Genomic DNA, 69691 nt, shown 5'->3' with positions numbered 1-69691 from the left:
GGCCAACCTAGATAGCATATTTAAAAGCAGAGACATTACTTTGCCAACGAAAGTCCATCTAGTCAAGGCTATGGTTTTTCCAGTGGTCATGTATGGATGTGAGAGTTGGATGGTGAAGAAACCTGAGCGCCGCAGAATTGATGCTTTTGAACTGTGGTGCTGGAGAAGACTCTTGAGAGTCCCTTGGACTGCAAGGAGATCCAATCAATCCATCCTGAAAGAGATCAATCCTGGTTGTTCATTGGAAGGACTGACGTTGAAGCTGAAACTCCAATACTTTGGCCACCTCATGCAAAGAGTTGACTCGTTGGAAAAGACCCTAATGCTGGGTAGAATTGGGGGCAGGAGGAGAAGGGGGCGACAGAGGATGAGATGGTTGGATGGCATCACTGACTCGATGGACATGGGTTTGGGTAGACTCCGGGAGTTGGGGATGGACAGAGAGGCCCGGCGTGCTGCAATTCATGGTGTTGCAAAGAGTCAGACACGACTGAGCGACTGAACTGAACTGAACTGCTTGTATTGCTTTTCTTGGCTTGCTTTTCTTCTTGCCTACTTATTGAAAATGTATGTATGTGAGGATGTGTATCTGGGAGAAATTAGTGTAACATGCTCTGAAACAATACTTTTTCCAACCTCCTCATACTACCTTCAAAGGTCTTTTTCCTCCATGAATTCCTAATGCAGTCACAGTAACACTGATTTTGACAGTTTCATATTCTCGAAGATATTTATTCTGATCTGTTCAGATCTGGAATGAATGCTCTTAGAACTCCTGCACAGCTGTGGCCATAGAATCTACCGCCTCCTTCATCCTATGGATTTCCTCACTTATATTTTTTGCTGGATCCTGCTATTTTTATTTCATGTTTCTTTCTCCAGTAGTCTCCTAATAAAAGTATGAATAGGAGATAAATTACTTTGAAACCATGCATGTTCGAAAATGTTGGTATTCTATACCAAAACATAATTGATAATTTTGTATAATATAAGAGTTATAAGTTGGAAATAATTTTCCCACAGATTTTTGAAGGTATTGCTCTTTTATCTTCTAGGTTCCATTATTGCTTTTCAAGTCCAAAGCCAATTTGGTTACAGGTCTCTTATTCATGTTCTTTTCTCCTCCTCTTAGGAAGCTTCTAAGATATTCTTTGTAATTAGCATTTTGAAAATGCATGGCCTGGATTAATCTCAGTTTACTTTCATTCACTTTGTTAACCATCGTTCAATGAACGCTTTCATTGAGAAAATTTTCTTAAATTGTTCTGTAACAGTTTTCTTCCTTCATTTTCTTTCCTCTCTCTTTCTGGAATTGCTATAACTCAGATGTTCAGCCTCCTGGAGTGATCTAGTTTTCCTATTTATTTCTTATCTCTTTGTCTTTTTGCTTTGCCTCAAGTATAGATTGTCTCTACTTGATCTTCTTGCTGAGTCTTCAGAAATGATTTCCGAACGGATCAGCAATATCTTCCCCATGCTTAGCTCCCAAATAAGCACTCAATATAATTTTCTACAACTTAAAATTCTCAGTATTAGAAAAAGAAATCTAAAATATGAGTAGTTAGAAAAATTAAACTCTACTAAGCAATAGATAGTTTAGACTTAACACAGACCAAAGAAGTATAAAACAGACATGGTCCTTATAGACATTAAATGAGTTGGGTGATCCAAGAACATGCAAAAGGGAATGGGGAGGATTGAGCAGTGTTTCAAGGAGGGGATAAAAACTGAGCTTAAGATGATATACACCACATCCCATAAACAAAGGCCCACATGTTCATAAAAATATTATGTCTGTGGAGAGCAGAAAGAGAATAGTGAAAATATAGGGAAGGGTGAACTGTGAAAATCAGCAACATAAAATGTTGTATCAGCAACCTGTGATTATATTACAGACTCTTTAAAGATCAGAATTTTAGATGTAAAATACCAGGAATTAGGGAATCACTTTGATTTATTTTGTTAGTCTAGAGACAATAAAATGGAATATTCTTAGTAAAGGAAACTCACTGTCTCATTTAAGGAGAATAAAAACAGAAGAAACAAGCAAAGATATCAGCAAATCCAACTTGGAATTAGAATTTTTTAGGCAAAGAATTACATCTTGTATAATACCGATGGGAACTGACAGGAGAGACCCCAAAACACTCAATTTTGAAAAAGCTGCAGAGATTAAAAGAATTTTATTTTTTTAAAGGAATAAGGAAATAGTAGAATCTGATAAAGATAATTCTCTTCAATAGAAGAATCTAATGAGAAAGTTTTCTAATGGGGTGATGTTGATGTTAGTTCTGACACGCTAAAAACAAAGTGTGACTTTTTAGGGGAACTGTTCTGGAAATAATGTATATTTCTAGAGTATGGGTAAGAAAGAAACTGAAGATATTAACGTGCTAGTCATCAGCTATAGACAAAAATTCATATAAATTTTCAGGAAAGATGAGTCCATTGGGAAGATTATATATGAAGAGAATAAGAGAAAGTAAAGATAAGCCTGCTGGAACACTTCATTCAAGGAGAGCAGAAGATGAATCAGTCAATTAATTAAGCCATTTCAACAAGCCAAGTCACAGGATATTTCATGAAGGCTCTTTAAAATCAACAAACAGTCAGAATTATCTCTAGCAGAAAGCACTGATGATTTTAAATATAAGAATTAGAGTAGAGACATGGAAATATGGAGAAGCAGAGAGGAATGTTGAAGTTCATGGCAGTAATTCCAGATAGCAGGTAGTTGGCATTTTATAGTGACACAAATGTGAGAAGATTAAAAGGAACTGGAAGGATTAGGAGTGTCACACATAATAACTTGGAAAGAAGACACATCCATAAGAGTCTCAATGCACAAAGGGATGAACATAATGTCACAATGTGGGAAGAGAAAATAAGAATGTCATGGGAAAATCGTGATATAAATCAAGAAAACAAGGTTCTAGATGAGGAAAGGTAAGATGAGCTCTAGAGTGCTGGTAAGCGTCCACCAATCACTAAAGCCAAGGGACAACCAGTGCTGCAGGGAGAGACATATATCAGAGAGCCTTAAGAGAACTTAAAATATTAATGGCCCCAAATTTAGAGAAGAGCTAACACCTATCCTACTCAAACTCTTCCAGAAAATTGCAGAAGATGGTAAACTTCCAAACTCATTCTATGAGGCCACCATCACCCTAATTCCAAAACTAGACAAAGATGTCACAAAAAAGGAAAACTACAGGCCAATATCACTGATGAACATAGATGCAAAAATCCTTAATAAAATTCTAGCAAACAGAATCCAACATCATATTAAAAAGATCATACATCATGACCAAGTGGGCTTTATCCCAGGAATGCAAGGTTTTTTTAACATCCGCAAATCAATCAATGTAATACACCACATTAACAAATTGAAAGAAAAAAACCATATGGTTATCTCAATAGATGCAGAAAAAGCCTTTGACAAAATTCAGCATCCATTTATGATTAAAACCCTCCAGAAAGCAGGAATAGAAGGAACATATCTCAACATAATAAAAGCTATATATGACAAACCCACAGCAAACATTATCCTCAATGGTGAAAAATTGAAAGCATTTCCCCTAAAGTCAGGAACAAGGCAAGGATGCCCACTTTCACCACTACTATTCAACATAGTTTTGGAAGTTTTGGCCACAGCAATCAGAGCTGAAAAAGAAATAAAAGGAATACAGATAGGAAAAGAAGAAGTAAAACTCTCACTGTTTGCAGATGACATGATCCTCTACATAGAAAACCCTAAAGACTCTACTAGAAAATTACTAGAGTTGATCAATGGATATAGTAAAGTTGCAGGATATAAAATTAACACACAGAAATCCCTTGCATTCCTATACTCCAATAATGAGAAAACAGAAAGAGAAATTAAGGAAACAATACCATTCACCATTGCATCAAAAAGAATAAAATACTTAGAATATATCTACCTAAAGAAACAAAAGACTTATATATAGAAAACTATAAAACACTGATGAAAGAAATCAAAGAGGACACAAACAGATGGAGAAATATACCGTGTTCATGGATTGGAAGAATTAATATAGTGAAAATGAGTATTCTACCCAAAGCAATCTACAGATTCAATGCAATCCCTATCAAGCTACCAATGGTATTTTTCACAGAACTAGAACAAATCATCTCACAATTTGTATGGAAATATAAGAAACCTCGAATAGCCAAAGCAATCTTGAGGAAGAAGAATGGAACTGGAGGAATCAACCTGCCTGACTTCAGGCTCTACTACAAAGCCACAGTCATCAAGACAGTATGGTACTGGCACAAAGATAGAAATATAGATCAATGGAACAAAATAGAAAGCCCAGAGATAAACCCACGCACATATGGACACCTTATCTTCGACAAAGGAGGCAAGAATATACAATGGAGAAAAGACAACCTCTTTAACAAGTGGTGCTGGGAAAACTGGTCAACCACTTGTAAAAGAATGAAACTAGAACACTTCCTAACACCGTACACAAAAATAAACTCAAAATGGATTAAAGATCTAAACGTAAGACCAGAAACAATAAAACTCCTAGAGGAAAACATAGGCAAAACACTCTCCGACATAAATCACAGCAGGATCCTCCATGACCCACCTCCCAGAATATTGGAAATAAAAGCAAAAATAAACAAATGGGACCTAATTAAAATTAAAAGCTTTTGCACAACAAAGGAAACTATAAACAAGGTGAAAAGACAGCCTTCAGAATGGGAGAAAATAATAGCAAATGAAGCAACAGACAAACAATTAATCTCAAAAATATACAAGCAACTTCTGCAGCTGAATTCCCGAAAAATAAACGACCCAATCAAAAAATGGGCCAAAGAACTAAACAGACATTTCTCCAAAGAAGACATACAGATGGCTACCAAACACATGAAAAGATGCTCAACATCACTCATTATTAGAGAAATGCAAATCAAAACCACAATGAGGTATCATTTCACACCAGTCAGAATGGCTGCTATCCAAAAGTCTACAAGCAATAAATGCTGGAGAGGGTGTGGAGAAAAGGGAACCCTCTTACACTGTTGGTGGGAATGCAAACTAGTACAGCCACTATGGAGAAGAGTGTGGAGATTCCTTAAAAAACTGGGAATAGAACTGCCATATGACCCAGCAATCCCACTGCTGGGCATATACACCGGGGAAACCAGAATTGAAAGAGACGCGTGTACCCCAATGTTCATCGCAGCACTGTTTACAATAGCCAGGACATGGAAGCAACCTAGATGTCCATCAGCAGATGAATGGATAAGGAAGCTGTGGTACATATACACAATGGAATATTACTCAGCCATTAAAAAAAATACATTTGAACCGGTTCTACTGAGATGGATGAAACTGGAGCCCATTATACAGAGTGAAGTAAGCCAGAAAGAAAAACAACAATACAGTATACTAATGCATATATATGGAATCTGAAAGATGGTAACGATAACCCTATATGCGAGACAGAATAAGAGACACAGATGCATGGAACAATTTTATGGACTCTGAGGGAGAAGGTGAGGGTGGGACGTTCTGGGAGAATGGCATTGAGACATGTGTATTGTCATATGTGAAACAGAGCACCATTCCATGTTCGATGCATGTGACAAGGGCTCAGGGCCGGGGCAATGGGATGATCCAGAAGGATGAGAGGGGGAGGGAGGTGGGTGGGGGGTTCGGGAAGGGGAACACATGTAAACCCATGGCTGATTCTTGTCAATGTATGGCAAAAACTATTACAATATTGTAAAGTAATTAGCCCCCAACTAAAATAAATAAATTTATATAAAAAAAAATATATTAATGGCCCCAATAACCAGGTCATTTTTTAAAAAAGGTCTTAATGACCTGATAAACACAATGCTGTGGTCATTCACCTAGAGCCAGACATCCTGGCGTGTGAAGTCAAATGGGTCTTATGAAACATTACTGTGAAAAAAGCTAGTGGAGGTGACAGAATTCCAGCTGAGCTATTTCAAATCCTGAAAGAGGATGCTGTGAAAGTGCTGCACTCAATATGTCAGCAGATTTGGAAAACTCAGCAGTGTCCACAGGATTGGAAAAGATCAGTTTTCATTTAAATCCTAAAGAAGGGCAATGCCAAAGACTGATCAAACTACTATACAGTTGGACTCATCTAACATGTTAACAAGGTTATGCTCAAAATTCTTCAAGCTAGACTTAAGCAGTACATGAACTGAGAACTTCCAGATGTACAAGCTGAATTTAGAAAAGGCAGAGGGCCAGAGATCAAATCACCAACATCTGTTGGATCATAGAGAAAGCAAGGGAACTCAGAATTTCCTTCTGCTTCATTGACTAATGCTAAAGCCTTTGACTGTGGAGGTCACAATGAACTGAAAAATTCTTTAAGAGATGGGAACACCAGACCACCTTACCTGTCTCCTGAGAAACTTGTATGTGGGTCAAGAAGCAACAGTTAGAACTGGACATGAAACAACTGACTGGTTCAAAATTGGAAAAGGAATACAATAGGGCTGTATATTGTCACTCTGCTTATTTAACTTATAGGCAAAGTACATCATGCAAAATGTATGTTGAGCTGGATGAATCACAGGTTGGAATCAAGTAACAACAACCTCAGATGTGCAGATAATACCACTCTAATGGCAGAAAGCAAAGACAAAGTAAAGAATCTCTTGATGAAGGTGAAAGAGGAGAATAAAAAAGCTGACTTAAAACTCAACATTCAAAAAACTAAGATCATGGCATCTGATCTCATCAGTTCAGTTCAGTCGCTCAGTCATGTCCGACTCTTTGCGACCCCACGAATTGCAGCACGCCAGGCCTCTCTGTCCATCCCCAACTCCCGGAGTCTACCCAAACCCATGTCCATCCAGTCAGTGATGCCATCCAACCATCTCATCCTCTGTCGTCCCCTTCTCCTCCTGCCCCCAATCCTACCCAGCATTAGGGTCTTTTCCAATGAGTCAACTCTTTGCATGAGGTGGCCAAAGTATTGGAGTTTCAGCTTCAACGTCAGTCCTTCCAATGAACACCCAGGATTGATCTCCTTTAGGATGGATTGATTGGATCTCCTTGCAGTCCAAGGGACTCTCAAGAGTCTTCTCCAACACCACAGTTCAAAAGCATCAATTCTTCGGTGCTCAGCTTTCTTCACTGTACAATTCTCACATCCATACATGACCACTGGAAAAACCATAGCCTTGACTAGACGGACTTTTCTTGGCAAAGTAGTGTCTCTGCTTTTAAATATGCTATCTAGGTTGGCCATAACCTTCCTTCCAAGAAGTAAGCGTCTTTTAATTTCATGGCTGCAATCACCATCAGCAGTGATCTTGGAGCCCAAAAAAATAAAGTCTGACACTGTTTCCACTGTTTCCCCATCTATTTCCCATGAAGTGATGGGATCAGATGCCATGATCTTAGTTTTCTGAATGTTGAGCTTTAAGCCAACTTTTTCCCTCTCCTCTTTCACTTTCATCAAGAGGCTCTTTAGTTCTTCTTCACTTTCTGCCATAAGGGTGGTGTCAGCTCCATATCTGAGGTTATTGATGTTTCTTCCAGCAATCTTGATTCCAGCTTGTGTTTCTTCCAGCCCAGCATTTCTCATGATGTACTCTGCATATCACTTCATGGCAAATAGAAGGGGAAAATGTGGAAACAGTGGCAGATTGTATTTTCTTAGGCTTCAAAATCACTGCAGTTTTGACTGCAGCCAAGAAATTAAAAGATGCTTGCTCCTTAGAAGGAAAGCTGTGAGAAACCTGTGTGCGTGTATGCATGCACTGCTTCAATTGTGTCCAACTCTGTGCCACTCTATGGACTGTAGCCCGCCAGGCTCCTCCATTTATGGGATTCTACAGGCAAGAATACTAAAGTAGGTTGCCATGTCCTCCTCCAGGAGATATTCCCAACCCAGGGATTAAACTTTTGTCTCCTGCATTAGCAGGCAGGTTCTTTACCACTATCGCCATCCAGGAAGCCGATGAGAAACCTAGACAGCATACTAAAGAGGAGAGATAACACTTTGAGACAAAGGTCCATACAGAGATATGGTTTTTCCAGTAGTCATGTACCAGTGTGAGAGTTGGACCATAAAGAAGTGGTGAAGAATTGATGCTTTATAATTGTGCTAATGGAGAAGATTCTTGAGAGTTCCTTGGACTGCAATGAGATCAAACAATTTAATCCTAAAGGAAATCAACCCTGAATATTCATTGGAAGGACTGATGCTGAAGCACCAACATTTTGCCCTCCTGATGCGAAGAGCCAACTCATTGGAAAAGATCCCAATGTTGGGAAAGATTGAGAGCTGGAGGAAAAGGGGGTGACAGAGGATGAGATGGTTAGATAGCATCACCAACTCAATGGACATGAGTCTGAGCAAACTCCAGGAGATAGTGAAGGACGGGGAAGCCTGGCATACTGCAGTCCATGGGGTCGCAAAGAGTTGAACACAATTTAGGGACTGAACAACAACAACAAAGGCCTACATGAAACTTACAACGTTTCATTCTCTTACTTGCTCACTGGGATTTTAATTCCTCTGTCTTCCATGTATCTGAGTCATACTCATCTGAGCAGAGATCACTTGGGATCTGTTCAAACATTTTTGGATCTTCTCCTTGCTTTAGTTGCAAGATCATGATTTAGGAACCGAAGATCTTGTTGATAAGAAACCACATCAGACTTGGTATTAAGAATAATATAGTAAAGTTTCCACTTTGCATGCTAGCAAAATAAAAATGTTTACTGATGAGAGAGAAATACAAATTCAGTATCCAAAGGGAGACTGTGAAATTGAGTACTTAAAGACCAATTTGATATACCTTTCTTAAGTTCTCTGCCTCATCCCCTTGCCCCACTATAATGTTAGAAAGAGAAAGCAAAGGCGTCAGTGAGGCACAGTTAAGCCTATATGGGACAGTGACACTCACCCCCCGATGTTAGGTGGCTGTAATTCTCAAGCATCATGTCCCTGTACAAGGTCCTCTGCAGTGGCATCAGGTGCTGCCATTCCTCCCAGCTGAAACCCACAATTATGTTCTTAAAAGACACTGACCCTTGTAATAGAAAAACTTACTGACTGATGCCTTTGCTACCTCCTCCCCTACTCCTGATTTTAGATCCAATAGTAAGTCCAAGTTTTGTTACCTGTGCTGTGCTGTGCTTAGTCGCTCAGTCACATCCAACCTTTTGCAACCCCATGACTGTGGCCCACCAGGCTCCTCTGTCCATGGGGATTCTCCAGGCAAGAATACTGGAGTGGATTGCCATGCCCTTCTCCAGGAGAACTTCCCAACCCTGGGATCAAACCCAGGTCTTCTTGGGTTCATATTGCAGGTGGATTCTTTACCAGATGAGCTACCAGGGAAGCCCTTGTTACCTATACTTCTGACCAACTCATTATAAATTTGATGCCCATGACCTCCTCCTTGGGCTCCATTAATTTGCTAGAGTGGTTCACAGAACACTCGGAGACATTTTACTTACTAGATAACAGGTTTATTATAAAAAAGATATAACTCAGGAACAGCTATATGGGAGAGAAGCATAGGGCAAGGTTTGGGGCATAGGCATGGCACTTCAATGCCCTCTCTGAGAGTGCCACACTTGCTAAATCTCCATGCATTTACCAATGCAGAAATTCTCTGGACCCCACCATTTTGAGTTTTCATGGAGGTGTCATTTCAAAGGCATGATTGATTACATTATTGGCCACTGGTGATTAATTCAGACTCTCTCCCCTCTTAGGAGAGAGACTGAAAGTTGGGTGGGAGTTCAGGGTTCCTTGGGCAGCTCCCCTGCAACCAACCCCCATTCTTAGGTGTTTTCCTAAAGTCACTTTCTTAACATAAAAAAGGATAACTTTTTCATTCTCATCTCTCAGGAAATTCCAAATGTTTTAGGAGCTTTCTGCCAGGAACAGGGGAATAAAGACTATATATATATATACATATATATCTGAGAAGGCAATGGCAACCCACTCCAGTACTCTTGCCTGGAAAATCCCATGGACGGAGTAGGCTGCAGTCCAAGGGGTCGCGAAGAGTTGGACATGACTGAGCGACTTCACTTTCACTTTTCACTTTCATGCATTGGAGAAGGAAACGGCAACCCACTCCAGTGTTCTTGCCTGGAGAATCTCACGGATGGTGGAGCCTGGTGGGCTGCCATCTATGGGGTCGCACAGAGTCGGACATGACTGAAGCGACTTAGCAGCAGGATACATATATATATATATACATATATATATATATATATATATCTTCCCTGGTGGCTCAGTCAGTAAAGAATCTACCTACAATGCAGGAGACTGCCTGCAATACAGGAGACCTGAGTTCGATCACTGGGTTGGGAAGATCCCCTGGAAAAGGAAATGGCAACCCAGTCCAGTATTCTTGCCTGGGAAATCCCATGGACAGAGGAGCCTAGTGGGCTGCAGTCCATGGGTTCGCAAAACAGTTTGTCACAACTTAGCAACTAAACAACAACATATAAATATAAATAAATATATGTATATATATATACACACAATAGGTATATAATATATTGTAAATATATATATATATATATTTATAAATCACAGTATCATGGCTCCCAAACCATTTGTTGTGTTACTGGCTCTAAGCTTGTACTGCTCACCCAACAACAGGCCAGTAAGTCAAGAGACAAGGTGTTGGGGCAAGGAGTAGTGACTCTATTTGGAAAGCCAACAAATTGAGGAGATGGCAGACTAATGTTCCAAAGAACCATCTCAACTTGTAGGTTGGATCACAAGTTTCCTGTAAAAACTTTAAATTGTTAGCAGTTATTTTTAGTCCACCATTCATACCTCAGTTTATTAGCATGATTTCTGGGCTGAAAGAAAAGTTATCTACAACAAGTAGTAGCCATAACTTGCTCAGAACCAGGGGATGGAAACTTCCTTCAGGGAACTTAATTTGGGCACATGCAACACACACACAACATTTCTCTAATATTTAACTCTTTATGTGCAGGATGAGAGTAATAGAATACATAAGCTGAAGAATGAAGGAAGCTGTCCCAATATGGTGTGTTAATTCTGCCTCTGTTATAGTTGGAAAGACTATCCCTTTGCTATTTAATTGCTTTTGCACCTCTGTCAAAAATCAGTTGGATGTGTTTGTATACTATTTCTAGGTTCTCAATTATTTTCTTTTGAACTATCTCTTTGCTAATATCACACTATCTTGATTACTATAGCTATATAATAAAGTCTAAAAGTTGAGTAGAATGGTTTCCACTTTATTCTTTTGTCTCAAAATTATTTTATTGAGCTGGCTGTGTCTTCCAGGGCTAGGTAGAATTATAGTGGTGAGAGCAAACATATTTGCCTTGTTTCCAAACTTAAGAGGAAATCATTCAGTCTTTCATAATTTAATTTGATGTTAGATGTTGTTTTCTCCCCTAACTTACAAAGTTAGGAAGTTCACCTCTACTCCTAATTCCTGACAGTTAAAAGAAAATCAGAAATGACAGTTGAATTTTGTCAAATGTGTTTTCCACATCAATTAATATGATCATGTGATATCTTTAATTTTATCCTGTTAATATGATAGATTACAATGACTGATACATTGATTTAATTTATTGCATGACTTAATAAACACCACTTGGTAACAGTGTGTTTTTTATATATTTGTTAAAAACAAAATAACAGGCCCTAAATGGAGTCACTTATGCTAAGCCTCATGTCACCAACCTGAGATATAACATTTTCAGCTCTTCCAGAAATACAGTCTTAAAACAGTCAATCCAGAATCACCTGATCAGAACTTGTTAGGTATCTGCTTCATAGACACCTGCCATTCCCTAAAGGAAAGTAATCTGCAAACCAATCTGCTTTTTGCCTAACAACTCCTGTTTCTGCTCTCTTCTGTCTGTAAAAAACTTTCATTTTGCACAGCTTCTCAGAGCTCCTTTCTGTCTACTAGATTGGATGTGGCTCCATTCATGAATCATTGAATACAGCCAATGAAATCTTTAAAATTTACTCAGCTGAATTTTATTTCTTAACATATTTAAAAATTCTATTTGCTAATGCTTTGTTAATATTTTTTTTCCTTATCTGTATTCATGAAGAATATTGATATGTATTCTTTTTTTGTTGTTTTGGTACTGTCTTTCATTTTGGTATCAAGGTAAAACTGGTCTTATAAAGTGAGTTGCAATGTTTTCCTTTTTATTGTCTACTCTGAAATAGATTGTGTAGAATTTGTGTTAATCTTTAAATGTTTTTTTAGAATTTTCCAATGAATACATCTGGGTCTGAAGATTTCATTTTCAGTTGTTTAAATTTTGACTGTAATAATAGTGCTACTCAATAAATTTATTTCAAGCTGTGAAAGTTGTTGCAGTTTGTGCTTTTATGAGCAATTGGTGTAGTTTTCTAAGTTGTCAAATTTTATGTGTGTAGAATTGTTTTTGGTATTCTCTTTTTATTCTTTTGATATCTATAGGATCTACAGTGGTATCTCATATTTCATTCTTGTTTTTGGTAACGTATGTCTCCTTTAGGGGCTTCCCAGGTGGTGCTAGTGGTAAAATATCTGCCTGACAATGCAAGAGATACCATTATGTGGGTTGGATCCCTGGGTTGGATCTCCTGGAGGAGGGCAAAGCAACCCACTCCAGTATTCTTGCCTGGAGAATCCCAAGGACAGAGGAGCCTGGCGGGTCAGTCCATAGGGTCACAAAGAGTCGGACACAACTGAAGTGACTTAGCACCAGCACGCACATCTCATCTAGAGGTTTGTTGATTTTTATCACCTTAACCAAAGAACTAGCTTACAGTTTTGTTTTCTCTATTACTTTTTTCAATTTCATTGTTGTGTGCTTATATTTTTATTATTTACTTCTTCTTGCTTTCATTTTGCTCTTCCTCTTCTAGTTTATTAATGTGGGAACTTAGGTGATTGTTTTGAGAGTTTTCTTATTTTCTAATGTAAATAATTTGTGTTATAAAGTTTCCTCTCTCCAGTATGTCCCCTGCAACCTACAAATCTTGATTCACTTTGTTTCCACTTTCATTCAGTTTGATATATTAAAAAAATTTGACCTAGGCTATTTATTTGGAATTGTATCATTTAATTCACAAGTGTTAATTTCCTGTTGTCTTTCTGCTAGTGATTTCTAGTTTGATTCTATTGTGTCCGCAGAAGATATTATTGATGGAGAAAATTTTCACATCTTGAGGTATGGAGAAGTCATTTTGATTTATAGATGGTTCAGCCTGAATTTTGTGTGAACTAAAGTAGCCCGACTCAATGGCTGTTGAATCAGCACGTTTACTGATTATTTCCATCAACACTCTGTAAGATTTCAGTTCTATTAAATCTGATAGGATTCATTTCAGCCCAGGTTATAGTGCGTGCATATTCAGTTGTGTCTCGCTCTTTTGCAACCCCATGGACTGTAGCCTGCCAGAGTCCTCTGTCCCTGGAATTTTTCAGGCAAGGATACTGAAGTGGGTTGCCATTTCTTCCCCCGCCCCGGGGGTGGGGGGGATATCGATCTTCCCAACCCAGGGAACAAACCCACATCTCATTGTATCTCCTGCATTGGCAGGCAGGTTCTTTACCACTGGCGCCACCAGGAAAGCCCTCAGATTATGGTATCCCTTCGTAAATGCTCCCTAGATGCTTGGAGAGAATGTTTATTCTGCTACTTGGGGATGGAGTGCTTAATAATTGCTGATTAGATATTATTGTTTGAGATGCTTCAAATCCACAGGAATAGGGAGAATGCCTGGGGCTGCTTTGGGTTATCAGCTCTGGTTGTTCCTGGCTTAATTCCAGGATACATCCCTCGGTTCCCCCTTTCCTCCTGACAGCTCTTAACTACACAAATCTACCTCACTTCAACATGGCCGCCCACAGGCCTCAGTGACTACATGGGCGACGCCATATTTAATCAAGTTTAAATCATTTAGAGAGCCGCAGGTTTCAGCAGAGCGCCATGTTGAATACTGGTAAGTTTCCGTAGGGAAGCCACTGTTGAGCATGCGCATATGGAGGCGGAGCCTAAGAAATTTCGCAAGGGCAGGGAGGGAATCCAGAAAAAGGAAGTAGGTGGAGTTGTATTTCCTATGACTCTGTGTGTGTGTGTGTAGGTGGAATTGTATTTCCTGTGACTCTGTGTGTGTTTGTGTGTGTGCGCGCGCGCGCCTGCGCGCGCGGGCGCGCTTGCTCAGTCGCTCAGTCGCGTCTGATTCTTTGCGACCCCATGGATCGTAGCCCTCCAGGCTCCTCTGTCCATGGAATTTTCCAGGCAAGAATACTGGAGCGGGTTGCCATTTCCTTCTCCAGGGGATCTTTGCCACCCAGGGATCCAATCAATGTCTCCTGCACCTCCTGCATTGTCAGGCAGATTCTTTGCCACTGCGCCGCCTAAATGACCACTGTCTTGAAAGAGCTTGGGTGAGGGGCTGGTGAGTGCAGGGAGCATTGGGGTGGGGATTGAGTGAAGAGGTGTCGCTGATGTCCGTGATGAACAATGAGGTCAGAGATGGAGGCGGTCAGTGGATGGAATAATAGGGGTCGGTTGGTCTTGATGGTGGCTTCTGGTGGGATTGGTGGGGTCTTGTTATGGTGGATCCCTGGAGACGTGGGATGGCAGTGATAGTGGATGGTGGAACTCCAGGCGGAATGATGGTGGTTTGTGGGATCTTTGTTGTTGGATCGGTGGGCAGATTCCTGGATTCTGTGGTGGGAGGATAACTGTGGGGCCTGAGAAATGAAGGATCTGAAGGGGAGAGATAGTAGATGGTCATTAATATCCTCTCTTTTTTTCTGCTTATAGGTTGTTTCTATTTCTGATTTTTTTAAAATTGTTGATGGAAATAATCAAGAAATAATCATAATAGGAGTCGAAAAGAGTTTTGTTCGTATTATTTGAGCCAAACTGAGGACTGTAGCCCTGGAGACAGCTTAGGAAGCTCTGAGGAATTGCTGGGTTGAAGTATGGTTTTCAGCATAGCCTTATAAGCTTATCAGAACAAAGATCATACATCAAACATGACAGGGATATATTCCTTCAACGTTTTAAAGCAGCCAGATTTAATACATATACAGTGAAGTTGCAGGACCATGATGCCTGGAAAGGGGATGCTATAGGAAGGGAGTTACTTATTCTTATCTTCCAAACATCTTAATGGTTAAAGCAGATGTGCTGTGTGTTCACACAAAGTTCAGTCTGAACCATGTGTGAGCCAAAGCGATTTCTCCATGCCTCAGTATGTGAAAGTGTTCTTCATCATGGTACACTTTGCTAGAGATTTAAAAATATATTGTCCTGTGGTTGGTATCCCGGTTAGGAGCTACATTGTCATTCCTAGTTATTTATGTATCGTTTTTCTTTCCTTTTTTTTTATTATCAGGATTCTCAAGATTTATTTTATTGGTCATTTTGAAGTATTCATTATGTTTATACTCTCTACTATTTTTATATTAATTTTTTCTTTTTTAAAGATGTCTTCTCCCCTCTCCCCCATTTTTCCCCATTTCATGTAATTGTCATCCTTTTCCTTATTTTCCTAATTTTATATTGGATATATTTAGGGGTATGAAGTTTCTTTTATATACATCTTTATTTTTGAAATGTATAGTTTCAGTTTGATGTTCCACTTTGATCCTCAGCTGAGTTTCTTCATTCCTGAATTATTGATATGTTTTGTTTATTTTTAATTTTATTGTATTTTCATAGACTGTAGACTGCAAAGTCTCAGCTTTTAACAATTTGTAAAGATTTTTATTTATTTATTTTTTTATTGAAGGATAATTGCTTTACAGAATTTTGTTGTTTTCTGCCACACCTCAACATGAATCAGCCATAGGTATATATATATCCCCTCCCTGTTGACTCTCTCTCCCATCTCCCTCCCCATCCCCTTCCCCATCCCACCGCTCTAGGCTGATACAGAGCCCCTGTTTGAGTTCCTGAGCCATACAGCAAATTTCCCTTGGCTATCTATTTTAAACATGGTAATGTAAGTTTCCAAGTTACTCTTTCCATACATCTCACCCTCTCCTCCCTTCTCCCCATGTCCATAAGTCTATTCTCTATGTCTGTTTCTCCATTGCTGCCCTGTAAATAAATTCTTCAGAACAATTTTTCTAGATCCCATATATGTGCTTTAGGATACGATATTTCTCTTTCTCTTTCTGACTTGAAGGCAAATTACACAAGTTACAGTGAACTTTGTTCAGTGGATATAAGAGAAAGAGTATATTTTCTGTTTGGTATAAACTTCTCCTAATGTATATTAAATATAGCTTGTTGGTATTTTTCAAGTCTTTCTTTTTTCTATTTTTGGTCTACTTGATTCATCATATTTCTAAAGAGTTACAGTAATAATTTCTTACTAATAATTCACTTTGTAGTTCCATGTGCTTTTTTACTAGTTTTGTTTGTGTGTATTTGGGGGAAAGGCATGCAAAAATCTAATGGTTAATGCATTTTGTATTTTTTCAAATTTATTGGATGCTATTATTTTAGGAGCCCTCTGTTCAGTGAAAAGCAATTTCAATCTTGAATTTCATTTTGATATTTATATTGCTATCCCAGCTTTCACTTTGATTTGGATGATTTATCTTTGCCCAGGGCTTTATTCTGTATTTCTATTGCTCTCATTGTTTAGATCTACTGCTTGCAATAGATACAATTTGGTTTTTTCAAATCTGACATATACTCTAGTCTTTGTCAATACATAATTTTACCTTTTCAGTTTAGTGTAATAATGACTTACCCAATTCTTTACCTTCCGTTTTAATGTTTACTATTTATTTTAACTCACTGTTTTCTGCTTTTCTTTTCCTTTTTCATGCTTTCACTGGATTGATGAAATTTTTGTTCATTGTTTCCATTCTACACCCCAGATAACTTCTGTTTTTTTCCTGTAATAGAAATGTTTTGTCATAGGATAATGTTATTACTTTTCCCTTTGATTACATTCTTATCACATCATCATCATTGTCCTTTTTAATAATTATATCTCTTGCAGAAGTTATTGCTCAAAAATATATTTCTGTTTGCTATTTCTCATCTGATTTATTTTACATTTATTTGGAATACTTTTGTGGGTTTTTTTTTCTCAGATAATGAAAAGAGATACTTTGTAAGTGCTTTCATTTTTGAAAATGTCTTTGGCCCTAACAGAGAAGTGGTCATTTAGATGCTACTTCTGATATCACTTAGCTTTTATTACTGCAGATGAGGCATCTTGCCTTTTTTAGTTCTTTCTCTGTAAATTCTGTTCATTCACTTGCACTTTAGATTTGGATGTGTTTTAGATTTTAAAATTTGTCTTTAAAATTCAAGAATATTCATAGATTTGTTCATTGATTGAATTCCCAATTGTTTGTGTGTGTATGTAAATTTGTTAGAAAGGAAAACTAATGGTATAGGCCTACTGTGTGTGGATAGTGAGAGGAGTCCTTGGGTGATTTTTCAGGGCCCATTTAAGGTGCAGGCCTGTCTGGAACTGGAGTTTTGGGATTACCAATGGAGACGTATGGTGGGTAGTGTGGACAAAGAATGTGGCCTGCCCTTTCAGTAAACAAAAGAGGTTGTGACCATCAAGCCATCAGTCACTGCAGCTACCCCCAATCGTTCACCTTGAGGGGAATTCAGAATGGAGAAAAATAAGATATTGGTCACAGATAGTTACAGTGCTTGTCAAAGGAATGATTCCTAATAAATGCAGACTCTTGCATTGTCCCATATATAGAAAAATGCTAAAGTCATTAACTTGAGATGCCTGGGTTTTCTTTAATTGACAGACAATAATCTTTTGATATTCCAAATACTTGATTTTTGTTTTGTTGCAAAAATTCCCATTTACTCTGGCTCCTCCCTTAATTCTTCAGAACAGTCCCTTTGAGCTGTCTGAGGGGCTATATCCTGGACTTAAGTCCACAGGGAGACCACTGAATAAAAAATAATCCTTACCTTTTAGGGTGAGACATTTTTTCAGTCAACAGTAGTGATAAAGGTGTGGGTGCCAGTTATTGGTTCATCTGGTATTGTGATATAATAAGAAATATGTATTTTGGTTCTCATCCACAGTTCCCAGCACAAAGCTCCTAACACCTTTGCAATTTCCTAAGTGATAAGGGTTATAGGGCCCTTTTTGGTTTCTGTCTCTTGACATAGCACCAGAGGGATAAAGGTAAAATTAATGGGGTTTTTGTTGTTGTTGTTATAAATAATAAGTTCCTTTCAACCACCCCTGAGTTTATTTTAATGAAATGATATTTGGAAAGCCCCTAGAGAATCACTCAATGGGGGCTGTTTGCCAGGTGAACGAAGCAAATTCTGAAAGTTTTAGAGCTTGAAGTTGAACAAGAAGTTGAATCACCAATGGCTAGTTATTTAATCAATCATCTGTACATAGTGAAGCCTTCATAAAAACTCAAAAGGATGGCGTTTGGAGAGTTTCTAGATTGAACATGTGGAGATTCTGGGAGAGCAATGCACTCATTCTGACATATCTTGCATATCCATCTCTTCTACCTGGCTGTTTCTGAATTATATTCTCTTATGATAAATTCTAATAAGTAAAATATTTTCTTGAGATCTATGAGCAAATTAGTGGAATCTGAGGGAACCTCATGGGAACCTCTAATTGTAGCCCGTTGGTCAGAAACAAAAGTAAGAGCCTGAACTTGTGGTTGGCATCTGAAGTTGGGGTGGGGACAGTCTTACAGGACTGAGCCCCTAACTTGTGTGAATAATGCTAAAACTCTAAGTAGATGGTGTGAGAATAGAAGAAAAACACACAGGAGGAGTTTTTCCTTTTCAGGGCATGGGGTTGACTGATGTAGAGTCAGGACCATGGGGTACAGTTATTGGAAACTCTGTGATCAGGGACTATAGAATGAATGATTATGATCTCTTAGAGAGAACAGTGATGGCTTGAAGCGAGATCTTTGTTCCCTGCCCAGGAATTGGACCTGGGTGAAAACCAGGAATCCTGTCCACTCCACCAGCAACAGCCAGAAGCAGAGTTTCCCTGACTCTATCCCTATTTGAAAGCAAAAATGTTTTAAGGAGGCAAAAACTGTAAAAGAACAAAAACAAAACCAGATACAACATTTATTATTAGTGACATAGCATAACATGTGATAGAGTTTGTTTAGTTAAGACAGAGCAAGGTAGAGATACATACCTGGAGAGAAAGAGTGTGGGCATCCTCGCTAGTGAGGAGGAGCACAGTAAAGAAATGGTTAAATCTTTTATATAGGGTAGTTCTTCCAGGTTTTTGTTTGCCTTTGGCCAGTTATCTCACTTTTTCCCCCCATAACTGACCTGACCTAGATCCCTACCTCATATGTGTGTACATCTTTTTGCCAAGGTGGGTTCCAGTGCAGCAACCTATGGGAAGGTTGACACCACCTCTTATGGGGTGGTGCTCCCTCCCTTTTTGACTGCTGAGGAAACTTTCTGTGCATGTATAGTAGGGAGGTGTCCTTGACATCAAGAATGAGAAATATGTGGTCTCTTTATCTGAACAGGACTCAGCGCCCCTCTGCCATGCCCAGGACTGCTATCGTAAAGTATCCACTGGAGGCAAAGTGCAGATATTTAACTTGTTCCTTTGCTATTTCTATCTGGAAGTGTAAATAGGAGGCTGGTTGTAAATGTCTAACCTGGAGTCCATCTATCTCCTACCTCAATTGGGGCCTGTGAGCAGTAGAACATGGGAACCATTGATTCTGATCTGTGAGTAATGGTTGCTGGGGTGAGGTCAGTGTGCAACGATTGGAAGTTGGAAAAGAAAATGTACGAGTGGGAGTAAGGAAACGAGTGCTGGGGTTGGGGATGAAAACTAACCAATCTGATCACATGGACCACAGCCTTGTCTAGCTCAATGAAACTATGAGTCATACTGTGTAGGTCCACCCAAGACGGAGAGGTCATGGTGGAGAGTTCTGACAAAACATGGTCCACTAGAGAAAGGAATGGCAAACCACTTCAGTATTCTTGCCTTGAGAACCCCATGAACAGTATGAAAAGCAAAAAGATAGGAAACTGAAAGATGAACTCCCCAGGTCAGTAGGTGTCCAATATGCTACTGGAGAACAGTAGAGAAATAAATCCAGAAAAATGAAGAGACAGAGCCAAAGCAAAAAGAACACCCAGTTGTGGATGTGACTGGTGATGGAAGTGAAGTCCGATGCTGTAAAGAGCAATATTGCATAGGAACCTGGAATGTCAGGTCGATGAATCAAGGCAAATTGGAAGTGGTCAAACAGGAGATGGCAAGAGTGAACATTGACTTTTCAGGAATCAGCGAACTAAAATGGACTGGAATGGATGAATTTAACTCAGATGACCATTATATCAACTACTGTGGGCAGGAATCCCTTAGAAGAAATGGAGTAGCCATCATAGTCAACAAAAGAGTCCAAAATGCAATACTAGGATGCAATCTGAAAAAGGACAGAATGATCTCTGTTCGTTTCCAAGGCAAACCATTCAGTAATCCAAGTCTATGCCCTGACCAGTAATGCTAAAGAAGCTGAAGTTGAATGGTTCTATGAAGACCTTCAAGACCTTTTAGAACTAACACCCAAAAAAGATGTCCTTTTCATTATAGGGGACTGGAATGCAAAAGAAGCATGTCAAGAAATACCTGGAGTAACAGGCAAATTTGTCCTTGGAGCACAGAACGAAGCAGGGCAAAGGCTAATAGAGTTTTGCCAAGAGAACGCACTGGTCTTAGCAAACACCCTCTTCTAACAACACAAGAGAAGGCTTTACATATTGACATCCCCAGATGGTCAATACCGAAATCAGATTGATGGAGAGAAACTCTACACAGTCAGCAAAAACAAGACTGGGAGCTGACTGTGGCTCAGATCATGAACTCCTTATAGCCAAATTCAGACTTAAATTGAGGAAAGTAGGGAAAACCACTAGACCATTCAGGTATGACCTAAATCAAATCCCTTATGATTATACAGTGGAAGTGAGAAATAGATTCAAGGGATTAGATCTGATAGAGTGCCTGAAGAACTATGGATGGAGGTTCATGACATTGTACAGGAGGCAGTGATCAAGACCATCCCCAAGAAAAAGAAATGCAAAAAGGCAAAATGGTTGTCTGAGGAGGCCTTACAAATAGCTGTGAAAAGAAGAGAAGCGAGAGGCAAAGGAAAAAAGGAAAGATATACCCATTTAAATGCAGAGTTCCAAAGAATAGCAAGGAGAGATAAGGAAGACTTCCTCAGTGATCAGTGCAAAGAAATAGAGGAAAACAACACAATGGAAAAGACTAGAGGTCTCTTTAAGAAAATTAAGAGATACAAGGGAACATTTCATGCAAAGATGGGCACAATAAAGGACAGAAATGGTATAGACCTAACAGAAGCAGAAGAAATTAAGAAGAGGTGGAAAGAATATACAAAAGAACTATACAAAAAAGATCTTCATGACCCAGATAACCACGATGGTGTGATCACTCACCTGGAGCCAGACATCCTGGAATGAGAAGTCAGGTGGGCCTTAGGAAGCATCCCTACGAACAAAGCTAATGGAAGTGATGGAATTCCAGTTGAGCTATTTCAAATCCTAAAAGATAATGCTGTGAAAGTGCTGCACTCAATATGTCAGCAAATTTGGAAAACTCAGCAGTGGCCACAGGACTGGAAAAGGTCAGTTTTCATTCCAATCCCAAAGAAAGACAATGCCAAAGAATGGTCAAACTACCGCACAATTGCACTCATCCCACAGACTAGCAAAGTAATGCTCAAAATTCTCCAAGCCAAGTTTTAACAGTATGTGAACCATGAACTTCCAGATGTTCAAGCTGGATTTAGAAAAGGCAGAGGAACCAGAAATCAAATTGCCAACATCCGTTGGATCATCAAAAAAACAAAGAGTTCCAGAAAAACATCTACCTCTGCTTTATTGACTATGCCAAACCCTTTGACTGTGGATCACAACAAACTGTGGAAAATTCTTAAAAAGATAGGAATAGCAGACCACTTTACTTGCCTCCTGAGAAATCTGTTTACAGGTCAGGAAGCAACAATTCGAACTGGACATGGAACAACAGACTGGTTCCAAATCGGGAAAGGAGTACATCAAGGCTGTATATTGTCACCCCGCTTATTTAACTTATATGCAGAGTACATCATGAGAAACACTGGGCTGGAGGCAGCACAAGCTGGAATCAAGATTGCCAGGCGAAATATCAATAACCTCAGCTATGCAGATGACACCACCCTTATGGCAGAAAGTGAAGAAGAACTAAAGAGCCTCTTGATGAAAGTGAAAAAGAAGAGTGAAAAAATTGGCTTAAAGCTCAACATTCAGAAAACTAAGATCATGGCATCTGGCCCCATCACTTCATGGCAAATAGAAGGGGAAATTAGTGGAAACAGTGACAGATTTTATTTTGGGGGGCTCCAAAATCACTGCAGATGGTGACTGCAGCCATGAAATTAAAAGACACATACTCCTTGGAAGAAAAGTTATGACCAACCTAGACAGCATATGAAAAAACAGACGTTACTTTGCCAACTAAGGTCCGTCTAGTCAAAGCCATGGTCATTTATGGATGTGAGAGTTGGAGTATAAAGAAAGCTGAGTATCGAAGAATTGATGGTTTTGAACTGTGGTGTTAGAAAAGACTCTTGCGAGTCCCTTGGACTGCAAGGAGATCCAACCAGTCTATCCTAAAGGAAATCAGTTCTGAATATTCATTGGAGGGACTGATGCTGAAGCTGAAATTCCAATACTTTCGCCACCTAATGCGAAGAACTGACTCACTAGAAAAGACCCTGATGCTGGAAAGATTGAAGGTGGGTGAAGGGGACAACAGAGGATGAGATGGTTGGATGGCATCACCGACTCAATGGACATGAGTTTGAGTAAAATCTGGTAGTTGATGATGGACACGGAAGCCTGGCATACTGCAGTCCATGGGGTTGCAAAGAGTCAGACGTAACTGAGCAACTGAACTGAACTGTTTAGGATGACTTGAGTGGCTGGTGAAATCACATAATGTTTGATACAGTGAGTGCAATCTATGTGGATTACCAATTTTGTAATAATAGCAGTAACTAATATTTAATGAGTGTTTTTGTGCCATGCATGGGCTGAGTGTTTTTCAAGTATTATAAAATCAGTTTGTTTATCTTAAAAGTATAAAGATGAGGAAACTGAGGCTTAAGTAAGTTCTTTGGACTGTCACAGCTAGAAAGTGAAAGACCTGGGATTCAAATGTACGTTGATTTGGCTCCAAACCTCACTGTTTGATGTACTCTTGGGATGCCGCCTGAGAAGCTGTCACTGAGTGGCACTCTCGCTGTCAGGATCCCTTTGTTTTTCCACAAAACCTGAGGTCAGACCACTTAGTTGAGCCTTCAGGATCTTTTTTTCAGACTTCAGTTCACCTTGGCTAGATAATCACTGACATCTTTGGATGCTCACTCAATTTATGACTCCTGGGAAGATTGAAATTCTGACAAATGAAGGCCACTGTGAACATGCCAGCCAAAGAGAGCTTGTCTCATAGATCCTGTATCCAGTTCAAATCATGGCTTGGCCAGGATATGACAGTTCCTGTGAGTGGGGAGGGGGAAGCTCAGAAGCAAGCATTTTCTCAGAGATAGATTTGCTAAAACAAAGCATTATCCTTTGCAATGTGAACAGTGAAAGGCTTATGTCATTATACTTTGAGGCTGTTCTATGTAGAGGGAAAGAATTAATTTTTTTTGTTTTTATTATAGAAAATTTCAAACGTACACAAAAGTAGAGAAAATGTTATAATGAACCAGAGTCACCTAGTCTCAGTAATTATCAAATGTTTGCTAGTGTTTCACCTGTTTCTTCTCACTTGCTTATTTTAGCTAGGGTGTTTTAAAACAAATCTTGCGTGCCATGTCATTTCACCCACAAATACTTTGGCATGCAAATCCAACTTGTGTAAACCTGTCCCACTACACCCCCACCCCACCCCACCCCACTCTGCCCCATAGCCACCAGGCTGTTGTTGTTATTTTGGTTGCTAAGTCGGGTCTGACTCTATTGCAACCCCATAGACTAGCCTACCAGGCTCCTCTATCCATGGGTTTTTCCAGGCAAGAATACTGAAGTGAGCTGCCATTTCCTTCTCCAGGGTGTCTTCCCGACTCAGGGATCCACCCTGCATCTCCTGCGTTGGCAGGTGGATTCTAAACCACTGAGCCACCAGGGAAGCCCAACCACCAGGCTACTACCCAACTAACAAAAGTTATAGTAGCTCGTTTATATCACCTGATATTTAATCTATAGTCAGAGTTCTCTGATTATTGTGGACAAAGAAAGTTGTCACCTGCCATATTAGTAAACAAAAGATGTGGTCAACAAGCTATGAGCCACTGCAGCCCTCCCCAGCTATGTACTCTGAGCAGATTCAGGATGGAAAAAATGAGGATACTGGCCCTAGATTGAGGGCAGGAGAAGGAGGTGACAGAGAATGAGATGTTTGGATAGCATTATCAACTCAATGGACATGAGTTTGAGCAAACTCTAGGAGATTGTAAAGGACAGGGAAGACTGGTCCACTGCAGTCCATGGGGTTGCAAGAATCAGACACAACTTAAAAGACTGAACTATAACAAATGGCCCTATACAGTTAAGGTGCATATCAAAGGAATGGTTTAAATGAGCCCAGACTTTTGCATCTTCCTATACATACAGAAGTGCTAAATTCATTAACTTGGGATTTTCTTTTTCTTTTTATCAGCATAATTGATTTACAATGTTAGTTTCAGGTGTACAGCAAAGTGAATCAATTATACATATACATATATACACTCTTTTTTAGATTCTTTTCCCACATAGACCATTACAGTGGATTTTCTTTAACTAACAGTAATCTTTTGATGTTCCAACTACCTGATTTTTGTTGTTTTTTTTTTTTGTAAAAACTCCTATATATCCTGGCTCCTCCCTTATCTTTTCAGAGCAGTCCCTCAATACTATCTGAGAGGCTGTATTCTGGGCTTAAGTCCTCAGCAAGTCTGTCAACTAAAACATAATTCTCACAATTAGGTTGTGCATTTTTTTTCCAGTTGATGCTATCTAAAAGATGACTTTTTAAACATTCCTTGTGAAAATTTCAAGAAATACAAATGTAGAGAAGGAAGTATAAAGACGCTTCATTTACCCATCAGTTTCTACAGTTATTAGCTCATGCTTAGTCATTTGTCATCTATCCCTTCCTCCAACACTTTTTCTCTTTGACTGGATTATTTTGAGGCAAATCTCAAAGACTGTGTTGTTTTATCTGAAAATATCTCAGTATATAAAATTTTTTGATAAAAATAACCACAGTGCTATTATCACACCTTTAAAAATGACAGTATGTTTTAAAGGATCATTTTATGTGGACTGGATTGGTAAGATTTTGAGGCTTGATCAGATTCAGATTTCTATTTTGTTTTTTGGGGGAGCAAGACTGCTTCCCAGGTGATTTTTTGTACTTGATCAGGAGGCACATAACATCTGGTTATTTGTTTTTGTGACGTGAGGAGCCATGGATGATTGTTTCTTAGTTCATATTTCATTATGTGTGCAAAGCGGACATTTCCATTTCTACCATTCCTTCACTTTGTTGACTTAAAAAATGTATAATCTGAGAGCTGAGAGTTAAGTTTTATTTGGGGGCAAGATAAGGACTATAGCTCAGGGGACAGTGTGTCATATAGCTCTGAGGAATTGCTCTGAGGGGTAAGGAGTGAAGGTCAGTATTATATAAGATTTAAGTCAAGCACACATTTTGGCGGAGGCTTGCTGCTAGTTATGTGAAGGTTGCTGCTAGTCACAAGGAGATGTTTCTGTTAATGATTTTAATGCCTTTCTACATATGAGAAGATGCAAGATTCTGAACTGGTAAAATCTTCTCCTGAAAATACATCTAAAGGCCTGTTCTATCAGTTTTTGCCAGAGCACAGAGTGCCTTATTCCTGATCTCCACCCTGAACATCTTTCAGGGTGTGCTGAAGGTCAATGGCCACTGTGGCTAGTGACTTAATCATTGTAGAGGCAGATGGCAAGTGTCTATTTTTAGTTGGTAACTTGTAGCTGGAATAATTGTATAAAAAAAGAGAAATTTCATCATGAAGTATTTGGTTATGCTTGACTCTTTTCCTTCTTTTACAAGTTTCAAAAACAATGACTTGATTCCCTAATTAAGCCAGTGGTGCTGGAAATGTTCTCTCTCAATTGGGATGGAAGAATCACAGATGTGAAAAATAGGGGAAAATGCTATATATCTAACATTCATGTACTTTATATAAGTTATACCACACACACAAAAAATTAATAAGGAAGTTTAACTAAATGTCATTTGTATTAGAAAAGTGTATTTAATAGAAATACTTCTAATATAAAAGTTAGAAGCAAAAGTTTTAAAAGTCTGTCATAAAAAGATATTAGGGAGGATGGGTCTAGGGTGAAAGGGACACAGTCTCCAGTGTGTGAGCCTTGATTGGGAATGTGCCTGCAACAAAAGAGCAAGAAAAAGTGTTTCTGGGACAATTGGGAATTTTGAATATGAGCTGGATATTAAAGTGTTATAGAACTGCTAATAATTTCCTCAGGTATGATGATAATCTTTTTATTATTATTTAATAAAATGCTATTTATTTTATTAAATAAAATATTTTTATTACATAAAGAAAGCTGATTGCCAAAGAATTGATGCTTTTGAACTGTGGTTTTGGAGAAGACACTTGAGAGTCCCTTGGACTGCAAGGAGATCAAATCGGTCCATCCTAAAGGAAATCAGTCCTGAATGAATATTTGTTGGAAGGACTGATGCTGAAGCCGAAGCTCCAATACTTTGGCCACCTGATGCAAAGAACTGACTCATGGGAAAAGACCCTGATGCTGGAAAGATTGAAGGCAGGAGGAGAAGGGGACTACAGAGGATAAGATTGTTAGATGGCATCACTGACTCAATGGACATGAGTTTGAGCAAGTTCTGGGAGTTGGTGATGGATAGGGAAGCCTGGCATACTACAGTCCCTGGGTTCACAAAGAGTTAGACATGACTGAGTGACTGAACTGAACTGAATAATCTTTTAGGAGATTGATATGATATATTTAGGCAAGAAGTGTCATGACATTTGCAACTTTCAAATGTTTCAGCAAAAAAAAAAAAAACCAGTGTATATACAATCATGTCTTTCTAAATATATATGTATTTACATGTAACTATATGTGTACATATAAAGATAAAATGTATATGGCAAAATACTAAACTAAATGGAAAGTATATGTGTGTTTCTTATACTAAAAATTCAGCTGTTTATGTTAGAAAGCTCATTTAAAAAATGGAAAACAATAGCTTCAGCCAGTAAGTGACTTAACTTAGGTCTAAAGGTTTGTTATTAACTAAAACCAAATCCACTTGCTATTAATATATTGTAGCTAAGACAAAGTTTCCATTGATTTGCGTTTTAAGAACTGTAAGTGGGAATTCCCTGGTTGTCCAGTGGTTAGGACCTGGCACTTTCACTGCTGTGGGCCTGTGTTTAATATCTGTTCCAGTAACTAAGCAAAGAACAGTGGAAAAGCTAACAGTCTTCCTTTTTGATCTTACTTAATGATGTTCTCAAGTACTTGTGATGAGCTGGTCACAGAAGTGCAGAGCAAAATCATAAAAAACAGTTACTTTGTTTTTCACTAGTAATGTAAACATTCAAATTACCTAAAATTTTCTCATCATCCAAATGTTATATCTGTTAACAAATTAGTATATTTCCTTCCAGATGGTTTTCTCTGTGTGCATGAATGCATTCATGTGTGTGTTCATGTATACATATACACATATTATTCAATGAAAATGGACTCCTACTGTTTTTGGTACATCTTTTTATTTTTACTTAGCATTTTATTTTTCTATAGTACTTTAATTTTACATAATATTGTATCCTATGGATGCCCTGTAAAGTATTTAAGCTGTTCATAATTATTGGGTATCAAGATGTTTCTAATTTTCCTTTTTTTTTTTTTTTGGTATTAGCCATGCTGTGGTAAAACTCCTGCATTTAAATCTTTGTACAATACAAGATGATTTTTTTGCAATATGGCTCTACAAATAAGTTTTTGGGTCAGATTCATGGACACTAAATGACATTGACACATTTCCTTCTCTCATGTGTCCCTCTGTCAATCTGTTTTCTCAGATCTCTGCGCCTTTCCCAGAAGAGCGAGAAATGACCAAGTCCCTGGTAAGTTCTTATTTGTTAATTTATTTATTTGCTGCTTTCTTTACTTTTCAGTGAGTTTTAGAAGGCATCTATTAACCCATATAGTAAATGGACAAGTGTAAATCAATAAAAACTAAGATCAAAGACAGTAAATAGAGACTATCAACTCCAAGTCAAGCTTGGATTATAGGTATATGTGAGTTGTGTGACTTAACACAGTTATGAACTTTGAACTACAAAATTGTCTCTGATCTTCATGAAAGACCTAGCAATAACGGAAATGAAATACATGCTTTATATTGTTAAAAAGTAACCTATTTCATCTGTAATAACTATTTCCTGGTTCTTGATGTTTGAGAAAATTTTTAATAGATTTTTTTTACTTTATATTTTATATTGAAGTATAGCCAGTTAACAATAATGTGATAGTTTCAGATGGACAGCAAAGGGAGTCAGTCATACATATACATGTTTGCATTCTCCCGCAAACTCTGCTCCCATCCAGGCTGCAACATAACACTGAGCAGACTTCCCTGTGCTATACAGTAGGACCTTGTTGGTTATCCATTTTAAATATAGCAGTGTGTACATGTCAGTCACAAACTCCCTAAATATTCCTTCCCCGTATACTACCCCTCACCCCGCCCTACCCTGGCATCTAGGTTTGTTATCTGAGTCTGTTTCTGTTTTGTAAATAAGTTCATGTGTACCAATTCTTTTTAGATTCTGCTTATAAGGGGTGTCATACACTATTTATCCTTCTCTAACTTACTTCACTGAGCATGATAGTCTCTAGGTTCATCTGTGTTGCTACAAATGGCATTATTTCATTCTTTTTAATGGCTGAGTAATATTCCATTGTATATATGTACCATATTTTCTTTCTCCATTCCTCTGTAGATGGACATTTAGGTTGCTTCCAGGTCTTAGCTGTTGTAAACAGTACTGAAACAAACTCTGGGGTGCATGTATCCTTTTGGACCATGATTTTCTTCAGGAGTATGCCTGGGGTAGAATTCAAGGTCATATGGTAGCTCTATTTTGTTTTTTAGAGAAGCCGCCATACTATTATCCATAGTGGCTATGCCAATTTGCATTCCCACCGACATTGTAGGAGGGTTCCCTTATCTCCACACTCTCTCCAGCATTTATTCTTTGTGGATTTTTTTGATGATAGTCACGTTGACTGGTGTGAGTGATATCTCATTGTAGTTTTGATTTACATTTCTATAGTAATTAGCAATGTTGAGCATCTTTTCATGTGCCTCTTGGTCATCTGTATGTCTTCTTTGAAGAAATGTCTATTTAGGTCTTCGCCCATTTTTTGAGTGGGTTGTTTGTTTTGATTATGTTAAACCTCATGAGCTGTTTGTAAGGTTTGGAGACTAATCCCATGTCAGTCACATCATTTGTAAACATTTTATCCCAATCTATGGGTTTTCTTTTCATTCTGTTTTTTGTTTTCTTTGCTGTGCAAAATCTTTTGAATTTAAATAGGCTCCATTTGTGCATTTTTGTTTTTATTTCCATTATTTTGGGAGACAGATAAAAAAAGATATTGCTACATTTATGTAGAAGATTGTACTGCTTATGTTTTCCTCTAGGAGTTGTATAGTGTCTGGTCTTACATTTAGGTCTTTAATCCATCTTGAGGTTATTTTTGTGTATGGTGTTAAAGAATGATTTTTTTTTTTTTTTACAGGTAGCTGTCTAGTTCCCCCAGCACCATTTGTTGACGAGACTGTCTGTCCAACATTGTATTGTCCTGCCTCCTTTGTCACAGATTAACTGACCAAAGGTGTATGAATTTACTTCCAGGCTTTCTATTCAGTTCCATTGATCTATATTTCTACTTTTGTCAGGAAGTCTGATTCCTCCAGCTTTGTTTTCCTTTCTTAAGATTGCTTTGGCTGTTCAAGGTCTTTTGTGTCTCCATACAAATTTTGAGGGTTTTTTTGTGCTGTGCTGTGCTTAGTTGCTCAGTCATGTCCGACTCTTTGTGACCCCATGGACTGTACCCACCAGGCTCCTCTGTCCATGGGGATTCTCCAGGCAAGAACACTGGAGTGGGTTGCCATTCTTTTCACCAGGGGATCTTCCCAACCCAGGGATCGACCCCAGGTCTCCTGCATTGCACGTGGATTCTTTGCATCTGAGCCGCCAGGGAAGCCCTAGTTCTGTGAAAAATATCATTGGTAATTTGATCAGGATTGCATTGAATCTGTAGATTGCTTTGGGTAATATGTTCATTTTGACTATTAATTTTTCTAATCCATGAACATGATATATCTTTTCATCTGTTTGTGTCTTCCTCAGTTCCCTCATCGACATCTTTTAATTTTCAGAGTATAGGTCTTTAGTCTTCTCAGGTAGGTTTATTCATAGGTAGTTTATCCTTTTGATATGATGGTAAATGCAATTGTTTCTTGAATTTCTCTGATTTTTTGATGTTATTGTATAGAAATGCAACAGTTTTTTTGTGTGTATTAATTATGTAACCTACAACTTTACTAGCTTCATTGATGAGATTTAATAGTTTTGTAGTAGCGTCCTTAGGGTCTTCTATGAATAGTATCATGTCATTTGCAAATAGTGACAGTTTAACTTCTTCATTTTCAATTTGGATTCCATTTTCTTCTTTTTCTTTTCTGATTGCTGTAACTAGGACATCCAGAACTAGTTGGATAATAGTGGTGAGAGTGAACATCCTTGTCTTACTCCTCATCTTAGAAAAAATGCTTTCAGCATTTCAGCATTGAGTATGATGTTAAGCAGTAGATTTGCCATATATGGCCTTTATTATGTTGAGGAATGTTCCCCCCATGCACACTTTCTGGAGAGTTTTTACCATAAAAGGGTGCTGAATTTTGTCAAAAGCTCTTTCTGCATCTGTTGAGATAATCGTATGGTTTTTATTCTTCAGTTCGTGTGTCACATTGATTGATTTGCAGATATTGAAAAATTCTCACATCTGTATATGAATCCCACTTGATCATAGTGAATGATCTTTTTAATGTACTGTTGGACTTGAATTGTTAGTATTGTGTTGAGTATTTATGCCTCTACATTCATCATTGATATTGGCCTGTAATTTTCTTTTTTTGTGGTATCTTTGTCTGATATTGATAACAGGGTGATGGTGGCATCAGAGTATGAGTTTGGAAATTTTCCTACATCTGTAATTTTGTGGAACAGTTTCAGAAGGTTAGGTGTTTTGTTGCTTTTGTTTTTCAGTCAGTAAGTCATGTATGACTCTTTGCGACCCCATGGACTGCAGCACACCAGGCTTCTCTGTCCTTCACTATTTCCTGGAGTTGGCTCAAATTCATGTCCATTGAGTTGGTGATGCTAGCTAATCATCTTATCCTCTGTCGCCTGCTTCTTCTCCTGCCCTCAATCTTTCCAGCATCAGGGTCTTTTCCAGTGAGTCATCTCTTCACATCAGGTGGCCAAAGTATTGGAGCTTCAGCTTCAGCATCAGTCCTTCCAATGAATATTTATGGTTGATTTACTTCAGGATTGACTGGTTTGATCACCTTGCAGTCAAAGGGACTCGCAATAGTCTTCTCCAGCACTACAATTTGAAAGCATCAGTTCTTCTGATGACACTCACTCTTCTTTATGGTTCAACTCTCCCATCCGCCCCTGACTACTAGAAAAATCATAGCTTTGACTAAATGGACCTTTGTTGGCAAAGTGATGTCTCTGCCTTTTAATATACTGTCTAGGTTGGTCATAACTTTCCTTCCAAGGAACAAGCGTCTTGTAATTTCATGGCTGCAGTCATTTTCCACAGTGATTTTGGAGCACAAGAAAATAAAATCTGTCATTGTTTCCACTTTTTCCCCTTCTATTTGCCATGATGTGATGGGACCAGATGCCATGATCTTAGCTTTTTAATGTTGAGTTTCAAGCCAACTTTTTCGATCTCTTTCACCTTCATCAAGAGGTTCTTTAGTCCTCTTTGCTTTCTGCCATTAGAGTGGTATCATCTGCATATCTGGGGTTTTGATAATTCTCCCAGCATTGTTGATTGCAGCTTGTGATTCATCCAGCCCAGCATTTCACATAATGTACTCTGCATATAAGTTATATACACAGGGTGAACATAGCCTTGTCATATTCCTTTCCCAATTTTGAACCAATCAGTTGTTCTATGTCTGGTTCTAATGACTGCTTCCTGAATTATATACGGATTTCTCAGGAGATAGATAAGGTAATCTGGTACTCCCGTGTCTTTAAGAATTTTTCACAGTTTGTTGTGATCTACACAATCAAAGTACTTTGGACACCTGATGCAAAGAGCTGACTCATTTGAAAAGACCCTGATGCTTGGAAAGATTGAAGGCAGGAGGAGAAGGGGACAACAGAGGATGAAATGGTTGGATGGCATCACCAACTCAATGGACATGAGTTTAAGTAAACTCCGGGAGTTGGTGATGGACAGGGAGGCCTGGCATGCTGCAGTCCATGGGGTCGCAAAGAGTTGGACACAACTGAGCGACTGAACTGAACTGAACTGACACAGTCAAAGGGTTTAGTGTAGACCATGAAGCCGAAATAGATATTTTTTGGAATTTCCTTGCTTTTTCCATGATCCAGTGAATGCTGGCAATTTGGACTCTGTGCCACAGGACTCTGGTTCCTGTGCCTTTTCTAAACCCAGCTTGTACATCTGGAAGTTCTTGGTTCATGAACTGCTGAAACCTAGCTTGAAGGATTTTGAGCATAACCTTGCTAGCGTGTGAAATGAGTGCAATAGTATGATAGTTTGAACATGGTTTGGCATTGCCCTTCTTTGTGATTAGAATGAAAACTGACCTTTTCCAGTCTTGTGGCCACTGCTGAGTTTTCCATTTGCTGACATATTGAGTGCAGCACTTTACCAGCATCGTCCTTTAGGATTTGAAATAGCTCAGCTGGAATTCTGTCACCTCCTCTAGGTTTGTTCTTAGTAATGCTTCTATGGCCCACTTGACTTCACACTCCAGATGTTTGGCTCTAGGAGAATGATCACACCTTTTTGGTTATCTGGGTCGTTAAGACCTTTCTTGTATAGCTCTTCTGTGTTTTCTTGCTACCTCTTCTTAATCTCTTCTGCTTCTGTTAGGTCCTTTCCCTTTCTATCCTTTATTGTGCCCATCCTTACATGAGATATTCCCTTGATTGCTCCAGTTTCCTTGAAGAGGTCTCTAGTCTTTCTCATTCTGTTGTTTTCCTCTGTTTCTTTGCACTGTTCATTTAAGAAGGCCTTCTTATCTCTCCTTCCTATTCTCTAGCACTCTGCATTCAGTTGGGTATATTTTTCCCTTTCTTTCTTGCCTTTTACTTTCTTTTCCCCTAAGCTATTTGTAAAGCCTCCTCAGACAGCCATTTTGCCCTCCTGGATTTCCTCTTTTTTTGAGGTGGTTTTGGTTACTGCCTCCTGGACCATGTTATGAACCTCCATCCGAAGTTGTTCAGGCGCTGTCAACCAGATCTAATCCCTTGCATCTGTTTGTTACCTCCACTGTATAATCATAAGGGATTTGATTTAGGTTATACCTAAAGGCCTAGTGATTTTCCCTACTTTCTTCAGTTTAAGCCTGAAGTTTGCAATAAGAAGCTCATGATTTGAACCACAGTCAGCTCCAGGTCTTGTTTTTACTGACTGTATAGAGCTTCTTCACCTTTGACTGCAAAGAATATAGTTAATCTGATTTTGGTATTGACCATATGATGATGTCCATGCATAGCATCATCTCTTTCATTGTTGGAAAAGAGTGTTTGATATGACCAGTGTGTTTTCTTGACAAAAGTGTGTTAGTGTTTGCCCTGCTTTATTTTGTTCTCTAAGACAAAACTTGCCTGTTACTCCAGGTATCTCTTCATTTCCTACTATTGCATTCCAATCCCCTATGATGAAAAGAACATCTTTTTTGGTCTTAGTTCTAGAGGTCTTGTAAGTCTGCATAGAAACAGTCAACTTCAGCTTCTTCAGCATCAGTGGTTGGGGCATAGACTTGGATAACTGTGATGTTGAGTGGTTTCCCTTGGAAACGAACTGAGATCATTCTGTCACTTTTGAGATTGCACCCAAGTACTGTATTTTGGACTCTTCTGTCGACTATGTGGGGTACTTCGTTTCTTCTAAGGGATTCTTGCCCACAGTGGTAGATATAATGGTCATCTGAATTAAATTCTCTCATTCCCATTGATTTTAGTTCACTGATTCCTAAAATTTCGATGTTTACTCTTTTCATCTCCTACTTGACCATGTCAAATTTACCTTGATTCACGGACCTTAAATTTCAGGTTCCTTGCAATATTGTTCTTTACAGTATTAGACTTTACTTTCACCACTAGACACATCCACAGTTGATGTGGATTTTGGCCTAGCCGCTTCATGCTTTCTGGAGCTATTAGTAATTGCCCTCTGCTCTTCCCCAGTAGCATATTGGACACCTTACCACCTGGGGGGCTCAACTGCCGGTGTCATATCTTTTTGCCTTTTCATACTGCTTGTGGAGTCCAGGCAAAATGCTGGAGTGGGTTTCCATTTCCTCCTGTAGTGGACCACGTTTTGTCAGAACTCTTCACTGTGACCCATCCATCTTGGGTGGCCCTGCATGGCATGGCTCATAGCTTCATTGAGTCATACAAGCCTGTTCACCAAGACAATGCTGTGATCCATATAGGGGTTTAGACATTAGCTCTTCTCTAAATGCTTGATAGAAATCTCCAGTGAAACTGTCAGGTCTTGGACTTTTGTTTTGGGGGAATTTTCTAATCACTGTTTCACTTTCAGTGCTTATGATTGGTCCGCTCATAGTTTCTATTTCTTCCTCGCTCAGTCTTGGGAGATTGTACCTTTGTAAGAATTTGTCCATTTGATTGTCCATTTTTTTGGCATACAGTTGCTTATCGTAGTCTTTTATTAAACTTTTTATATCTGTGGTGTCAATTTTAACTTCTCCTTTTTCATTTGTAATTGTATTGATTGGAGTCCTCTCCTTTTTTTCTTGTTGAGTCTGGCTAAAGGTTTATGGATTTTGTTTTTCTTTCCAGAGAACTAGCTTTTTGTTTCACTAATCTTTGCAATTGTTTTCTTTGTCTCTATTTCATTTATTTCTGCTCTGATCTTTATAACTTCTTTCCTTCTATTAACTTTACATTTTATTCATCCTTCTTTGTCTAGCTGTTTTAGATATAAGGTTAGTTGTTAATTTAAGATTTTTCTTGTTTCTTGAAATGAGATTGTATTGCATAAACTTCCCTCTTAGAACTGCTTTTGCTAAATCACATAGGTTTTGGACTGTTGTGCTTTCATTTTCATTTGTTTTTAGGTATATTTTGTTTTCCTGTTTGATTTCTTCTGTGATCCCTTGGTTGTTTAGTAGCATATTGTTTAGTTGCCATGTTTTTGTGTTTTTTATAGTTTTTTTTCCTTGTAATTTATTTTTAATCTCATAGTCTTGTGATCAGAAAAGGTGCTTGGTATGATTTCAATTTTTCTAAATTTACCAATTTAGAAATTGGTAAATTTCTGCGCCTTGTGGCCCAGCATGTGGTCAGTGGTGGAGAATGTTCCATATGCCTTTGAGGAGAATATGTATTCTGCTGTTTTTGAGTAGAATGTTTTATAAATATCAATTAAATCCATGTAGTCTAACATGTCATTTAAGACTGTGATTGCTTATCAATTTTCTGTCTGGATTACCTGTCCATTGATGAAAATGGATTATTAAAGTCCCCCACTATTATTGTGTTACTGTCCATTTCTCTCTTTATAGTTTTTAGTATTTGCCTTATATATTGAGGTAAATGTTGGTGCCTTACATGTTGGGTGGATATATATTTATAATATTTATATCTTCTTGGATAGATCCCTTGATTGCTATATAGTGCCCTTCTTTGTCTGTTATAACAGTCTGTTTTAATGTCTATTTTTGTGTGATATGAGTATTGCTATTCCAGCTGCCTTTTGATTTCACTTACATGCAATACCTTTTCCCATCCCCTTACTTTCAGTCTGTATATCCCTACATCTGAGGTGGGTCTCTTGTAAACAGTATATATACAGGTCTTTTTTTTTGTATCTATCCAGCTTTTTTTTTAATCCACTGTATCTTTTGGTTGGTGCATTTAATCCATTTACATTTAAGGTGATTATCCATATGTATGTTCATGTTACCATTTTCTTAATTGTTTGGGGCTTGTTTTTGAAGATCTTGCTTCTCTGGTGTTTCTTGCCTAGAGAAGTTCCTTTAGCACTTGTTTTAAAGCTGGTTTGGTGGTGCTGAATTCTCTTAACTTTTGCTTGTCTGCAAAGCTTTTGATTTCACTATCAGATCTGAATGAGAGCCTCACTGGTTAGAGTATTTTTGGTTGTAGATTCTTCCCTTTTATCACTCTAAATATACTATGTCACTCACTTATGTCACTCACTTCTGACTTCACACAGTTATGAACTGTGAACTATAAAATTGTCTCCAGTCTTCTTAAAAGACATAACAATAATGGAAATGACATACATGGTTTATATTGTTGAAAAGTGATTTTTTTTTCCATTATAGTAATTATTTCCTTGTTTTTGATGCTCAGGAAAATTTTTGATAGATCTTCAGTAATGGAGACAGGACAGTGTCTTTTATAATTGTGCTAGAAGTGCACTAACAGATTTTCTATAGTGACTTATAAAGCAGTGCTTCTCACACTTGCATATGACTTAAGATTCTGATTTAGTAGGACTGGAATTCCCAATGGATGTAAATGCTGCTGATTCAAGGACTACTTGTGGAGCAAAGTTTTGAGTGAATTGATGTTGATTTTTGTCACCTACTTTTTTTGTATCAGTTGATATGGTCAGGTGATTTTCCTTTTTACCTTATTGCTATAATAGATTACTGGTCTTCCCTGGTAGCTCAGCTGGTAAAGAATCCGCCTGCAATGCAGGAGACCCTGGTTTGATTCCTGGGTTGGGATGATCCCCTGGAGAAGGGATAGGCTACCCACTCCCGTATTCTTGGGCTTCCCTGGCGGCTCAGTTGGTAAAGAATCCACCTGCAATGCAGGAGACCTGAGTTCGATCCCTGGGTTGGGAAGATCCCCTGGAGGAGGGCATGATAACCCACTCCATTATTCTTGCCTGGAGAATCCCATGGACAGAGGAGCCTGGAGGGCTACGCATGGGGTCACAAAGAATCAGACACAACTGAGTGACTAAGCACAGCACAGCACATGATAGATTACACTGATTTTCACATGTTGAGCCAACCTTGCAATCTCTGATTAAACTCCACTTGGTCATGACATACACTTCTTTTTATGTATTTGTATTTGCTAATATTTTTTAAAGGATTTTGTATTATGTTTAGGAGGGATATTGATCTATTTTTTCTTTGATTACCACTATGTATGGATGAAAGTCCCAACTCTCTAGTTGACTTTTTTCTTTTTCCACACCATCCCACTGGAGTGTGAATGGGCACCTCTGCTCAGCCAGGCAAGAGTGGGAATCCAAGCTACTCACTGAGTTTTTGCTGATGGGCCTGAGATCAAGTCCAAAGTTTTTTATTTGTTGGCTTTTTACATACGTTATGTTGGCTGGAGCAAGTTTTGTCTAAAAGTTGTCTGTCTTTCTAGGTTGCCTCTTTCCTGGTATTTTAACTGGAAAGAGCAGATTTGTCTTTGAATTTTTTTGTTGTGCCTTTGTTGGTGTTTCTGGGTTGTAACCTTTCCTAGCATTCAGTCAGGGCTCTGTGAGTAAATAGACTTTGGGGAACTCATACTGTGTAGTTTCTCGGTTTCGGAGGACCCTAGACAATCTGCCTTCTTCTTTTTTTTTTTCAGTCTTTCAGTTTTCTTATTTTGTTTTATGGATAATGTCTATGGTAGTTGCTGTACTTAGTGGGCATTTGAATAGGGACAAGAGCATCTACCCCATTTTCCAGGAGTTAAAGTAAGTTCATTGATTTTTTTTTTTTTTGAAAGAGGAGTTATTTATATACTGGGCTTCCCTGGTGGCTCAAATGGTAAAGAGTCTGCCAGCAATGGAGGAGACCTGGGTTCAATCCCTGGTTCAGGAAGATCCCCTGGAGAAGGAAATAGCAACCCACTCCAGTATTCTTGTGTGGAAAAATCCTATGGATGGAGGAACCTGGTGGGCTATACCCCATGAAGTTGCAAAGAATCATACATGAGTGAGTGTCTAACACACACTTATATTTAGCATAGTCCTTTTTTTTTTTCCTCAGTGTTCTTTACCTCTTTGTTTTTTGCATTTTAACTTTTAAAGGTAAATATTTAATTTTGAATATCATGAAGATTATACATGTATTTACTCAGTCAAATAGTTTTTTTGAGGCTTCATTAAAAAAAGCCTCCCCAAAAAAGCCCTGTCCATCCCAAAACAGCTGTTATTTGTTCTCTTATCCCTCAGATTCCAGCTTCTCAAAGATAATCACTCTAAACTCAATCAAACTAATTCTTTTGGTATTTACATTCCTATGTCTAAATCACATGTTTATATTGGTACCTCTTGGTTTTCAGTTTTAGGTGGTATCTACTGACTTGGGAAAATAAGGATTTAACTCTCAGACATTTAAGGCTTCAACACTTATGTGCACATTTCTTCTTCCCTTCCTTCTAATATAGGTATATCATAATTTGCGGTAAATCAATAGACTGTATTTATTAGTATGTTTATTTTAATTATATTCACAGCTGAACCATTTCTTTTATCTTTTATGCACTATTTCTTATTTTACCTGGAATTAATTATTGTTTGGTTTAATCATTTGTTTCATTTTCCATATCTGGATCACTATACCAACTCCACAGTCTTCCCAGGTATGTAAATATCTTTACAATATGTTAAAATATATTAGATAATGACAGTTAACAGCAATCATAAATATTAATATAGTGCTTACTATATGCTAGGCATTGTAAACACTCTCTCTCTCTCTTAACTGATTTAATCCCTTTTGAGGTATCTATAATCATTACCTCATTTTACAGAGAAGGAAGTAGGTCCACAGAGATGTTAAGTAAATTGCTCTGGGTTGCACTGCTAGTAAGCGGTGAGGCCAGGAGTTATACCCAAGCAATTTGGCTCTAGAATAGAGGCTATATATTTCAGCAGTTGAAAGAAGCTTCCCTTGGAGTTCTTCACATGACCAAAGTTGCTCTCTATTTGATTCTCATGCACTGACTTGAGGGTCTTCCTTTGGCATGCTGCTAGGAATTCCCTTTCATGTCTCTCAAGTACTGGATTTCTTGTTTTCTGGCTCTTTCTTGATTTGTGCTTTCATTTTTAGAGAATATTGTATAGAAAGAATTATGTGGAAATAAAGTTTTTTGAGACCTTGCATGTCTAAAAGTATTTTTATTTGGCTTTCAGCAATTTCATAGCTAATTCTAGATTGTAAGTAATTTTTACTCAAAAATTTTAAGACATTCTTTCTACTTTTATCATCCCACCTTTTCTTACTGGATGTGATAGGAAGATCCAGATAATAAATTTGCATTGTTTTAAGTTTGCAGTAATTTGTTGCAGCAGCAATAGGAAACCATTACAGATTTTGGTATCTGGACATGGAATGATGCTGTAACAAGTACCCCAAAATGTCAAAAGACTTTAGAAGTTGGTAATGAATAAAAACTGTAAAAAATTTGAAGTGTATAGTAGCAAGAGCCTAGATTTCCTTGAATAGACTGGTAATAGAAATATTGTTGTTAACTCTGCTAGAGAACTCAGAAGGAAGTGAGGAAAAAGATTATATTGTTTTAGAGAATATCTCATTATTTTAAACAGATTGTTGACAGGAATACAGGTGTTAAAGGTGCTTCTGGTGAAGACATAGAAGGAAATGAGAAACATGTTACTGGAAACTAGGGCAGGGAACATCTCTGTTATATAGTGGCAGAAAGCTTAGCTGGATTTTGTCCTATAGTTACATGGAAAGCAGATTTGTCAGTGATGGACTTGTGTTTTTCTCTGAGGTGATTTCAAGCAAAGGATTGAAGATGGGGCATGGTTTCTTTTTTCCTGCTTACAATAAAATATGAATATTAAGTGATAGATTGAAGGAAGAACTGTTAAACAAAAAGAAACTAGACTTGATGATTTGGGGTATTTGTGGGCTATCAAGATTACAAAAGATGCTATAATTAGTTTCACTGTAGTAAAGTATGTTCTTGAGAGAAAGTCAAGGGTGTGGATAGATGCTTTATATATGAATATTTTTCTAGGTTTTTAGGTGTTTAGCAAGATGAATAGGGTAGAATGCATCTTACTAAATTTTTTTAGCTGGAAGTCTCAGTCTTTGTTGTTAACTTGATTGTTTCGTTTATTTACATTTAATGCAATTACTGATATATTCAAATTTATATCCAGTTTTATTAGTTTCATATTTGAACTGTCTGTCTAATACTATTTTTCCACTCTTTTCTTGGCTTTCTTTTAGATTAGTCAAAGTTTTCATTTTTATTTTGTTAACTTGTTTGTGATGCATTCTTTTATTTGTTTCCTTAGATATTATAATATCCATCTTTAACTCATTATTATCTTACCCCTTCTTAATAGATGCTAAAGCATCTTAATTCCATTTACTGCTTCTCATTTTTACATTATTATTTTTATGCATTTGAATTCTACATATGTTTTAAATTTCACAAGATATTATTATTACTGTTTTTGCATAGTCAGTATTTACAGTTTTATAAAGTGGGATTTGAGAAATTTTTTGAGTCTTTGAGTTGATGTCATTCACCTTTCCTTTTCAGATTTTGCTTCTGCCTCATATTCTTCTTCTTTATTGTCTCAGACAACAATGTTTTTCCTTTCTGAGGTGTTATACATGTGATGCATCACGTGTGCTTGTGCTTATTTTTATTTAAAAAACCTCTGTGGTTCAGTTTGGATATCTTCTGTTTGCTTGTCTTCCATTTCAGTAATTCTGTTATTCTGCTGTTAAATGCCTCTCAGTTCTTAATTTTAGATACTGAATTTTTCAATTTTCATTTTTTTAGTATAAGTTCCATTTCTTTGATGAAATTCTCTACCTTTTCATCTAACTCCAAAACCCTGTAAGACTGTTTCTATTGAATTTTTTTCCTCTGGTTTTAGATATTTTGTTTTAATTTTTGATAAGCATTTCTTTTATTGTATCAAAATACATATAAAGCATTGTCGAGGATCTAGATTATGGTATCTTTCTCAGTTATTTAACTTAAATGCAAAGTACATCATATGAAATGCTGGGCTGGATGAAGCTCAAGCTGGAATCAAGATTACTGGGAGAAATATCAATAACCTCAGCTATGCAGATGACACCACCCTAATGGCAGAAAGCAAAGAGGAACTGAAGAGCCTCTTGATGAAGGTGAAAGAGGAGAGTGAAAAAACTGGCTTAAAACTCAACATTCAAAAAACTAAGATCATGGCATGTGGTCCCATCACTTCATGGCAAATAGATGAGAAAAAATGGAAACAGTGACAGATTTTATTTCTTGGGCTCCAAAATCACTGCATATGGTGACTGCAGCCTTAAAATTAAAATATACTTACTCCTTGGAAGGAAAGCTATGACAGACCTAGACAGCATATTAAAAAGCAGGGACATTATTTTGCTGACAAAGGTCCAAATAGTCAAAGCTGTAATTTTTCCAGTAGTCATATATGGTTGTAAGAATTGGACCATAAAGAAGGCTGAGCACCAAAGAATGTTGCTTTTGAGTGGTGGTGGTAGAGAAGACTCTTGAGAGTCCCTTACACTGCAAGGAGATCAAACCAGTCAATCCTAAAGGAAATCAATCCTGAATATTCATTGGGAAAGACTGAGGGCAGGAAGAGAACGGGACAATAGAGGATGAGATGGTTGGATGGCATCATCGACCCAATGAACTTGAGTTTGAGCATACTTCAGGAGATAGCGAAGGACAGGGAAGCCTAGTATGCTGCAGTCCATGGGGTCACAAAGGGTCAGACACGACCTAGTGACTGAACAATAAAAAACTTTCTCAGGAGAGGATTCTTGTTTCCCTTAGCAGATAGAGTGGAGGATGAACACCTTTGTCTAGTTAGGCACAGTGTTACATTGAATCAAGACTAAGTTGAAGACCTGATAATAGTCTACCTCTGCTTCACTCTGACCATCCAGGATTTTCAGCTGAGAGCCCAGTTTGCCCTCTGTGGACCCTCCTCTTGATAGATGCCAACAGTGTCTTCTTACCAGACTACTAACATTTTGCCTTGTCTTTCACAGGCTATCTGCTTAAGTGTTTAGTCTTCTGCTCATACAGCCCTAGAATTTGGCAGACGTCTTGGGGGGAAAACTTTGCATGTGTTTGAATTCTGGTTTCTCTATCAGCCAACATTAGCTTTCTACTGGTTCAAAGCCTGGGTTTTCTACCTTTTACCACACCCAGAATTGATAAATACTCCTAGAGTAAAAGTGGTTATGTACGTCAACTTAAACCTTAAATGTTGTCTGTAGAGTCTTAGCACCTAACTGCTTCCAGTATTTTCAAACAGATAGTTTCAGTATCTCATCTGCCATGTATAGTTATTCTTAGAGGAAACACTGGACTGTCACAAACTCTTGTATGCCATCTGGATATGACAGTGCCTCAAAAGGGTCACCTAAACATACCATATGTAGTGTCCATTTAAAGTGTACATTCAATCATTTTTAGTATATTCATGGAGTTGTTCAATCTTTATCCAGTTTTAGAACACTTTCTTTCCCTCCCCTATCCAAAGTCATAACTTTTAGCTGTTGCTACCTCCCACCCCACCACATCCTTCCATTCCCCCATCCCTGGGCAACCAGTAATCTTTCTGTCTCAATAGGTTTGCCTGTCTTAGACATCTCATGTAAATGAAATCATATAATATGTGGTCTTTTGTGACTGGCTTATTTCACTTAGCATAATATTTTCAAAATTGATTCACAGTGTAGTGTAAATCAGTACTTCATTCCTCTCTATGGCTGAATAATCTCTTTTATGAATATACCACATTTTGAAATTCATCATTAGTTGATACACTGGGTTGTTTCTGTTTTTGACTATTAAGAATAATGCTACTGTGAACATTTCTGTATAAGTTTTATGTGAATGAATGTTTTGATTTCTCTTGGGTATATACCTGGAAGTGGAACCGTTAGCTCATATTACTCCCTTTGAGGAAGTGCCAGACTGTTTTACATTCCCACCTTTACTATATGAGGGTTCCAATTTCTCCACTTCCTGACTGGCACTTGTTATTATGTGTCCTTTTGTTTTTTTATTATTATAGCCATCCTAATAGGTGCATTTTCTTGATGACTAATAACTAATGATTGGAGCATTTTTTAAATTTTAGAATTCAAGGTTTAATTGCATTTATTATTTTGCTACAAAAATAGTAAAAATACAAATACACACAAGCAGAGCATTTTTTAGTTTATAATCATCTCAGTGAATTTGAAGGGGTATCTCTTTGCATTTTGATATGCCTTTTGACTATATTGGCCTGTATTGAGAACCTTTCGTGCTTTTTGGCCATTTGTATATCTTCCTTGGAGATATGTATATTCTTCTTGGTTTCTGTTTATTTGTTTATTTGACTGTGCCAGGTCTTAGCTGTGGCATGAAGGATGTTCGAGCTTTGTAGCAGAATCCAGGATCTTTTGTTACAGCATGTGAAATCTAGCTCCCAGACCAGGGATCGAACCCAGGCCTCCTGCATTGGGAGCATGGAGTTTTTGCCACTGGACCACCAGGGAAGTCCCCTTGGTCCATTTTTAGTTGAATCATATATCTTTTTATTGAGTTGTAAGAAGGCAATGGCACCCCACTCCAGTACTCTTGCCTGGAAAATCCCATGGACTGAGGATCCTGGTAGGCTGCAGTCCATGGGGTCACTAAGAGTCGGACACGACTGATCGACTCCTTTCACTTTTCACTTTCATGCATTGGACAAGGCAATGGCAACCCACTCCAGTATTCTTGCCTGGAGAATCCCAGGGATGGGGGAGCCTGATGGGCTGCCATCTATGGGGTCGCACAGAGTCGGACATGACTGAAGTGACTTAGCAGCAGCAGCAAGAGTTCTTTATATATTCTTTACACAAGTCCTTTATCAGATATATAATTGCAGACATTTTCCCCTAGTCTCTGACTTGTTTATACTTTCTTTTTTAAGTAAACATTTATTTTTTATTTGTTCTGTTTTTTTTTGTTGTTGTTATTTTTGTTTGCTTATTTTTCATTTTTGGCCATTGGGTGTAGCATGGGGATCTTAGTTCCCCTACCAGGCATTGAACCCATGCCCCCTTAAGTGGTGGTGCAGAGACCTAACACTGCACTGCCAGCAAATCCCCTTATCTTTTCACTTTCTTAATGGTATCTTTTTTAGCACAAAGTTTTAAATTTTGATAAAGTCCAATTTATCTATTTTTTTCTTTGGTTGCTTATGCTTCTGATTTTATATTAGAAAAATCATTGCTTTTCTGAGTGAAGTGTTAATGAAATATGGCATACATGGAAAAGAATGCAGAAATCAGGTTTGCAGCTTGATGAGTTTTCACAGTTTATTCTTTTGTAGCCAGCACACAGAAAAAAACAAATCCCCAGAATGTTATTAGAGTCACAGAAAGAATGACCTGATACTTTTAATATTTATTTTTCCCTTTAAATAGTAATGTAAAATTTAGGTATTTATTGAGAATCTTATATGTTGTATTGTGTTAAAAATTATTAAAAGCAAGTTCATAAATATCTTGCTCTTATCCTACAGTTCTGATGCTTTTCATTGAATAAACATGTGTTTTTCCAGGGATCAGTGTCTTTCAAAGATATATCTGTAGACTTCAGCCGGGAGGAGTGGCACCAATTGGACCTTGCTCAGAAAAGTCTATACAGGGATGTAATGCTGGAAAACTATTTCAACTTGATCTCAGTGGGTAAGTACAGCTCTGCTGGGTAAGGCTGTACCTAATTGAGTGTATTTTTTTTTCTTTAGTGGAATTTCTGAAATCTGGTGTTTCTAAGGTATGTGGGACTTCTAAAGACTGTAGGACATCTGAAGTGTGTAATAGTTTTGTCCTTATTTTGTTCTATGTTCTTAACAATCTCTTTTGGATATTAAGAATATACTTCTGTTCCCCATGAACTTTTCTGAAAAGTAAATGAAGGGCTTCATTGTCTCCTATCATCAGGGTGTCAAGTTCCCAAACCAGAAGTCATTTTCAACTTGGAGTGGGGAGAAGAACCATTTATGTGGAATGGCAAAATCTCAAGCCAGAGCTGTCTAGGTAAGTAGGAACCAAAAGCATAGGAGATCGTATAACCAAATCACAGTTTTACTGGCAGAGGTTGGCAACTTTGAAGTGCTTTTAATATGATATTTCGCTAACATTCTGAAGTTTTGAAACTGCATGGATAGAGTTGATATTGGTCTCTTAGACATCTAAATGCCATTCCCACTTAAGGCCCCTTCCAATATCAGTGTCTTCTTTGCTTGACTCTTTAGGAGGGATATGCTACAGTTACTGGTACATTGGCTGTAGGATCCTGCTGTTTTGCTTTTTTTCCCTTTTTATGGCATTAAAAAAAAATTTTTTTTTTATCTCTGTCAATGTCCTAAATCCTTTCCTTACACATTCAGGTACTCATAAAATTGCCTTAAAAAAATTACTTTGGGTCACTCTCCTGCTTATTTCTCTTCATTTTCTTTCTTTTTCTGTAAGGTGCTTCGGAATTGTCATCTAGAGATGGCCTTATTATATCATTTCCCATGCCTCTCCCTCAACTGTTGTCTTTGAGATTTCCATTACTTACATCTGGAGATAGCTTCTTATTAATTCTTTTATAATTTTTGAGGGGCCACACCCCTCAGCATGCGAGATCTTAGTTCCTCCGGCCAGGGATTGAACCTACGTGCCCTGTAGTGGAAACTCAGAGTCCTAGCCAGTGGATAGCCAGGGAATCCCCTATTTTCCAATTTCTTAAAAAGTTTTATTTTATTTTTTTATTTATCCCTTTTAATCCTCACTCCCTACTCATTTTTATTCTTCCCAGAGGCAGTTGCTCTACTGTATTTTATATGTTTGCTTGCAGTTTATTCTTGAATTTGTGGGGTATTTGTAAAATTTAAATTGTTGGTCATTTTAGTTTCTAAAAATGGTACTGTGCTATATATCCTGCTGCTGCTGCTGCTGCTAAGTCGCGCCAGTCGTGTCCAACTCTGTGCGACCCCATAGACGGCAGCCCATCAGGCTCCCCCGTCCCTGGGATTCTCCAGGCAAGAACACTGGAGTGGGTTGCCATTTCCTTCTCCAATGCATGAAAGTGAAAAGTGAAAGTGAAGTCACTTAGTCGTGTCCGACTCTCAGTGACCCCATGGACTGCAGCCTACCCGGCTCCTCCGTCCATGGGATTTTCCAGACAAGAGTACTGGAGTGGGGTGCCATTGCCTTCTCTGGCTATATATCCTACTTAGTTGATTTTTTTCCTCTCAACACTAAATTGGTTCATGTTACACTGTTTTTCTAGCTCATTGCTTCTAATTGATACATGCATTCCATAGTATATATATATGCCACATTTACTTGTCCAGCTTTCTAGCTCCTATAGCTAGTACTATAATAAATTTCTTCAAGAATGTGAAACAGATCGCCAGTCCAGGTTCAGTGCATGAGACAGGGTGCTCAGGGCTGGTGCACTAGGATGACCCTGAGGGATGGGATGGGGAGGGAGGTGGGACAGGGGTTCAGGATGGGGAATACATGTAAAGAAACAGAGATATTAATATTTTTTAAAAAAAGAACTATTCTTTAGCAAACAATTTCTTGAGGAAGAATAGTGGGATTGTTTTATTAATGAATATACTAATGCTTTATTTCACTAAGTATAACCATGTTGTTTTCTAGATTGGATGTATTGTCTACAATCCAATCTAAACATACAAAGGCATCAGTTTCTCCACATCCCTGCCCATATTTCTAAGAATTTCTCATAATCTAGTGGATTTTAATTTCTGACTATTTGTTTTAATTTGTGTTTCTGTAATAACAAAATGTTTTGAACATCTTATCATGTACCTTGTAATAGATTCTGACTTCATTATTGGTATTTGACTGCTGACACCTTCCAAACTTCACCACTCTCTCTTCATCTTCTGCCCCACATCTGGGCAAACTACAAGAAAGCCCAGATGCTCTCTCCATTAGTGCTAGTGGGAAGTTGCTCTGTATCAGTCAGCTTAGCATCATCCCCCAACCACTATAAAAAACCTAAGCCAGTTTCCTTTTCGTACTCTCTTAAGCCACTTTTAGACCTGCTTGGGAGCTTTCCCTTTAAAAGCCTCATTAAAGGAGTAACGAACTTTTTCATATCTTATTGGTTGTGTGTCAAATCATTACTGTTGATATCTGAACCAAATTTAATGTGGGAGTCCATTGCTCCTCTGCAGGTGACTTAACAGTTTGTGTAGTAAGCAGGATCTTTGGATGATGACCACCACCAAGGGGGTCTTTCTTCTCTTGTTCTCTGGCTTTACTGCCTGCTGGTGAGTACATACTTTGAGCTGTGCTACCTTATGCTACATTTGCTGATTCCCACAAGTCTGTGTCATATATTTAACCAATTGAAGTTGGAAGTTATAGTTAGTATTCTGGGACAGATTTAAAGGATTAGGCCTTCCTTAAAGTGGCTTAAGACCTATATATGTGTCTCAAATTGAATCATTTGTCTCAATTCTGACATAAGCCATGACTGACACCAGAATTAAGGAAACAGATCAGATTGGCTGTAATTGTATAAAGCTCTCAGGGGAACAATTGATACCTTATGCATATAAGGACCCATCAGGCAGCTACTTGTGTGAAGGAAGAGCAGTTACAATGCAGCATGCTAAAAGCAAGTGGCACACCTTTCTAAATGTTGTCATATTTTATTGATTATTGTTTTAATGTTGTCATATTTTTGCTTTTCTCTGACTCATCTTCTCAAACAATTCTTTGTGCTCTTTCTCCTGATTTTTCTCTTTTAGAAAGTATCATTTAGATGCCCTCCTCCTTTTACTTTCCAGTGAAAAGTAAAACCTAAAACCATGTCTATATTTACTTATGCTTGAGTTATTCTAACCCTGTTTTGATGTGCTGGTTCTTTTTTAAAAAATTTTTTCCTAGGTGCTACTGGTTAAAATATTGTGCTTATCTTGTCATAGCTGTATGATGCAAAATATTACCTAACATGAGAAATTCTTCTCTCAATGGATTAAAACTAAAGGAAGAACATGCCTCATATTTGCAATTCACATTTATCTTTGTTTAGTTTCCATAATCATGTTTGCTTCATTTTAACATTTTCTTTAATTATTCTCCTGTATCTGACCCTTTATTTTCTGATCTGTCTGCCTGTTCAGATAATCTACATATTTATACTTTGCTCTCAGGTTTCACTTACTTCTTTTATTGGATCTATTACAGCATACATTGCTTTTTCCCTTTTCTAGTTTTCTGACCCACAAAAACTCAGAGAAAATGACATTGATTTGAATGACAACTGAGTCTTTTACCTATTTCAAAAATGTTTTTCTAGAGAATATTTAGTGAAATTAAATCTTTAGGTGATAGGCAGAAGCAGTTATTTTGCTCTATTTCAGATGGATTTGAAATTTTTTCTGCTAAGAGTAATTTGAAGGACCAATAATTGTAATTGGAAAGGGAAGACAACTGAAAGAAATGTTTACAATTTAAGCCTTTGAGCATTAAGCATTTATTATTGTGTACATCAATGCCAATTAAATGTGACTTTGTAAGGCTCAGAATATCTGTGTTTATTTTTAAGTTAAGAGAAAAGAGAGCCTTCCTAGAGTTTTGCTGAGATTTGAGATTCATTTTCAGAGTATAGAACCCTAAATGATCCATGAAGGAAATGAATTTTGAAAAGGAATAAAGGATCAGGAAAAGGAAGCTTAGTGGGGAAAAGGAAAAGAATATATGTTTAGATTCAGTAATAAAATAGACTTCAGTGACTGGTGGAAAGATAGCTTATATACATTCATTTTAATGGCCTGAATTATGACTCTGTATTTTATTGAATTGGTAATTCAGTTTGTGACAGAAGAATTATGAATAATTAAACTTTTTACCACAGGAGCAAATTTTTTACATTGAACATCATTGGTAATAATGTAAATGCTGCCAGGCATAGCAGTGGGTTTATAAGCTAAAGAAAGTGAAAGGTTGCAAAAGATGAAAGCCATGTTTAGGAATCTAGTATTAGAGGTCCTCAAGATTAATGAAAACATTCATATGTGTGAGTAAAAATGTAATGTGTGCTAAGTCACTTTAGTCATGTCTGACTCTGTACAACCCCATGGACTGTATAGCCCATCAGGCTCCTCTGTCCATGGAATTCTCCAGGCAGGAATACTGCAATGGGTTGCCATTTCCTTCTTCAGGGGTTCTTCCCAATCCAAGGATTGAACCCATGTCTCTTAAGTCTCCTGCATTGGTAGGTGGGTTCTTTACCACTAGCGCCACATGGGAAGCTCAAAAATATAAAAGTTAAAAGAATGCGTTTGGGGATATTACAAACATTATAAGGTCCTGGAGATAGAATGAAATGGATACAAGTTTAGACTGTGTCTATATTAAAGAGTAATCTGATTTTTATATAAATATTTACTGAGAATCTACTATGTCTTTTTTTAATTAATTTTTTTAATTGAAGGATAATTGCTTTACATAATTTTGTTGTTTTCTGTCAAACCTCAACATAAATCAGCCATAAGTATACATATATCCCCTCCCTTTTGAACCTCCCTCCCATCTCCCTCCCCATCCCACCCCTCTGGGTTGATACAGAACCCCTGTTTGAGTTTCCTGAGCCAGACAGCAAATTCCCATTGGCTGTCTATTTTACACATGGTAATGTAAGTTTCCATGTTACTCTTTCCATACATCTCATCCTCTCCTCCCCTCTCCCCATGTCCATAAGTTTATTCTCTATGTCTGTTTCTCCACTGCTGCCCTGTAAATAAATTCTTCAGAACCATTTTTCTAGATTCTGTGTATATGCATTAGAATACAATATTTATCTTTCTCTTTCTGACTCAATTTACTCTGTATGATAGATTCTAGGTTCATCCACTTCTTCAGAACTGACTCTCCTATGTCTTATACATTGTTCTGCAGTTGGGAATAGTAGTGATTCTTATTGTAGGTAAGAATGGTATATTGGTGTAAAACCCAGCTTCTGTCACTGAGAGACCCCAAGAAATAGTGACTTAGAGAACATAAACATTAACCTGGCCTGGATTTAGCCTGAGGGCTGTAGTTTTCTAATCTCTGTCTCAGGCATCACCAGCAATTTAGAACTGAGCTATCAAGTCTGTAATATAGCCAGCGGGAAGAGAGTTATGGGAGACACACTTATTTCCTTAAAACATTGACCTGATTACAACAAATATAATTTCTACTCTCATTTGAATGGTGATAAGTGAATTACCTGGATTTACCTATAAATGAGGCTGTATATGCCTGTTGTTTTGAGACAGACACATGCTTGGCTACAAGCTTAACACTGATGAAGGAAGGGGACAGATGTTAAATGAACGACTTCTGTCTCTGCTTCAGAGTTGGCCCTTTTTGCCGTTATATTCTTCCTTATTAAATGTGTGTGTCTGCACCCCAAAACCACACATAAAGAATTGAATCATAGATATATATTTACTGTTTTTAATGGTAAAGCTAATTCAGGATGACTGAGGCTACAATAGATGTCTATACATAAATAAATTTGTATTTAGGGCACAGTGGTTAATAGTGAATGGAGAAAGCAGAGAGATTAGGATTTATAGATGAAGGATAATAAGAATCTAGACTCAGAAATATTTTTTAGCCACATGGTTTGTCACTTTGTTCTTCTAACACCTGTTATGTAGTTCTGCCACATGTTCAGAACAACATACTTCAGTTTGAATCTGGTTTTCCCCAGTTACTAAGCATTTGATTTAGGCACATTATTTAACTCTTCTGTGGTTCAGTTTCCTCATCTGTAAAATAGGGACAATAATAACATTAACAGCAAAAGGTTATGTTGATGTTTAAATGAGAACAATGCCTGAGACATCTAAATTCTATTGTTTATCAGACAGTAAATGTAATGTAAGGGCTTATTTTATTATTTCATATAAAGAGATTATTATATATATTTATTCTTATTTAATATATTTATCTATATTTATTATTAAATTTATATAGAACCTCTCCCATTTCTCTGTGTTCACCTTGTATCCACTCTATCATCCTTTCTGTGTTTTGCTAACTGTTCTTTGTGTATTTTGTTTTTTAGATCAGGATATTGGTTTTGAAACATCACAACAGCAAATATCTGAAAATGTTTCAGTTTGGTTTGAGGGAATACGTCTCTTCCCAAGAGATGACCTGTATTCCATTTTAGAAGAATTTTGGCAAGATGATAAACAGACGGAAAGATATAAGGAGAACCAGAACAAACATTTAAGTCATATCATCTTCACCAACAAGGATACACTAGCTAATAAGGGGAACTGTGACTATAATAAAGACATTGGGAAAAAATTTCATGTAAACACACACCTGGTTCCTTCAAGAAAAAGACTCCATAACTATGACTCATTTCAAAAGAGTTTGAAGCCTATTGTAAGCTTATGTAATTGTAATAGAAACAATGCAACAGAAAATTTTGATAAGCTTATTGGATATGGTAATACTTTTACTCATATGAATTCTCATACAGAAATGAATGCTTGTGAATATAATCAACATAAGAAACTTCTGAGTAAGCAAGCTCTCATTCAGCATCAAAAACATCATACTGGGGAGGACTTCTATTTATTTTCTGATTGTGTAAAACTGTCCACCCATAAGACACACCTTTTTGCACATCAAAGGATTTATACTGAAGAGAAGCATCATGAGTGCACCAAATGTGAGATGATCTTCACTCAGAAGTCCCAATTTGCTGTGCCTCAGGTTTATACAAGAGAGAAATCCTATGTAGGTACTGAATATGGGAAGAAATTTTCCCTCAACTCAAACCGTGAGAAAACTCATACTGAGGAGACTGACTATAAATGCAGTGCACATGGAAAAGCCTTTATCAAGAAGTTAGATCTGTTCAGACACCAGAGAATTCCTACTGGAGGAAAAAACCCCTGTGATTACAGTGAATGTGGAAAAAATGTCTCTCACAATTCAAATCTCAGTATACACAAAAAAGTTCATACTGGCAAGAAGCATTTTGAATGTATTGAGTGTGGAAAATCTTTCACAAGGAAATCAACACTAAGTATGCATCAGAAAATTCACACAGGAGAAAAACCATATGTATGTACTGAATGTGGGAAAGCCTTTATCCGAAAGTCACATTTTATTACACATGAGAGAATTCATACTGGGGAGAAACCTTATGAATGCAATGACTGTGGGAAGTCCTTTATAAAGAAGTCACAACTCCATGTGCACCAGCGAATTCACACAGGGGAGAATCCCTTCATATGTTCAGAATGTGGGAAGATCTTTACTCACAGGACAAATCTCATTATACACCAGAAAATTCATACTGGTGAGAGACCCTATATATGTACTGAATGTGGGAAGGCCTTTACTGACAGGTCAAATCTCATTAAACATCAAAAAATTCATACTGGAGAGAAACCCTATAAATGCAGTGACTGTGGGAAATCATTTACCTGGAAGTCACGGCTCAGGATACATCAGAAGTGTCACACTGGAGAGAGACATTATGAATGCAATGAATGTGGGAAAGCATTTATTCAGAAGTCAACACTGAGTATGCACCAGAGAATTCATAAAGGAGAAAAGCCCTATGTTTGCACTGAATGCGGGAAGGCCTTCTTCCACAAGTCACATTTTATTACACATGAGAGAATTCATACTGGAGAGAAACCTTACGAATGCAGTGACTGTGGGAAATCTTTCACAAAGAAGTCACAACTTCATGTACATCAGCAAATTCACACAGGAGAGAAACCCTATAGATGTGCTGAATGTGGAAAGGCTTTCACGGACCGATCAAATCTCTTTACACACCAGAAAATTCATACTGGCGAGAAACCCTATAAATGTGATGACTGTGGAAAGGCCTTCACTCGTAAGTCAGGCCTCCATATACATCAGCAGTCTCATACTGGAGAAAGACATTATGAGTGCAGTGAATGTGGGAAAGCCTTTGCACGAAAATCAACACTCATTATGCATCAGAGAATTCATACAGGAGAGAAACCTTATATTTGTACTGAGTGTGGGAAGTCCTTCATCCAGAAGTCACATTTAAATCGACATCGGAGAATTCATACTGGAGAGAAACCCTATAAATGCAGTGACTGTGGGAAGGCCTTTATTAAGAAGTCACAACTCCTTGAACATCACCGAATTCACACAGGAGAGAAACCTTGTATGTGTGCTGAATGTGGAAAGGCCTTCTCCATCAGATCAAATCTTATTAAACACCAGAAAATTCATACTAAACAGAAACCTTATAAATCTAGTGACTTTAGGAAAGACTTCAACTGGAAAGCACAATTCAGTGTACATCAGAAATCTAATACTGAGGAAGTAGAATGCCCGGTGCCACAACCATGGGGTGGGGATACAAAGTTGTGAGGAGTTACAGCTTGACTAAGAAGCAAGAGGTAACCAAAGTCAATTTTCCTCTATCTAGTCAGAAGTATGAATATCTGGATCTCATAGCTTATGTCCAGCTTTATACATATGGGCAGACACTTTGGAGAAAGTGTTTAAGCAGTGATTAATGGCATGCTTGTTTACTTGACATATATTGGGATTTTTAAGCATGTGCAAATAATAGTACATGTGCAAGGATATGACTTGGAAATAGTTCTTATTTCACGTTTTGGTAAGCAGCTTTATAAATCAGGGCTGTTGAGTTGTTCATGCCCTATATAGCAAAAATATTCAGTGTTGACCAAAGGAATTTCTTGAGTAGATTTCTAAAAAAATTTTTCATTGCCCAAGCACTCTATGGACACTGAAATCAAGGCAACAGGATAGACAATTCAGATGTATAATAAAAAGAATCTAGAAGTTTTTGTGAAAATTGACATTAAAGATACAAAGATGGACTCTACTCTTTTTCTTTTCTTTGGGATGTCACTATTATTTATAGCTTACAATGTTTATTAGTGTGTGGAAATTTGGATTAATGTTTAAAATTTACAATTTGACTTTGAGATTGGCAAAAACCACAGACTTACCTGAATATTCCAGAGAAGGCAATGGCACCCCACTCCAGTACTCTTGCCTGGAGAATCCCATGGACAGAGGAACCTGATGGGCTGCAGTCCATGGGTCGCTAAGAGTCGGACACGACTGAGTGACTTCACTTTCACTTTTCACTTCCACGCATTGGAGAAGGAAATGGCAGCCCACTCCAGTGTTGTTGCCTGGAGAACCCCAGGGACAGGGGAGCCTGGCGGGCTGCCCTCTGTGGGGTCGCACAGAGTCGGACACGACTGAAGCGACTTAGCAGCAGCAGCAACCTGAATATTCACAGGCATCTTTAGGTAACTAACATGTTTCCTTGTTTATTAATTCCCTACCATGGCAGCAGGTAACTCATGCCCAAGAGGTATAAAGTGCTCCCAGCCTATATCCCAAAAGTGATCAATGATGTAAGCAGCAGCCCCAAAGATTACCTGTCACACTATAGCTGGTCCTGAGATCATGGAAGTTAGCCACAGGTTACAGATTTGGCACTCTGGATTCTCATTGTCTTTTGCAGAAACCTCTACTTTTTAAATGATTTCTTTGTCAAAAGAGACAAATTAAGGAAGTTTTAAAACCTAGAATTCTTTCCTTCCAATTTTGTTAATGCATTCTCACTTATTTATTACATACTAAGTTTGTTGTGGTCGTTGTTCAGTCATGTCCAGATCTCTGCAACTCCATGGACTATAGTACACCAGGCTCCACTCTATCCCATTATCTCCCAGAATTGGCCAAAATTCATGTCCATTGAGTTGATGATGCTACCTAACCATCTCTGTCAACCCATTCTCCTTTTGCCTTCAATCTTTCCAGTATCAGAGTCTTTTCCAATGAGTCACCTGTTCATATCAAGTGACCAAAGTATTGGAGCTTCAGCTTCAGCTTCAGTCCTTCCAATGAATCTTCAGTGTTGATTTTCTTTAGGATTGACTGGTTTGATCTCCTTGCTGTCCAAGGGACTCTCAAGATTGAGTCTTCTCCAGCACCACAGTTCAAAAGCATCAATTCTTTGGCGCTCAACCTTTTTTATGGTCCAACTCTTGTATCTGTACATGACTACTGGAAAAACCATAGCTTTGACTAGGCGGACCTTTGTTGGCAAAGTAATGTCTCTACTTTTTGATATGCTGTCTAGGTTTGTCATAGCTTTCTTTCCAGGAGCAAGGGTCTTTTAATTTCATGGCTGCAGTCATCATCTGCAGTGATTTAGGAGCCCAAGAAAATAGAATCTGTCATTGCTTCCACTTTATCCTCCTCTAATTGCCATGAAATGATGGGACAAGATGCCATGATCTTAGTTTTTTGAATGTTGAGCTTCAAGCCAGTTTTTTCACTTTCCTCTTTCACACTCATCAAGAGGCTCTTTAGTTCCTCTTCACTTTCTGTCATTAGAGTGGTATCATCTGCATATCTGAGGTTGTTGATATTTCTCCAGCCAACTTGATTCCAGCTTGTGATTCATCCAGCCTGGCATTTCACATGATGTACTCTGTGTGCATATAAGTTAAATAAGAGGGATAACAATATACAGCCTTGTCATACTCCTTTCCGAATTTTGAACCAGTTGTTTCATGTCTGGTTCTAACTGTTGCTTCTTGGCCCACACACAGGTTTCTCAGGAGACAGGTAAGGTGATCAGGAAATCCCATCTCTAAGAATTTTCCAGTCTGTTGTGTTGTGATCCACACAAACAAAGGCTTTAGTGTAGTTCATAAAGCAGAAATAGATGTTTTTCTGGAATTCCCTTGCTTTCTCCATGATCCAGTGAGAGCTGGCAATTTGATCTCTGGTTCCTCTACTTCTTCGAAACCCAGCTTGTACATCTGGAAGTTTTCAGTTCATGCACTGCTGAAGCCTAGCTTGAAGGATTTTGAGCATAACCTTACTAGCATGTGAAATGAGTGCAATTATATCATAGTTTAAACATTGTTTGGCATTGCCCTTCTTTGTGATTGGGCTAGATGGTAAAGAATCTGCCTGCAATGCAGGAGACCCAGGTTTGATCCCTGGGTTGGGAAGATCCCCTGGAGAAGGGAAGGACTACCCACTCCAGTACTCTTCGCTGGTGGATTCCATAGACAGAGGTGGACTACAGGCCATGGGATTGCAAAGAGTCAGTACTGAGAAACTGACACTTTCACACACACTTTGTTTGTGATTAGAATAAAAGTTGACCTTTTCCAGTCATATGGCCACTGCTAAGTTTGCCAAATTTGATGACATATTGAGTGCAGTACTTTAACAGCATCATCTTTTAGGATTTGAAATAGCTCAGCTGGAATTCTGTCACCTCCACTAGCTTTGCTTATCATAATGCTTCCTAAGGCCCATTAGACTTCACACTTCAGGATGTCCTGCTCTAGGTGAGTGATCACACCATTGTGATCATCCAGATCATCAAGACCTTTCTTGTGTAGTTCTGTGTATTCTTGCCACCTGTTAATCTCTTCTGCTTCTGTTAGTCCTTACCTTTTCTGTCCTTTAAAGAGCCCATCTTTGCTTGAAATGTTCCCTTGATGTCTCCAGTTTTCTTGAAGAGATCCCTAGTCTTTGCCATTCTATTGTTTTCCTCTATTTCTTTGCATTGTTCGTTTAAGAAAGTCTTCTTATCTCTTCTTGATGTTCTCTGCATTGAGTTGGGTATATCTTTGCCTTTTTTCTTCCCTTTCACTTCTCTTCTTTCATCAGCTATTTTTAATACCTCCTCAGACAACCATTTTACCTTCTTGAATTTCTTTTTCATTGAGATTGGTTTGATCACAGCTTCCTGTACAGTGTTAGAAACCTCCATCCTTAGTTCTTCAGGCACTCTGTCTACCAGATCTAATCCCTTGAATTTATTTGCCTCCTTCATTGTATAATCATAAGGGATTTGATTTAAGTCATACCTAAATGACCTAGTGGTTTTCCCTACATTCTTCAATTTAATTCTGAATTTTGCAATAAGGAGTTCATGATCTGAGCCACAGTCAGCTCCCAGTCTTGTTTTTGCTGACTGTATAGAGCTTCTCCATCTTTGGCTGCAAAGCACATAATCAGTCAGATTTCAGCATTAATCCTCTGGTGATGTCCATGTGTAGAGTTGTCTCTTAGGTTGTTGGGAAAGGGTGTTTTCTATGACTAGCGTGTTCTCTTGATAAAACTCTGTTAGGCTTTGCCCTGCCTCCTTTTGTATTCCAGGGCCAAACTTGCCTGTTACTCTGGTTATCTGTTGACTTACTACTTTTGTATTCCAATGCCCTATGATAAAAAGGACATCTTTTTTGGTATTAGTTCTAGAAGGTCTTGTTGGTCTTCGTAGAATCAGGGAACCTCAGCTTCTTTGGCATTAGTGATTGGAGCATAGCCTTGTATTACTGTGATGTTGAATGATTTTCCTTGGAAACAGTGATCATTCTATCATTTTTGAGGCTGCACCCAAGTACTGCTTTTCAGACTGTTCTGTTGACTATGAAAGCTATGTTATTTCTTCTTCTTGTCCATTTTAATTCACTGATTCCTAAGTTGTCGATGTTCACTCTTGGCATTTCCTACCTGACCATGGCCAGTTTATCTTGATTCATGGACCTAACACTCCAGGTTCCTACGCAATATTTATTGTTCTTACAGTGCTGGACTTTACTTTTACCACCATGCTCATCCATAGCTGAGCATGATTCCTCCCTTGGCCCAGCCATTTCATTCTTTCTGGAGCTATTAGTAATTGCCCTCTGCTTTTCCCCCATAGCATATTGAACACCTTCAAACCTGGGGGACTCATCTTCCCATGTCATACCTTTTTGCCTTTTCATACTGTCCATGGGGTTCTCTGGCAAGGATACTGGAGTGAGTTGCCATTTTCTTCTCCAGTGGACCATGTTTTGTCAGAACTTTTCACTATGACTCATCCGTCTTGGGTGGTTCTGCATGGCATGTTTCATACCTTCATTCAGTTATGCAAGCCCCGTCACCATGACAAGGCTGTGATCCATGAAGGGGACATATTAGGTTACTATGAGGCAATTGTCTTGCATTTGAGCTTGTGTTCTTAGAAGAAAATTGCACATTTGAAAGAGTATTCCTATCTCCTCTTAACCTCTACAAATTGATCTTAATTAATTTGGATCTCTAATCTTTTTTTTTTTTTTAACTTTTTTTGGTCTTTTATTCTATTAGGTACTAAATGAAGTGTGTTCTAGTCTTCCAGAGTAATTGTGAATCTGTTTCTCCTTATAGCTACCAGTTTTCATTTTATATATTTTAAGTCTTTGGTTCTACATCCATTTACATTTAGACTTGTTATACTCTTTCTGGTTAATTGAAACTTAATCATTATAAAATGCTCCTTTTTATCTCTAGTCATGCTTTTTGTCTCAAGTTTTACCATGTAAGATATTAATACAATATGCACACTTCACTTATTAAGGACTAATGTAAATTAGTTGTAGAAGGAAATGGCAACCCACTCCATTATGCTTGTCTGACAAATCCCATGGACGGAGGAGCCTGGTGGGCTACAGTCCATGAGGTTGCAGAGAGTCGAACACGACTGGGCACACACACACAATGTAAATTAGTACTTACCATTTTCTTTGTAAGATGAAGAGAACATTGTGATTTCCTTTTTGACTTATATGATATTGATGTCATGCACTTTAATTCTATATATTTGATGTGCTCAATCATTACTATTTCATTAATCATTACTGTTTCACTATTCATTTAAATTAATCCATATATTTACCCTTTTTGTTACTTATCTTGTCCTTTAATTTTCCTTCTGGAATCTTTTTTCTTCTGACTGAACAACAACCTTTAGTATTTTAGTGTATGTTTGCTGGTGACAAATTATTTTCATTTGTTGGAAAATGTCTTAGTTTTGCTTTCATTTTTAAATGATGCTTTTACAGAGTTTAGAATTCCAAGTTTTATTTTCTATTAGTATTTTGAGATATTTTGTTATGATTTGTCTTTCATTGTTTTGTTGAAAAGTAAGCTTTCAATCTAGTTATCTTTGAAGGTTATGTTCTTTTTAAAATTCTTTTCTCTCACTCCTTGAAAATCTATGTCTTTGTTTTAGGCTGTCAACAGTTGGACAGTGATATGCTTAGGTATGATGTTATATATATTCTGCTTGGGATTTGCAGTCTTTTTTAAAAACCTGTAGTTTAGTGGGGGTTTTTGCACACTTGGGGAAATTTTTAGTTATTATTTATTCAAATTATGCAGTTACTTGATTATCTTCCATCTCTTCTCCTAGTGATGACCCCGTTGTCTGGATTTCTTGTTAGCCCTTTTCTATTGGTTGTTGTTTCTCTTGGGTTTTGGTGATGTCTTGTCTTCTCATATAACTTGTGATTGTAAATGAAAAGCTTAGACACTATATATTAAAAACTGTAGATATAATTAGATGGTCTGGATGATATCATCTTTCAGAGAGGGTTTATCTTTGCTTTTAACAGGTGAACAGTCTAGGAACATGAGTACCCCTGATTGCCTTCATCCAATCATATATTGAGATTATTTAAAACTGGGTTTCAGTCCCTGTGAAGGCTTCTTTATTTTTTTTTCACTCTTATTCTTAGGGGATACTCTTCAAGACTTAGGTCCTTGAGAGATTTATCAGGCCTCTCCTCCATAGAAGGACCTTAATTCTACTTTTATCCATTTGTTGTCTGGTTGCTGAGTAGTGTCTGACTCTTTTGCAACCCCATGGACTGTTGCCTGCCAGGCTCTTCTGTCCATGGGATTTCCCAGGTAAGAATAACTGAAGTGGGTTGCCATTTCTTTCTTTAGAGGATCTTCCTGACCCAGGGATCAAATCTGTATCTCCTGCATTGGCAGGCAGATTCTTATCACTGAGCCACCTGGAAAGCTCTTCATTCCTTTTGTCACATAAATTTGTCAAAAAACTGTGTGAATCTTCTGTTGTCCAATGTTTGCTTTAAGAATTAGCAAACACCTCTTTTTAAAAAAAAGAGTTCCAAATTCCAGAGGTTATGTCTTATCTCAGGGCTTCCCAGGTGGTGCTGGTGGTAAAGAACTCATCTGCCAATGCAGGAAATGCAGGAGATGAGGGTTCGATCCCTGGGTCAGGAAGATCCCCTGGAGAAGGAAATGGCAACCCACTCCAGTATTCTTGCCTGGAGAATCCGATGGAGAGAGGAGCCTGGCAGGCTATGGTCCATAGGGTTGCAAAGAGTCAGACACAACTGAAGTGACATAGCATGCACACACATGTCTTATCTCTAATTCCTGCAGTTTCTCACTTCCTTTGTAGCTCTCCAATACTATCACAAAATTAAACATATTTAATATTTTCTTCCACATTTTTTAGTTCACAGAGGGAGTGCTGGTACAGACCACCTATACTGCCATTAGCGGAAAATTTCAGTTTACTGAGATAGCTGTTCCTATTTAAGGAATGCAGAGTCCAGAAACATATATGTGTGTGTGTATATATATATATATATATATATATACGTAAATATATATATAAATTATCAAATCTTTCCAACTAACATAAAAATGAAAGTGCTGTGATTTGTAACATGACTTTAGTCCCAATTTTTGTTTCTAAAAGTTGTCATTCACTCTTGTATTAAACACTTTATAAACTAATATGAGAAAATTACTTCTGGTGGTATAAAATTTTATTATAGTAACTGTCAAACTTTAGCAAAAGGAGGAGATTGGCAAGGAGTCTTAGATTTCTTTTTTGAGAGTATGTTTTTATTTTCTTTGGATGATTAATAGAAGATTCAGTTAATGAAAACTGCTGTTGAGTTCAGTGACTTAAAAATATTGAGTTGGCCAAAATGTTTGTTTTTCCATGTGATAGTATGGAAAAACCCAAATGAACTTTTTGGTCAACCCAGAAAGATGATTTTCAACCTTTTTATTCTCAGATACATTAAAAAAATATAATTCTATATTACTAAGACCCCCCCCCCCAAAAAAAGAGACATTTTTCCTTTTGTAAACACAGTGTTAATCCCTAGGACAAAGGAAGACTGTTTTGTGGGCCTCCCTATATCTCAAGGGATACTTGGGAATTAATTGAGGAATGGATGATGGAAAATTATCAATGGAATATGAGAACTAAGTCTTAAGTAGGTAAATCCCAAGGTCAGTATAAATTGATTGAGAGAAATGTCGGGTACAGACTTGACTAGGGAAAGTAGTGTGAGTTAGCCATATCTTTTTATGACAGTACGATAATACAATTCATTTGTGTTTACAGCAAAACTATTTTAAGACAGTTTAAAATGTAAGTTTTTAAATTAAAGTGCAGTTTATGTTAATTTTTCAAAAAGGAATCTTGTTCTGTGAATTCAGTAAGTATGAGAAAGCTTTCACTCAGACCAATATTTATGCATCAGATAATTCATAGGGGAGAGTACTTTGATTAAATTTCAGTAGAAGTGCATTCACAAATTATACTTCATTAGAGAAACTCATTTTAGAGGGAAAAACCTATAAAAGCAATAACTAGAGAACTCCACAGTTGGAAGTTATCAGAAAATTTCTGTTAAAGGAAGCACTAAATATGGAAAGATTTAATGCACTAAATATGGAAAGATTTTCTTTTATAAATCAGTTTTCAGTATTCTCTATTTATACACAAGTAAAATTGTCTATTTCTTAAAAGTGAGAAAGTTTTCTCACAAAAGTCAGAATTATAAATTATTCATTTATAATTTATATTATTTATAATTGTATTTTAAAAAGGGCTTCCTTGGTGGCTCAGACAGTAAAGAATCCACCTGCAATGTGGGATACCTGGGTTGGGAAGACCCCCTGGAGGAGAGCATGGCAACCCACTCCAGTATTCTTGCCTGGAGAATCCCCATGGACAGAGGAGCCTGGTGGGCTGCTCTCCACGGGGATGCAAAGAGTCGGACACGACTGAGTGACTTGAGCATACATAATAGAGAGGCCCTATGATTACTGTAATTTGTATATGTCTTTGTCCATGAGTCACACCATACTGACAACAGATAAATAACTAAGAGTAAATCTTTTAAGAATATATCATTTTCTTAAAATGACACAAAATTAATACTAGGAGGAAACTATATATTTGATACAGCGGAAGAAGTCTTCCTCTAGAAGCAATTTTTCATCTTGTTTATTGCTTTGATTTCATGCCCATGTCTGTAGAACAAGTGGGGATAAGTAGGCCAGCCCAAAAATCGCCTCTCTTTTAATTAAACACACACACATGTGTGTACACACAAAATTTTATTCAGTTCAGTTCGGTCTCTCAGTCGTGTCCGACTCTTTGTGACCCCATGAATAGCAGCACGCCAGGCCTCCCTGTCCATCACCAACTCCCGGAGTTTACCCAAACTCATGTCCATCGAGTCGGTGATGCCATCCAACCATCTCATCCTCTGTCATCCCCTTCTCCTCCTGCCCCCAATCCTTCCCAGCATCAGAGTCTTTTCCAATGAATCAACTCTTTGCATGAGGTGGCCAAAGTATTGGAGTTTCAGCTTCAACATCAGTCCTTCCAATGAACACCCAGGGCTGATCTCCTTTAGGATGGACTGGTTGGATCTCCTTGCAGTCCAAGGGACTCTCAAGAGTCTTCTCCAACACCACAGTTCAAAAGCATCAATTCTTCGGCGCTCAGCTTTCTTCACTGTACAACTCTCACATCCGTATATGACTACTGGAAAAACCATAGCCTTGACTAGACAGACCTTTGTTGGCAAAGTAATGTCTCTGCTTTTTAATATGCTATCTAGGTTGGTCATAACTTTTCTTCCAAGGAATAAGCGCCTTTTAATTTCATGGCTGCAGTCACCATCTGCAGTGATTTTGGAGCCCCCAAAAATAAAGTCAGCCACTGTTTCCACTGTTTCCCCATCTATCTGCCATGAAGTGATGGGACCAGATGCCATGATCTTAGTTTTCTGAATGTTGAGCTTTAAGCCAACTTTTTCACTCTCTTCTCTCACTTTCATCAAGAGGCTTTTTAGTTCTTCTTCACTTTCTGCCATAAGGGTGGTGTCATCTGCATATCGGAGGTTATTGATATTTCTCCCATCAATCTTGATTCCAGCCTGTGCTTCTTTCAGCCCAGCATTTCTCATGATGTACTCTGCAAACTTTATTAAGTGTGACATTTTATCTGTTGAATTTTATACTTTCTCCATTTTCAATAACTCCAGCCATCAACAGTCTGTCAATAGATAAGCAATGTTGATGAGCTTATATTTTTCTTTTTACACATGATCGCATGTGGACACATTAATATGTTATTTGTGCACACACATGTGTTTTCATTATCTTAATATAGAATTATACATGCATTTTTGCATCTTTTGCACTCAATAGTACTTTAAACTAGCTGAAGAGCCCATGGTGTAGTCATACCATAATTTTTCAACCACTTTGCCACTGTTTATTGACAGTTTTGCCATGAGGAAAACTGATCCACCATTTTCAAGAGGTGGCATAGCAAACAGGTTAGAGGATAGCATAATCACGCTCTTACCTACCAGAACCTTCATTTCCCTTGTAAGAATGACATTGACAGATTGAATTGTGTTTTGTTATTTTAACAGAGGTTGCCAGATTTCTCTTGAATAAGACTAATATTTCATATATCTAATAGTATGAAAATGTGCCCTTCCCCCTCTATTAAAATTAGCTATTATTCTTTAACCTTGAGGAATTTTAGGATTTCAAAGTGATAACTAGTTTTATTTTATTGACACATTGATATACCTGTTTAAAGGTTCCTTTATCACTTTGCTAATCTGCAGGTTGTCTTTATAAACTCTTCATAAATTTTGCTTTTTGGATTGTTTTGTCAGTATGTAACAGCTCTTTATATACTAAATGTAGTAACTTAAAAAAAAAACAATAAGTCTCTTGACTTTGTATATGATAATTCTCATTCACATGTAATTTTTTTTACATGTTTAAATATGCCCATCTCTTCTTTCATAGTTTCTGAATTTCTAGTCCTAGTTAAGCTTATATATTACAGTAAGTCCCCTACTTGTGAATGAGTTCCATTCTGAGAGTGCATTTGTAAGTCAATTTGTTCACTGAACACTTTCTCCTGACATCTTTTCTCATGGAATGGTACAATATGTCCAGGAATCATGCTTTTGTAAACCTGGGAATTGGGCCCTGATGCTAAGCTGGAAATATGTGGCCTCATCCTGCCAGAAAAACCCACTGGTTCATTTTCCCCTTCATTGCAACAGCTTTGGTTGAGTTTTTGATTTTTCTGAAAGAAACAGGCTGCTTGCCACTTCTTGCTGGGAAGTCACATGACTACCGTTTCACTTAATCAGTGTCACAGCAGGTATGGCAGTCAACACTCAAATAACACTTTCCTCTGACCTATTTTCTCATGGAAAGGTACAGTGTATCCTAGGAGTGTCTTTACACAGCTCTGAAACTGCAGGGAAACATGATTTTGTGAAGCTGGGAATTGGGACCTGATGGCAAAAGAAGTATTTTCCCACTGTGAAAGCTGGATAGTTTCAGCCTCAAAGCTGCCAGAAAAACACAGTTTCATTTTTCTCATTAAAGCAATAGCTTTGGTTAAGTTTTGGAGTTTTATGAAAGCAAAAGGCTCCTTCTGACTTCAGGCAGGGAAGTCACCTGACAGTATCATTTCACCTAATGAGAGTAACAACAGGTATGGAAATCAACACTCAGAGAACAATCTCCCCTGACATCTTTTTTCATAGAATGGTACAATGTGTCCTAGGTGTGTCTTTACACAACTCTGAAGCTGCCAGGAAACATGCTTTTGTGAAACTGGGAATTGGGCCCTTATGGTAAAACATGTATTTTCCACATTTATAAGCTAGGTAATTCCAGCCTCAAACCTGCAGAAAAACACACGGTTCATATCTCTCTTCATGTCAACAACAGTTTTGGTTAAGTTTTTGGGTTTTCCAAAAGCAACATGCTGCTTGCCACTTCTTGCTGGGAGGTTGTCTGACTGTACAGAATCACCTAATCAGGGTAACAACAGATATGTCAGCCAACACTCACAAAACACTGCCCTGACAATCTTTTTCATGGAATGGTCCAATGTGCCATAGGTGTGTCTTTATACAACTCTGAAACAGCCAGGAAACATGATTTTGTGAACGTGGGAATTGAGCCCTTATGGTGTAAAAGCTGTATTTTTCACCTTTGGAAGCTGGATAATTGCAGCCTCAAACCTGCCAGAAAAACACACTGGTTCATTTTTCTCTTCATTACAACAGCTTTTGTAGAATTTTGGAGTTTTCTGAAAACAAAAACAAAAACAAACAAAAAAACAGGCTGCCTGTCACTTCTTGCTTGGAAGTCACATAACAGCACCATTTCAGAGTAACAGCAGTACCTAATCAGGGTAAAAGCAGATATGGCAGTCAACACTCACAGAACACTCTCCCCTGACCTGTTTTCTCATGGAATGGTACAGTGTATCCTACGAGGTCTTTATACTGTTCTGAAACTGCAGGAAAACATGATTTTGCGAACCCGGGAATTGGGAACTTAGAGCAAAAGAAGTATCTCTCCCAGTATAAGCTGCATAGTTGCAGCCTTAAACTTGCAAGAAAAACATATTTCTTCATTTTTCTTTTCATTACAACTGCTTTGTTCACGATTTTGAATTTTCTGAAATAAAAAGCACGCTTCCAACTTTTTGCTGGGAAGTCATCTGACAGTAAAGTTTCACCTAATCAGAGTAACAACAGGTATGGCAGTCAACACCCACACAACACTCTCCCCTGACACCTTTTCTCAAGGAATGATACATCGTTTCATAGGAGTGTCTTTACAGAGCTCTGAAAACCCAGGGAAACATGTTTTTTTGAACTTGGGAATTGGTGCCTGATGGCAAAAGTATTTTCTCATTGTGAAAACTGAATAGTTGCAGCCTCTATTTGGCCAGAAAAACACACTGGTTCATTTCTCTCATTACAACAACAGCTTTGGTCTAGTTTTTGAGTTTTCTGAAAGAAACAGGCTGCTTGCCATTTCTTGCTGGGAAGTCACCTGACAGGATAGATTGACTGATCAGGGTAACAACAGATATGGCAGTCAACACTCGAAGAACCTGACGTCTTATCTCATGGAATGGTACAGTGTGTCCTATCTGTGTCTTTACACAGCTCTGAAACGCCAGAAAACATGCCTTTGTGAACCTGGGAATTGTGCCCTTATGGTAAAAGCAGTATTTTCCACCTGTGGAAGCTATATAATTGCAGCCTCAACCTGCCTGAAAACCACACTGGTTCATTTTCCTCTTCATTCACAAGCAACTTTGGAAAAGTTTTTGAGTTTAATGAAAGAAACAGACTGCTTGCCCCCTCTTGCCGGGAAGTCACCTGACAGTACAGTTTCACCTATTCAGGGTAACAACAGCTATGGCAGTCAACACTCAAAGAACACAGAACACTCTTCCCTGATCTCTTTTCTCATGGAGTGGTACAGTGTTTCCTACATGTGTTTTACAAAGGTCTAAAATGCAGGAAAATATCTTCTTTTGAACCTGGGACCTGGGGTCTAATGGCTAAAGAATTATTTTCCAACTGTGAGAGCTCAATATTTGCAGCCTCAGTCCTGCCAGAAAATCACACTGGTTCACTTCTCTATTCATTACAACAGCAGCTTTGGTCTAGTTTTTGATTTTCTGAAAGAAACAGGCTGCTTGCCACTTCTTGCTGGGAATCATCTGACAGGACAGATTCACTAATCAGAGTAACAACAGGTATGGCAGTCAACACTCACAGACCACTCTCCCCTGACCTCTTTTCTCATGGAATGGTACACTGTGAAATTCTCCATATTTCAGCCCAGAAACTGGGGGTGCAGAGTTTCCTGCCCCAAATATGAAATTTTCCATATTTTAGCCCAAAACCTGTGGTGTAGCATTTCCTTCCTGAAATATGAAATTTTCTACATTTCAGTGCAGAAACTTGGGGTGTAGAGTTTTCTGCCTGAAATATGAAATTTTCCATATTTCAGCCTGGAAACTTGGGATGCAGATTTTCCTGCCTGAAATATGAAATTCTCCATACATCATCCAGGAAAATTGGGGTGCAGATTTTCCTGCAGGAAATGTCAAATTCTCCATACTTCATGCAGGAAAATTGGGGCACAGAATTTCCTGCCTGAAATGTGAAATTCTCCATATTTCATCCAGGAAAGCTGGGGTGCAGATTTTCCTGCCTGAAATAGGAAATTCTACACATTTCATCCAGAAAAATTGGGGCTCAGATAAAAATATGGGAAATATATCTTCAGAGTTAACACCTTTTGAATTGTTTTTGAAAATATCATCAAAATTTTTATGCATCTTATGATGGTACTTATTATCAGAACATAGGCCTGGTAAAATGTGACTTTCACATCACTTTCTTGTCCATATTTATCTTGTTGGTAGATTCTTTGGCCTCTTTTGACTAGTTCTTTTTGAAGCAAAGATTAAAGCAGCAAATCTAGTTTATGTGATTTATAATTCATCCAAAGTAATTTCTTAATTGGTTTTTCTGTTGTATAAAGTTTTCCATTTTCATTTTGTTTCTTTTTTCTTCTTGTTTTTCTTTTGTGTTTGTAGCTCTACATCAAATATTTTTTGTAATTGAAGTATAGTATATTAACATAACTATGTTTGTGTTGCAATACAACATAGTGATTCAATATTTTTACAGAATAAATTTTATTTAAATATGACCAAATTGTGAATTGTTTGCTGGTTTTGGAGATGAATTCCTTGTGAGTATCTTGATTTGCAAATATTTCTTCACATTCTGGGTTGCCTTCTTCATTCCTTAAGGTTTCCTTTCCTGGGCACCTGCTTTGAAATTGAAGTAGGTCAGGCTTTCCTGTTTTTGGTTTATTTCTCATGGCTCTAGGAGATGGATTCCAAAAGACCTTGCAACGATGTCATCCAAACCCCAAAAGACCTTGTAGTTTGTGTCATCCTGTGTCCTGCCTATGTTTTCCTTAAGAATTTCATAGACTCCCTCCTGACCTTTTAGATCTTTATTATTTGGAGCTAGTTTCATGTATGGTGTTAGAGAGTGTGCTAACCTCGTTCTCATTTTCTTAGTTCTAATAACCCTTGCACGATCCTTCATAGTGTCTGTTACCAGTGTATATTCCCAGCATCAGGGGAGGAATATTCCCTTTTCTTCACACCATCGCCATCAGTTAGTGTTTGTCGAGTTCCTGTGGTTTCGATTTGCATTTCTAATATTTAGCGAAATTGACTTCTTTTCATGTGATTTCTTTCCAAGGGTGAGTTCATGTTACCTCTTGAGGCAGCTTCTTGTAACTCGTCCCTGTTTTGAATTCTTTTCTGATGACCACCCCTAGGACGTTTGTTGCTGCTGCTGCTGCTGCTAAGTCGCGTCAGTCGTGTCGGACCCTGTGCGACCCCATAGACGGCAGCCCACCAGGCTCCGCCATCCCTGGGATTCTCCAGGCAACAACACTGGAGTGGGTTGCCATTTCCTTCTCCAGTGCAGGAAAGGGAAAAGTGAAAGTGAAGTCGCTCAGTCGTGTCCGACTCTTCGCGACCCCATGGACTGCAGCCCACCAGGCTGCTCCGTCCATGGGATTTTCCAGGCAAGAGTACTGGAGTGGGTTGCCATTGCCTTCTCCGAGAACGTTTGTTGAGATCAGCTGTTTTTCACTTACAGACCCTTTGGCCTTGAGAAAACTCAATGCCCATCAGCACAGCTTTTCAAGCTATTGTTACAGAAAATGGCCACAAGGCGGCAGCATTATTCAGCCCCACACATTCCCCCCCGCCCCCCCCACCCCAGGTTATTTCCGTGTGATTTTATATTGGAATCGAGGTGATTTCTGATATTATGTGTCTTTCAGGTGTACAGAAACTTGATTCATTAATGTATGAGCATTTATATATTCTCTTTCAAGTTCTCGTCCCCATCTAGGTGATTACAGTGTGTTCAGTAAACTTCCACCTGCTATTCAGCAGGTCATTTCCCATCATCTATTGGATATATATGTGTGTGTTCACATTAGTTCAAATCTCTTAATTTACTTCACCTGTATCTAGAGATGTAGGGCTTCTGCAGAGGGCAAGAGGCACTCCAGCAACATTGTGGGGTCACACTGCCTGCCACATCCTCCCAGGACCATGAGCCCCACAACAATCCAGCCTTGGACCCAAGCCTGCCCAATATCCAGAGATGTGACACCAGCCAAGGTAACCATGG

General features: G+C 38.1%; 1 protein-coding gene across 1 annotated transcript; it reads left to right on the top strand.

The window, feature by feature from the left end:
• The first annotated feature begins 14170 nt into the window (after window positions 1–14170).
• Window positions 14171–53954, top strand: ZNF484 (zinc finger protein 484). Its single transcript, XM_081523205.1, has 5 exons — window positions 14171–14287; window positions 28201–28245; window positions 45029–45155; window positions 45411–45506; window positions 51556–53954. The coding sequence occupies exons 1-5, from the start codon at window positions 14243–14245 to the stop codon at window positions 53868–53870; spliced, it is 2628 nt and encodes an 875-aa protein (XP_081379331.1). The 5' UTR covers window positions 14171–14242; the 3' UTR covers window positions 53871–53954.
• The last annotated feature ends 15737 nt before the right edge of the window (window positions 53955–69691 follow it).

Source organism: Giraffa tippelskirchi, chromosome 1, assembly GCF_054371585.1.
Source record: "Giraffa tippelskirchi isolate mGirTip1 chromosome 1, T2T-mGirTip1v1.2.pri, whole genome shotgun sequence".
NCBI lineage: Eukaryota > Metazoa > Chordata > Mammalia > Artiodactyla > Giraffidae > Giraffa > Giraffa tippelskirchi.
This window is presented reverse-complemented; position numbering and strand designations above follow the sequence as displayed.

Excerpts from the sequence above, each read along its gene's own strand:
- ZNF484 (XM_081523205.1), top strand. The coding sequence starts at position 14,243 with ATGGATCGTAGCCCTCCAGGCTCCTCTGTCCATGGAATTTTCCAG. Across the intron at positions 14,288-28,200 it reads CTGTCCATGGAATTTTCCAG|ATCTCTGCGCCTTTCCCAGA; the intron begins GCAAGAATACTG and ends CTGTTTTCTCAG. Across the intron at positions 45,156-45,410 it reads TTTCAACTTGATCTCAGTGG|GGTGTCAAGTTCCCAAACCA; the intron begins GTAAGTACAGCT and ends TCCTATCATCAG.